The sequence below is a fragment of the Siphateles boraxobius genome, unplaced genomic scaffold (assembly GCF_051911475.1).
Source record: "Siphateles boraxobius isolate OS27281-9 unplaced genomic scaffold, OSU_SipBor_1 25, whole genome shotgun sequence".
Lineage (NCBI taxonomy): Eukaryota > Metazoa > Chordata > Actinopteri > Cypriniformes > Leuciscidae > Siphateles > Siphateles boraxobius.
In genome coordinates, this window is record NW_027508866.1 from 14,209,870 (window position 1) to 14,281,958 (window position 72,089).

At 39.0% G+C, this 72,089-nt stretch overlaps 3 protein-coding genes and 1 long non-coding RNA gene across 9 annotated transcripts; 1 reads left to right on the top strand and 3 right to left on the bottom strand.

Annotated features, from left to right (window-relative positions):
* Positions 1–5,703: 5,703 nt before the first annotated feature.
* pcolcea (procollagen C-endopeptidase enhancer a) lies at positions 5,704–13,818 on the top strand. The gene is made up of 9 exons (XM_077242806.1): positions 5,704–5,852; positions 8,407–8,515; positions 8,613–8,871; positions 9,617–9,741; positions 11,133–11,269; positions 11,379–11,734; positions 11,821–11,901; positions 12,573–12,743; positions 13,363–13,818. Exons 1-9 carry the CDS (start codon positions 5,764–5,766, stop codon positions 13,491–13,493), a joined length of 1,458 nt encoding a protein of 485 aa, XP_077098921.1. The 5' UTR covers positions 5,704–5,763; the 3' UTR covers positions 13,494–13,818.
* A 3,834-nt stretch (positions 13,819–17,652) lies between these two features.
* On the bottom strand, positions 17,653–19,500 carry LOC143750022 (uncharacterized). The gene is made up of 3 exons (XR_013207101.1): positions 19,362–19,500; positions 17,886–17,992; positions 17,653–17,793 (listed from the first exon to the last, which is right to left on the bottom strand). It is a non-coding gene; the product is annotated as an uncharacterized LOC143750022 (long non-coding RNA).
* Positions 19,501–20,753: 1,253 nt separating this feature from the next.
* tmem88a (transmembrane protein 88 a) lies at positions 20,754–25,252 on the bottom strand. Its single transcript, XM_077242813.1, has 3 exons — positions 25,121–25,252; positions 22,276–22,685; positions 20,754–21,201 (listed from the first exon to the last, which is right to left on the bottom strand). Exons 2-3 carry the CDS (start codon positions 22,651–22,653, stop codon positions 20,920–20,922), a joined length of 660 nt encoding a protein of 219 aa, XP_077098928.1. The 5' UTR covers positions 22,654–22,685; positions 25,121–25,252; the 3' UTR covers positions 20,754–20,919.
* A 5,277-nt stretch (positions 25,253–30,529) lies between these two features.
* Positions 30,530–59,975, bottom strand: kdm6bb (lysine (K)-specific demethylase 6B, b). 6 transcript variants are annotated; one of them, XM_077242807.1, is made up of 22 exons: positions 59,458–59,975; positions 58,661–58,834; positions 42,447–42,526; positions 42,219–42,342; positions 42,004–42,084; positions 41,406–41,589; positions 41,087–41,299; positions 40,770–40,904; positions 40,192–40,548; positions 37,401–39,889; positions 36,819–36,945; positions 36,507–36,612; positions 35,726–35,931; positions 35,260–35,366; positions 35,075–35,143; positions 34,772–34,920; positions 34,064–34,178; positions 33,769–33,956; positions 33,519–33,660; positions 33,306–33,432; positions 33,047–33,217; positions 30,530–32,220 (listed from the first exon to the last, which is right to left on the bottom strand). In XM_077242807.1, the coding sequence occupies exons 4-22, from the start codon at positions 42,335–42,337 to the stop codon at positions 32,197–32,199; spliced, it is 5,109 nt and encodes a 1,702-aa protein (XP_077098922.1). In that variant the 5' UTR covers positions 42,338–42,342; positions 42,447–42,526; positions 58,661–58,834; positions 59,458–59,975; the 3' UTR covers positions 30,530–32,196. The 6 variants fall into 6 exon arrangements, with proteins under 6 accessions (XP_077098922.1, XP_077098924.1, XP_077098923.1 ...); XM_077242809.1 differs by having other exon boundaries at positions 58,661–58,797; positions 59,458–59,669; XM_077242808.1 differs by lacking the exons at positions 58,661–58,834; positions 59,458–59,975 and adding an exon at positions 55,699–55,846.
* Positions 59,976–72,089: the final 12,114 nt, after the last annotated feature.

Sequence of the window (72,089 nt, forward strand, 5' to 3'; positions counted from 1 at the left end):
TGGAACATCAACGACATGTCTCCCTAGTACTCCAACGGCTACGTGAATTCTCCCTGTTCCTTAAGGCAGAGAAATGTTCCTTCCACCAAACCTCAGTCGAGTTCCTCGGTTATCAACTCAGTGAAAAAGGAGTAGAGATGGACGATCGCAAGACAAAGGCGATAGCTTCCTGGCCAATCCCACAGACTGTTAAAGAATTGCAAAGGTTCCTTGGATTTGCCAATTTTTACCGGAGGTTCATTCACCAGTTCAGCCTGTTAACTGCCCCTCTAACATCTCTCCTCAAAGGAAAGCCCAAGACACTGCTCTGGACCGGTGAGGCGGATCACGCATTCCAGTCTCTAGAGACAGCGTTCACCACAGCTCCTCTACTCCGACATCCTAATCCTGAGGAAATGTTCATTGTTGAAGTTGATGCCTCCACTACTGGGGTAGGAGCTGTGTTATCCCAGTACTCCAACTCGTCCCCCAAACCTATGCCATGTGCGTTCTTCTCTCACAAGTTATCGCCTGCTGAGGTAAACTATGATATCGGCAATCGGGAACTCCTGGCGGTAAAGCTTGCTCTTGAAGAATGGCGACATTGGTTAGAGGGCGCCAAACACCCATTCCTGGTTCTCACTGACCACAAGAATCTCCAGTACTTAAAGGAAGCAAAGCGAATCAATCCACGCCAGGCCAGATGGGCACTCTTCTTTACTCGATTCCATTTCCAGATCTCCTATCGCCCTGGTTCAAAGAACGTCCGAGCGGATGCTCTGTCTCGTCTCCATGCCCCCGAAACTCACCACGAAGAACCCGAAAATATCTTGCCAGAAAGGATGTTTGTCAATCCCATTCAGTGGGATTTAAACGAGCAACTGATGGAGTTGTCCCGACACCAGCCTAGTCCTCCAGAGTGCCCAACCGGAAAGATTTACGTACCCGATGAATTTCGCATGTCACTAATCTCCTCAGCAGAGGGTATGGAACCAAGCTCACCATCACCTCCAACAAGCCATAAACCGCCACAGTCACTTCGCAGACGCTCATCGTCGCAACGCCCCCGAATACCAACCTGGCCAACTGGTTTGGCTTTCGACCAAGGATATCCGGCTGAGACTACCTTGTCGCAAACTAAGTCCAAGATACATCGGTCCATTTCCCATAACGAGGCAAATTAATCCAGTTACCTACCAGCTCCGTCTGCCAAACCAGTATCGCATCCACCCCTCATTCCATGTCTCCCTTCTGAAGCCCCATCACTCACCTGTTCCAGTTCCCTCTACTGATCTGGCGCAAGATGAGAATCCTCCGGTACTCCCCATTGAAGCAAAATCCATCTTCGCTGTAAGAAGGATCCTGGGGCCTCATTTATAAAACTTTGCGTAGGTTTTGCGTCAGAAGTGGCGTACGGATGAAACATAGGACGTGCATACGCACAGAAATATTCGAATTTATAAAACCGTGCGCACGCACATCCTACGCATTTTTTCCTTAATAAATCCCAATCAATTCTAAATGTAGCGCAGCTTTTGCGGCTTCATGTCACGCCCATAGTTGCCCATAAATAGTCCGTGAAACGCCCACAAGTTAATATTCATAGATTGTGAAATTATGGCAAACATAGAGAGGTAATCAAAAAAACGTAACTTCACTCAATCTGAAGTAGAAGTTATCGTTGGCGAGGTGGAAAAGAGGAGAAAAATGTTGTTTGGAGGGCACAGTGTGGGCATTACTAATGCCAAAAAGGCACTTGAGTGGCAAAAGGTTGCAGACGCTGTAAATGCTGTAGCCTCACAACCTCGGACTGTGGCCGAAATAAAAAAGAAATGGTCAGACATCAAAGTCGAGGCAAAAAAGCGTCTAGCGCTCCATCGCCAGAGTGTGTCTGCCACGGGTGGGGGAAAGGGGACACCGGAGCTGACCCCTCTTGATGAGAGACTGTCGGCAATTATTGGGGAATCCCTATTAAGTGGAGTGGTGACTGAGGCGGAGGGGGACACTGACGCGCCAGATGCACCGGATGACACAGGTAAGTGAAATAAGTCAAATGAATGCAGTCAAGTCACATGTATGTAGGCTACATGATTACAATTTATTCATATAGAACAATCTTTATTTCAGTCGCTGGGTGTTCTAGCTGGGCCAGTGCCAGTGGTTCAGAGGCTGCAGCTGAGCAGCCGTCTGTGCCCAGCGTCTCCACGGCACGTGGCTCTCAACCCTCCAGCAGCGGTCGTGTCCTCACCGATGCAGTCCTTGAAATGCAGAGGGAAGTCATTAACTCAGTCAGAGAGGTGGCAAAGGAGTTGGGTGAAATCAAGACTGTCCTAACTGAAATAAACAGCACAATGAGGGAATTCTTGAATAAATAATATATTTTTTCCACACCTTTTGTTGTTCTTTACAAGCGATGCATCACTTCCAAACGCTGGCGCACAGCAGCAGCATTTGGCTCAAATGCCTGGGGATGGGGTCAGGGTCGGGGCCAACACAGCAATCGGCGTCAGGGGGTAGAGGCACGTTTTTAAGCTGTGCCACATTGTGTAGCACAGCACATACCAGCACGATTTTGGACACCTTTTCAGGAGTGTACAATAACCTCCCTCCAGTGCAGTCGAGGCAGCGCCATCTGCCCTTAAACAGGCCGATGGTGCGCTCCACTATAGCGCAAGCTCGGCTGTGGCACATGTTGTAGTGCCTTTCCTCTGCATTATGTGGATTGAGGAAAGGTGTAAGCAGCCACTGTTTGAGGGGATATCCACTGTCCACTGCAAGGATAGTGAAAGGGTTAAGACTTTGAAGTACAGTAAAATGTCTAGTAATCAAACGTAGCCTACCTAGAAGCCAGCCATCACGCACAGCACCAGCCTCGAGTCTGCGCCCAACACTGCTGTGTCTTAAAATGAATGAGTCATGGGTTGACCCAGGCCACCGAGCTACTACGTTAGTGAGCAACATGTCTGCATCACAAATAATTTGGACATTGATCGAATGGAAATGCTTTCGATTAATGAAAGCATTTTCATTCACATTCGGTGCCCTTATGGCAACATGACTGCAGTCAATAGCACCGATAACGTTTGGGAAACCGTACATAGCTGCAAATTGAGCTTTCTTGTTTGCCTGTTCACCCGCCGTGTATGGAAACTTTATGCACTCATGGGACAAAGCTATTATGCCTTTTAAAACGTCTGGCATTATCCGGCTAAGGGTCGGCTGAGATATGCCTGACCTGTCAGCCAATTCCCTCTGAAAAGTGCCAGTCGCCAGGAATCCTAGTGTTGTTAGGACTTGAAGTGGGACTGGCACGGCATGGTTCCTCCGAGTGCTCCTCTGTAACGCGGGGGCCAAAAGACCGCAGAGGTCCAACAGGACAGCTCGAGGAAGTCGGAACCGGCTCATGAGCCACTCGTCCTCATTTGCCAGCAAATCTTCTTGCTGTCTGAAGATTTGCGTTCACTCCGAATCCTTCCTTTTGCCACATCTTCTAAGAGCGCAAGATCAGCCATTGTGCGTCATTACGCATTGTGATGGGGCATTTTATTTCCATCCATTTAATTGCATCTGACAAGCTACAGATGTTGGTTATAATCTACTTGGAAATGGGAATTAGTTCAGCGCAAATGTAATTTCTTGCAGCTTTCTGAATGGTTGAGACATAGGCTACGTCATACGTTATTTTATCAAAAATAAAACAAACTAAAGGCATATTCATGAATACCATGATTCCGTAGCTGATGAAGACATTTTTAGTATGAAAACAACTTTCCCCAGAGGAAAAATAATACAACTATTTATCTATCTGTCTATAAATCTATCTAGGCTATATATCTCCCTAATTATATATCTATCTGACTGACTATCTAATTGCATCTATATCTGCTCCGCCAGACGGACACATTGGCGAGAATATCAGTTTTGTACATTATTTCGTTCTGTTTACCATCTTATTTATGAGGATGAATTGTATAACATGCCAATATTATTGCAGAACATATTTGACTTTTCTTTTTGGAAATATTAATTTGCATTTCTGTTTCAGATCGATCAAACGGGTGTTCGTGTAGGCTGTTGATTGTAAGACTTGCTTTGTGAAGTCTTCGTGTTATTTATGAGAGGCAGTATTGCCATTTATTTTACACAACGGTCTACAGTTTCACACACTTTCACGTGTTTCTTCCATCTGCCGACGGTGTCGCCATTTCTCATTTCACCCGTTTTTGTGCGTACGCCTGGGTCAGAGCTTGCGTGAAGGACCGCACATTTTCCCGTCAAGTTTGCTTTTTATAAATACCAATTATTGCGTAGAGAGCGGCGTACGCCTTCTTTTGTGCGTGCGCAACGTTTATAAATGAGGCCCCTGGACTCCCGACGTCGGGGTGGTCAACTCGAGTACCTGGTTGACTGGGAGACTTATGGACCAGAGGAGAGGTGTTGGGTACCTCGTAAGGACGTCCTTGATCCCATGCTACTCACTGACTTCCATGAACAACATCCTGAAAAACCTGCTCCTCGACCTCGAGGTAGACCCCCGCGACGTCGGGGTCCTGGGTCCGCTGGCGCGGACGCTGGAGGAGGGGGTAGTGTCAGGAATCAATCAGATTCATACCCATCCACCACTCAAAGATCACTCTCCCCGGAATACTAACCACTCACACCTGTGCACCATCAATTACCTCATCACCCAGCTCTACAAAACACCCATGCACACTTCAGTCTTTGTCAAGCCTCCAACAGGAATAGACCATAACCCTCTGTCTCCTGAAGTCTCCAAGTCAACCTGAAAACCACCACGTAACGTATACTCACCTTTGAAATACTCACCTTTTTATCCTTGTCCCGCTGTTCCCAGAAGTCCTGCCTGGTCCCATGTTCCCCGAGTCCTGGAGATTCGTCTGAGTGTCCCACGTTCCCGCCGAGATCTCCGTGTCCGCTACTGTATCTGAAATAGAAAAGGAGACGTATCAATGAACAGTGTCTGATCACGCCAAGCTAACTAAAGGAGGATCTGCTCACCTGGAATCCGCTCTGCACGTAGTGATCGTCACCGCACCTTCACCTGAACCTTGCCTATTCACCTTGTCACTTGAATCATTGTAAATAAACTCACGTTTGAATTCACTTACCTCCGCCTCTGTGCCTGTATCCTGACAGCAATTACCTTCTTGATTTTATTTTTCCTTAAAATCTGGAAGGCTGCTGAACATACAGACTTCCATTGTATACAGATTTTTGTCCATTCTCAAATGAGAATAGTTACTACCACCAATACCACCTACAACCAACCAACAATATTTGAACTTTTTTAGTAGTTGAGATAATCAAATATGCTAATATCCTAAGGAGGTGTAATTGGAGTACAATTGTTAACGTTTGTATACACAACCTCTTGATCTTTACAGAAGAGCCTCTGGCGCTTCCTGATAGCAGCCTGCAGGTCACACTTAAAACCTGACATCCAGAACAGCATGGATAGCTTCTCTCCAAAGATTAAAATGAGCAGAATGACTTTCATTTTCAATTGCTTCCTTACAGAGTTTGCATTGCATTTCTTTTCTATCCTGCTTTTGTTGATTTTGGCCAGTGAATGAGGCTGATACTGGCTCTAACTCTAACTCTGGCTCTGAACATCTGGCTCTAATTAAAACCTCCCCCCGAATATAGCGTGGCTTTCCCACTCCCTCTACTCTTTCCTCAGCATCCCTCCCTCCATACCCCCTCCTCTCTGTGTCATGTGTCCTGTGGCTGCGTTTGCATGTGTGGATCTCAGTGCTGAGGAATATGGAGCGTTTGGCTGCTGTGTGGAATTTGGGGATTCTTCTATGTCTGAGTTTTGGAGGGTTCTTGTGTCAGACCACCAACTATACCAGGTGAGCGGTATAGGGCTTTGGGTGAGAACAAACTAAGTGTGCATGTCAAGACAGCTCTTTGCTGCTATAAATAACTCTTTTTACAAACCTTTTCTACTGCAGGAGCTGTTTAAATGTTCTAGCTTTTTTAAGGTGTTTATGTCTGGTAGTAAGTGTCATTTTTATACTCTTTATATGCATGGAGTGTGTGTATGAATTCTCGGTAATGATGAATGTATTGATTACAGAGTGATTTAGATAGTAAAGATAGTAAAGGATTGCAGATGGAAGTACTTCGAGTTAGTGTGTTTTTTAAGGTGAAGCAGGTCGCTTTACCCTGCATCAGGTCCAGCGTTCCTTTGCAGGGAGCTTAATTGCTTTTTCTAGAAAACAGATTTACTAAATAATGACTAGACTGAGTAATATGACATCCTTATATGGTCTGGAATTCTGAAAAACTTTGTATGCTATTTAGGCTGTTGGAGTTAAAGAAATAGTTCAGCCAGGAATTAAATTTCTAGTCAACCCATATGACTTTCTGTCTTCACTGGAGAAATTTAGTAGAATGTTTATGCTGCTCTTTTCCATACAATGAAATTAAATAGAAAAAAGGCAAAAAAGTACAAAAAACAAACAAACATGCGGTTCACAATCACGACATAGAACAACATCTAAATTTGAGTCCAATCATGACATCCCTTGCAAAAAAGTATTTTGTTCAAGTGTGCTTCTTTTAAACTAAAAATAAGAAAGTATTCTTTCAGTCTACTTTAAATGAAAAAAGTAGTTATAAATGACTCTTAAAAGTATACTTTTATACACTAAAAAGTGGGCCAATTTAGTCTCAAGTAGTATTGAAGTACACCTAAAAATATACTTCAACTTTACAAAGGTAAACTTATTTTTTTGTAAGGGGTGTGATTAAATCATTTTAATCAAATGGAACACATTTATGTTTTTTGTTGCTTTAGTGTGGAAACCTTTTTTTCAACTCGAACAGACAAATTTACACTAAATGTTAAGGAAAAAAAAGAATTTTAATATATATATATATATATATATATATATATATATATATATATATATATATTAGTTGACAATGCACACATGAATAATTTGCTAATAAAACTGTAGAGATGCATTCAATCCAGTGTTTAATTATGCAAAGTCCTCTAATATGTAAAGAGACTGAAAAAGGACAAAAAGTACCCCAAAAAGACACTGGTGCTTCACAATCATGACACATTTTTTTGTGTGGATCACGAGGCGGCAGGATTAAATGTGAGTGATTTTAATGGAATGCATTTATTTTTAAGAAAAATAATCCATCTAATTGGTTTTCTCATTTATATTAGCCCTATTTTTATTTTCTTGCTAATTTTATCAACAGTAAATATTTGAAAAGGTCACTAAAACGATAACATGCCTTAAATGTTCCCATTCCAGTGTGAAGAGAATCTGTGTCAGACGGGGTCTGTGGGAGTAACTGCATAATGACAGTTTTTTGGTCTGCTTGAGTGCTCTGGCTCTGCACCATTACTTTTCAAAAGAGCTGTGGTTTATTTTGCAGTGTCATAGAATTTAAGTCTATAAACGTTGCTGTAGACGTCTAAACCATTTCTCAACACTTATAAGGGATTTTAAGTTGTCAGTGATCTTAGAAATACTGCCTGCATGTGATGTTGTAAACACTGAATAAAAGTGTCTGCCTCTCTGAAACAGCTTTGAAAAATGTTGCCTGCCAAGCTCATAATTTTAAATATTTAAACTACAGTCAAACTGTTCTTTTGAAAAAAGTTGTTAGCAACACTAACTGGAAGCTTCTGACTGGAGACAATATCTATTTAATGTAACTATCATGATGTAATTTATATCGCTTGTGCATTATTCTGGCTCAAAGGAGTGAATAATTAGGGTGATTATTAAACCTGGACAGATCAATTTACACTAAATGCTAAACAAAAAAAAAATACAAATACATGCTAATTTAAATAACCGAGTTGAATGTAATATGTTGCTCTTAAAATGCAGAAATACTGTACATAAACAATTAATTATTTTTATTATTAAAAGCCTCCTTTTAAAACCTGTTTTCTACATTAGTTTTATGGCTAATTGCATCAACCAGTCAGATTTACTATTTTTGTTATGGGACAATTGTATAAGCACTTTTTAAATTGATTTTGTAAATGTTTCTGTCATTTATCTAGTTTAACTATGCTTCTTATGATCAAAATGAAAGCTTTAAACATTGACATTTTATTTAGCCTATGTAGTGAACAATAATATAATATCGTAAAACGTGTATCTTAATATCTTTTGGTTAGCATAATATTTTCATCCTGGATGTTTGCCATAACTCAAGTTTTTGAGTTGCTGTACTTGTAGGTTCATCTATGTGCATGTGTTTGTACTTTGTGAGATATGTCTTTTGCAATCTATGCCTTGGTCAAGCTTTTGACTCGCCTTCATGATATAAACACTGTGCAATTGTGCAATTTATTGTGCAATATAAACACATTCACATCAGCATTTTATTATAGTCACTCTTTTTCACTCCTCCTCACTCTCTCAGGCCTGTGTTCAACTGTGGCGGTGATCTGGCTGGAGACTCAGGCTTTGTGGGCAGTGAAGGATTCCCATCATTCTACAAACCCAACAGCAAATGTACCTGGTACATCACAGTGAGTTCACTTTGAGTTCACGCTCGAGATTTCTTCGTCATCCTAGGGCTGTATCACAGAGGAAAAGCCTTCAAGTATCTCTGTCCCTTTGTACTAGGTTCCAGAAGGCAATGTGGTCATTCTCACCTTCAAGATTTTTGACCTGGAGGCTGACCCTCTCTGCCGCTACGACTATGTGGATGTGTATAACGGACACTCTTACATGGTGCAGAAGCTCGGACGTTTCTGCGGAACGTTCCGGCCCGGGGCTCTCATCTCCACGTCCAACACCATGATGGTAGAGATGGTATCAGATTCAGAAACAGGAGGGAGAGGGTTCCTGGGTTACTTCAATGGAGGAAAGCCACATGTGGATGGTGAAATTAAACATATTAAAAATTAAACATCAAATGTGTTGCGATCAGTGTTGGGGTAACTGATTACAAGTAATGCGCATTACGTAGTCAGATTAAAAGCAAACGCATTAAAAAGTAACCCATTACTTTATACATTTTCATATTTCCGTAAAAATTCTCTCACTTCTCCATAATGTAATCAGTAAGAAATGTACACTCATATATGCGCTGGAACTGACAAAATGTATAAAAGTAACAAAACACATTACTTTCAACTTTCCATAAGTTGTAATGTTATGAGATCTTTTGTATGGCATACGTAGCTCTAGTAGTCAGGAAATATTCTAAGTGGTCAGCATATAATAATATTCTAAATGTGTTTGAAGATGAAAAATGAAGGTGTGTGTTATATAGGCTAAAGTAATGCATTACTTTGTTTAAATCGTTATGCATTACTTTGTTTAAATCAAGCCTCAGCCAGGTGAGAAAAACATATACTCAATAGAAAAGTAATGCATTACTTCCCATAAAAAGTAACTAAGTAACGTTATTCGTTACTTTTAAGGGAGTAACACAATATTGTGATGCATTAAATAGTAACTCTCCCCAACACTGCTTGCGAATGACTGTGCAGTTCGTTCGGGTTTTTCATTTGCGGACAAATAACTTGACGCTGAAAACGTGTTGTTTTGACTTGACCTTTTGCATATTAGAAGGTAAATGTTTCCAGCCTCAATGGTCTTTCTTTTCTTTTTCTTTATGTCAGAGCATCAGTTTTGTGGCGGGAAGCTCACAAAGTCTCAGGGCACAATCAAAACTCCCAACTGGCCGGAGAAAAATTATCCACCGGGCATCAGCTGTTCCTGGCTTATAACAGTGGAGCCGGAAATGGTCAGGAAAAAAACACAAACCTGTCCTGCAGTGATAGTTTTCAGTTAATCTTTCAATGTGTGCTGTTGTGTGCAATGTCATCCTGTTCATTAAATGATAAGAAATAGGTCTGTTGGGTATGGGGTTCCATTTGTGCCAAAAATTAGTCGACTGCTTAGTCATTTGTACTATACATTTGTCATTGTCAACAGTCATTGCCTAGTTGTTCAGATAAATTAGTATAAGTTGATATGTATGTTCTCTGTTTATGTTGATTTGTTCGGTCGTCCTTACTGTATTGATCCTACTTTTTCAGGTAAATTAGTATGTGTTGATGTGTGTGTACTTTGTTTGTGTCATCTTGCTCTGTCGTCTGGTTCAGTCATCTATCTAGATGTCGTCTTGTTCTATCATCTTAACTGTCGTCTCTTTCTGTCATTTGGTTCTGTCGTCTCTTTCTGTCATCTGGTTCCGTCGTCTTTAAGGGATAGGTTCACCCAAAATTTCACATTTTGTCATACTTACTCACCCTCAAGTTTTTCCAAACCCATATGACTTTCTTTCTTCTGCTGAACACAAAATATATTTTGAAGAATGTTTGAAACCAAACAGTTGTGTGGGGCCACAACTGAAGAACACAAAAGAAGACATTTGAAAGAATTTGGGTAACCAAATAGTTGATGGAACCCATTGACTTCCATTGAGGTCCATCAACTATTTGGTTACGCATATTCTTTCAAATATCTTCTTTTGTGTTTGGAACAACTTGAGGGTGAGTAAGTATGACAAAATGTAGAATTTTGGGGGAACTTTCCCTTTAAGACGACAGAACCAGATGACAGAACAAGACGTCAGTTCAGTAAAGATGACTGAACAAGATGATAGTTCAGTTAAGAACTAACCAAAATGACAGAAAGAGACGACTGTTAAGATGACAGAAAGAGACGACAGAACCAAATTGACATTAAGAGACGACAGTTAAGATGACAGAAAGAGACGACAGAACCAAAATGACAGACAGAGACGACAGTGAAGATGACAGAACCGGACGACAGTTAAGACGACAGAACCAAATGACAGAACCAGATGATATTTAAGACGACAGAACCAAATGAAAGAACCAGATGATATTTAAGACGACAGAACCAAATGATAGAACCAGACGATATTCAAGACGACAGAACCAAATGACAGAAAGAGACGACAGTTAAGATGACAGAACAAGACGACAGAGCAAGATGACATAAACAGAGGACATACACATCAAATAGGCTATAATTTATCTGAACAACTAGGGAATGACTGTTGACAATAACAAATGTATAGTACAAAGCACTAAGCAGTCAACTCATTTTTGGCACAAACGTGACCCCATAGTTTTCAAACATTGACTTAGTTTGTTTGTGTTTCAGGTGATTGAGGTGAAGTTCGATAAGTTTGATTTGGAGTCTGACACGTACTGCCGCTTCGACTATGTGGCGTTCTTTAACGGAGGAGAGAAAGACGATTCGAGGCGCGTCGGAAAATTCTGTGGAGACACTCCACCTCAGTCAGTTATCTCATTCTCTTTCACTGTCATTTTATCATTTATATCATTTCTATGAAAATAAACTACCCCACACATTCATTCATCCCTGTTTTTTGTGTCCCACCTAAAGGAACATTGTTACCAATAGCAATGTGTTATTGGTGCAGTTCGTATCTGACCTTAGCGTCACTTCAGATGGATTCATGGCGTCATACAATAGCATCCCACGTAGCCTCCGTACTCCGACTGCAGGTGGCAATGTTGCGACAGGACCTAGAGTGTCTTCCACACCCACAAAACCCCGTCTCACTCCAGTCAAACAGGAGAAACCTGTTGTATTAACAACAGAAGCAACAACTACAACCATAATCACAACTACTACTACAAAAGCTCCCGAACAGCTAAAGCCTCGACCCAAACCTGTTAGACCCATTGAACCTGTGAGGCCTCCAGTCCGTAAACCAGAGCCAGATAGATCCAGACCCTGTAAGCTGGAAAAGATAACAGTAACAAATTATGATGGTTACAGTTGATCAAACTTGTTAGACAATGTTGAATGCTCTTTTTTTTAGCCACAAACACAAATCCACTGTGCGCAAAGACATGTAAAAGAGATGGAACCATCAAGACCAGCTTCTGTCCTAGTGAATTTGGTAAGTCATTTCATACAACAACCATTAAAAAATACATAAAGCACACAGAGGGAACTTTTACACTAGGCCTACCATTCAAAATATTAATATTGTGAAATATGATTGCAATTTAAAATAACTGTTTTGTATTTGAATATATTCTAAAATATATATGTTATTCCTGTGATGGCAAAGCTGAATTTTCAGCATCATTCATCCAATATTCGGGTGTCACATGACCCTTCAGAAATCATTCTAATATGCTGATTTGCTGCTCAAGAAACTTTTATTTTTATCATTGGGTAAGTGTTGGAAACATTTTAAAACTGTGATCATCAGACAGACAGAACCGATCAACAATTTAAAAGTCTTTACTGTCACATTTGATCAATTTAATGCAATAAAAGTATTCATTTCTTTAAAAACAAAATTCGGAATGGTATAGGCCTACTGTATATGTCTTAAAGGGACAGTTCACCAAAAACAGGAGAACGTTCTACCATCATTTACTCACTCTTTTTTAATTCCTCATTTTGATCTATAATATAATATAATATAATATAATATAATATAATATAATATAATATAATATAATATAATATAATATAATATAATATAATATATAGGTGTTGTAAAGGGCTGAACTATCTATCATTCTATAAGAGCAACCTTTTATTTCTCTCTATTCTCAGTGATCACCGGTACGCTGACAGCATTGACTTCTGGACCTAGAGGAAGTATGCAAGCCACAGTGTCCTTAATTAAGGCCTATAAGACTGGCAGTCTTACAATCACCCAAGCTGGAGAAACTATGTCTGTCAAACTTGTGATGCCCTGTAAGAAATGTCCCTTGCTGCGCAGAGGTATATGGCCACATATGCACAGATAAATACACACCACCAATATGCATTCTTTGGTCTTTATTGCTCATTAGTCTTTAATGGACTACTTGCACAACTACTTCACAAATAGTGAAAAGATTGACATTGAAAAATGACACACAGAATGATTAAAATATTTAGTCCAAATAAATAAATGTTTGTAGTTCGTAGGCTACTGATGTTATTCATCTGTTCTCATACACTTCAGCGTCACGGTCAATAGTTTAGATGAACACTGACACCCTGTGGTGAAATAATGGCGTATTTCTAACACCCGTTGCTTTCTCTGATCGGCTTGGGTTGGTTTAAACCTTCATGTTCCGATAAATTTGGAAAATTCTGCACACTGTAAATACAGACTATACCTTCTCCTGTCAATCAAAATTGCCAAATTTTTTAATCTTATTGCGGACACTCATTTTTGGTGGCGTTTGTTCAACTCATTGACCACAGTAGGCTACATTGAAAGTAAACATAACCGGAAGTAAGTGAGACGTACTATTTCCAAACAGAAGTGCGTCACGAAGCTCAGTGCAAGTGGTCCATTTCTTACAAATCTGCAAATGATCTATTTATTGACAAAAAACTGTCTCTTCACTAGGTCAAAACTACATCCTGATGGGTCAGGTGGACCAGGAAGGCCGTGGTGTTCTCAATCCCGGTAGTTTCACTGCCCTGTACAAAACTCAACTCCAAAAGATGTTGGCCAACATCAACAACCAGCCATGCTGATCGCTCAGACCCATGTTAGCACAAGCAGCCATCGAAGCAAAGACATGAGATGTTATTCAATGCATAAGAAGAGTAATTAGACAATGGCCCAAAACTAGTCTTGATATTAAGAGGTATTTTTTTGTCATTGTAACATAATGCTCAGGAAGTTACACACAAAAAATCTGGACTGTTTTCATTAAACTATGGTGCAATTCAAACTTCAGCTCAGAACTGAATTTTATAAAGCAAGGATATTTTTCGTACAATTCAAAATATACACAGAGATGTCACAAATTATATTTCTAATGTATGATGTCTTCTAATACAGGACTTATATAACACATTAACGCATTGAGACTGTGTTGTTTTATTGGGATGGGCTTTTTCCTTTCACTGAAAGCTGCTTTTGGTCCAGAATACACTGACACAGACTTATGAGCACATTCTAATCTGATGATGTGGTAAAAATAACACTTATCTCTTTCTATTCCTCCTCCCTTCTCTGTTTCTATGTTCAGAATAGCTTACTACCGCATACATTTTATAGCATGGTCATTTTGCTAATTTATTTTATGCATAGAACGCCCAAATTTCCTACAATATTAGCCAAATGTGCTTCAGTGTTGGTTCTGTTCAAGGTACTGTAACTTTTTCAAAATTAACAAGCATAAACAGATCGTTTATGCTTTACTGTATAATTTGCCAGAGGGCTAGCACTAGAGGATCTTAAACTACGATTCGGGACATATCTCAACAGACAGTCTGAAATGTATAGAGGTGCCAGATTGTGCAGTGTTTTATAAACTAATAAAAGAACATTAAAATCAATTACTTGATGAACTGATAACCAATGCAATTCCATTAAAACTGGTGTAATATGCTCTCCTTTAAATTTCATTAGTACTCTGGCTGCTGCATTTTGTATCAATTGCAACTTCGCTATAGAACCCTTAGGTAAGCCAGTGTATATAGCATTACAGTAATCAACATGAGAGAAGATAAAAGCATGAATGAATTCTCTAGCATCATCCAAAGATAAAAAAGGATGTATCTTGGCCATATTTCTTAAATGATAACTTTTGTCACCTGAATAATATGAGACTTAATGGTCACAATAACGACGCCTAGGTTCTTAACTTCCTTTTTAGATTGTAACGATAAGGAGCCCAACCCTGCTTCTATCCTCTCCTGTTCAAGTTTTTGGCCCACAATAAGATTTTCATTTTTTTCTTCATTCAATTTCAACAAGTTTTTGTTCATCCACTTTACAACGCTGGACAGACAGTCAGACAACCTCTCTATTACAACCATGTCTCTGAACACAACTGAAGTGTAATTGTATATCATCAGCATAAAGATAATTCATGTCATATTTCTGAATTATGGTGCCCAAAGGGAGAAAATAAAATTGACCCAAGAATTGATCCTTGTGGAACACCATGTTATATTTCATATGTCTTTGAGATACAGTCGACTAAAAAGTTTTGAACCAATTTAAAACATTACCAGAAACCTACGAGCTACAATGATCAACCATATCGAATGCTGCACTTAGATCCAAGAGGATTAAAAATGATGTATCACCTTTATCTGTATTTAATCTCAGATCATTTGTTACCTTTAATAGTGCTGTTTCCGTATTATGACCTTGTCTGAAACCAGACTGAGCGTAATCTCAAATAGTTTCTCAAATAGAGAAAAGTTGGTCTGGCTACTTTGACGTGTGTATGGTGTGGGAGTGGCATGGGTTAGTTTGTTAGCGAGAAAGGTTGACATGGAGTACCCAAAATCTTGAACGTCCGTTTTTAGAAAAAAACTGAACTAAGGAGAGTCTGCTGGCCAAAAAAGAGAACGTGGGCAGAGCTTGTAATAACAAGAGAATCAATATTGGCTTGGCTTTTTTCGGAGATGACGAGAACTGAGGAATTTGTAAGTGACTTTTGATGCCGTTTTTATTACTCAACAGGAGATTAAGTAGGCCATTTTATAACAGATTAATTGCCATTAGTAGCTCTCTCAGAGTTCATTAAAGTTCATATTCATCCGTACAGTCAGTCACGCAGAGCCAAAGCAGAAACAAAACAAAATGCATGCAGGCTTTGTGGGCAGTGAAGGATTCCCATCATTCTACAAACCCAAAACAGCAAATGTACCTGGTTACATAAAGGCTACAACACTGTGCAAAAAGAAGTACCCCAGTATTAAATAGGCTTTCTATTTCTCTCTCAAGCTAAAATCATGGGTTTGTAGCGTCATCTAGTGTCTGAAATTTGGACTCAAAAACTCAAAAAATTAAATTTATAACTGCAACTCTGCATAAAAATAAAATGTCAGACAGTCAGCTTCATATATGCATCATCCAGTCTTAAGAGAGGTTATAGACTATTATAGGCCTATATCATCACAGACATCAGACGCTTTAGAGACATCCATCAATGTCACTTAGGCCTACTTAAAGCGGATAATAACTTGCAAAGGCACAATGAAGCTAATTCTCATCCTATGTCGAGCAACCAGGGAATTTATATCCTGTCTGCCCTCTGCGTCCCCTGACGACAAAGGGCCACTCTGCCATCTCTTATCGGAACTCTGGGTAATGGTTTTGTGTTTACACTGTGAAATTAAATGTTGGATGTTGCATGAAAGTAAATACCCAGCCAGATAAGTTTAAAGTTTATCCCAGGATTTTGGATTATAAAGAGAACATTTTAGAACCGCCAAAACATCCAAGGTATCTTTAGTCTTGAGTCAATCCATTGCAGATTAAAGGAGAGGATTAAACCAGCAAATAATATAATATTGTGTTTTCATAAATGATAGGATGCAATACAAACAAACAATTACTGAGTAAAGTTCAAATTATATTATAATTTAAAAACACACACACACAGAATTTAACCTGTTGTTGTTTTCTGAGGGCTTTTATTTTGAAGCATTGACCTGACAGGTTAAACAAATCTTACTGTAAATGAAAAGTCAATACACACCTCTCACAAAATCTGTCAAGAGAATGTCAAGGTCATGTTTTAAACGTAAAATTTTAAACAGTTAGGCCTATACTTTAAATGTTTGTTTGCACAATCTTTCTTTTTTTAAACGTTTTGAGTTTGTTTGGTCTGGCTAATCTGCACAGTTAAAGGTAAACAATGTAACTAGATGAGTTCAAAATTAACTACATTTAAATAATGAATCAATACATCATCAATCATGGTTCACTATGCTAAGCCTATTATGAGTATTTATATTTTTCTGTCAGGATGGTTTTGGCGGAAAATTCGTACAACAAAATTTCATTCGTCCGTACGTGTCTCCTTATAATTGTAAAAAGAGAAAAGTTGCTCCTTTGACGCATAGGGTGTGGGAGTAACATTGTCACAACAAGCGAGAGAAAGGTTTATATGCCAGCACGCTAAATCTCAAACCTCGAATAACCCGTTTAAAAAAACGGAGGAGAGTCTTCTGGCAAAAAGAGGTCAACAGAGCTCGTAATGAATGGTAATATATTTATATATAGCTCACAAAGCCTGTCAAGAACATATCCAGGACATTATATTTTGCGTCAAGAGAATAAAGCAATGTCCAAAGAGAATGAATGAAAATGACAAAAAAAAATATATATACAGTATATATATATATATTCACTATAAACTATTTTATTCAAGACTCAATCTCCTTTATCAGAAAACAATAAAACACAATATATAATAATTACTAAACATATATACATTTTATATTAGAATTCCAGTGATTAGTACAAAATGTTATTTTTTTCCTGAACGCAATCATGAACCTCTGAAAAACCCATTTTGTCATCTGAAAAAACAACAGGAAATCATACATTCAGGACCAGATATCATGACAAAATGCACATACATTGTATTCATTTACAACATCCAGCTCATTCCTTGTTTTTTCAGTTCCACATGGCCTGCATCACTCTGTCTCCCCTGAAACATTTCATTTCATTTCAACAGTAAGAACAAGACGGGTGAATTCCAGGTCTGGCAAGAGGGTGGAGGAACCAGAGGAAACACTGTGACATCTTTAATAAATATAAAAGATTTAGTTTAATTACACACGACGAAACGGTCTAGTAGATGCTCATCTACACAGTTCTGGAGTTCAGGTACAAGGCAAGGGATTCTGGGAAAGGAGCCCAGAGGTCAGCAGGTGGCATCGATAATATTGCCATCCATCTGGTGGCGATAAACTACTCGTGCTTTGTGGGAAAAATAGACGGGATGTGTGGCGCTTTCCTCTCCGTCGTAACCCCAGGAGACTGTTGGAGAGAAGCCAGGTTGCACCTCAACAGATGGCACTGTGAATGCAGAGAGAGAGAAAATTTATATTGAGTATTGAAAGAAGGTTTGACTTATATCTTCATTAAGTTTGTTCAACAATGCAACTTGCCAGGCGGAGGAGGGCACAGCCTGCCTTTACCCCGGTCTTTACAGCGCTTGTACCAGGGAAAACACTGCAAGACTTTTTTACCCATGGTTTATACCCAATCTAGAGATCTGGAGAGAGAACATAATGTATAAGATCTGACTGAAGAACATGGAGTTTCAATGCCATTGTGTTTGTTTCTTCAAGCTTATCTCGCTTCTCCGACCGGAACATTAGCCAAGAGGTGAAAGCAGGAGATTGCTAATAATGGCTCAAAGAAACAAAGAACTCATTCATCCTGAGAGGATTAATCCTCAGTCGTGTCTGAGACTTGCACTTTACGATATATATATATATATCTCAGGAGTATTTCCTCTGAGGAGGCCAGGGAGGTAGTGTCTCAAAAAATTGGATGAGAAAATCTACTTTACAAAAATAAAACAAGGCAATCACTCTTGTTTTTCTAAACTGACACTGTCCAACACCAACACATAAAATTCCAGCGCGTCTCTCTTGCCTCCTCTGAGCCCATTGACTTTCAACAGACCCCCTAAAGCGTGCGGTGGGTTTGATGGGGGAAAGTCACGTGAGAGGAGGCAATGCCTCCATCACGCTATTGGATATTATTGAATATTCGTGCGATAAATTCTGCCTCTTGTTTTCGTGTGGGTTCTCGAATCGGCCAGAATAAACAAAATGAGGTTGGTAATGGGAAAACTAATCAAAAAGTAAGTAAACCACTAACCCATTTAAATATCACTGCTTTATGTCACGTCAAAATTAAACTTGAAATGGCCTAAAAACATGACGACTGTGGGGTATTTAATGAGCAATCAAATTGGAGAAATTAAAGATACATCTTCTTCAAACATCCGTTCACAAATAAATTTATATTTTACTGCCTTATTGCTTTATATAATCATATGTAATATATGAATCCCTGACATCAACAGTTATAAACTACCAAGACCCTTTACATTGTAGTCAATGACAGCCTAGAGATACACGAGAAAGAGGCTTTGTCGTTCTGTGAAAGGTATCTTACATAAAACTCTACCGAGGACAGGCTAATCCCTCATTTAAGAAAATCAAACTAGAGCGATTTAGCGCGCGTCGCAGACAAACACACATCACAGATCAAATGAGTGCAAATCGAGATACACATGAGCCCATCATTGAGGGAAACACATTGTTTAGGCTATAACATACAAATTAGTAAAATATAGTAGGCTTCTAAATAATATTAAACTCTTAAAATACTGAGTAGATCTGCATTGTCTATATATAGGCTATATAATTCAAATTTCGGGTAAAAGGATTAAAATGTGCAAGTGGCATATTAGGCTACCGTATTTTATGTAAAATAAGCCTATTATTATGCCAAGCACTTAAACATTTCTGCATACTGCATATGTTAAAAAGTTTTTTTTTTCAAAACACTTTGCCTACGTCACACATTCCAATTAAAGACACTTTAAACAGCACTTGTTCCAAACGTACCTGTAAAGAAACAAAGTGGCGCGCGTCTCATCCAGTGATCTGACTGATTTGCTTCGATTGAAACTCTGGCTCCATGAGATTGTGCTCGTGCTGGTCCCTGCAGGGATAGTGTTAGGGCAGCGAGCAGCGAGCATTCCCGACGGATAATGTCTGATGATGCTGTACTGACTCTTATCTGCCCCTCTGTTCCGTTACCTCGGTTGCGTATTAAAGCTTTGATTGAGCGTGCGCGGAAAGACATGGGAAATTTCCACCGGCAGATCGAGGCTTTAAATAACTAATCCTGAAAGCAACAACAAACGCTTCTGAGCTCAGAAGTGACTGAGTAGGCTACATTTTTTCCCCAGGAAGCTGCCATAACAAACCTTCTTTATAAAGTGCATGCAATAAACTCATCAATTACTTTAATGACATTACCTGTTAGGGATTTTTTTTTGGCCCGTTGTATCTGACAAGGTCCAGTTTTCTGCTTATCACGGAAATTGTAAGAACTCTATTTTTAGGGAGTTATATTATTGTAGCCTAATTAGGCTAGTGCAAAACCGCTGTTAAACGCGGCCCGCGCCTTTTAGCCAATCAGAAAATTTGGAAACGACACCATGTTTTTTCTTTCCAGAATATATATATATATATATATATAATTTTTTTTTTTTGTAATTTTGTTTGGTGCCACAGAAATCATTTACAGCTGCTTTACCAATTAAAAACTAGCTTGCCTCACATTGACCATTTTTGACATATTTTGTATGAATAACATCAACTTTTGCCTTCAAAGAGAAGATTTAGAGTATACTAACAGATTACAAAAATCTTGTTCATCAGTCGGTAAATTGAATAAATCAGAACTGTGGGTTTAAGTAGGCCTCAGGATCCTAGAAAATAGAAATGACTAAATCAATGCACTATAGCTGGTTGTGTATTTACATACTTATATGCATTTTTGTATCAAGTGGTGTTTATTGTATTGTGTTTTATTATTTGATGTGGATGTGTATTGATGTGAGACAGTAAACGCTGTGGGATGCAAGACCATATTTTGGAAGAGATTCCAACCATAAAGTGAAAATTAATTGATTGAATTGAATTCATACATTGATCGTTGGAATGTTTTATTGATTTTATTAGTAGCCTAAGAGGTGTTTGTACAGCAATAAAAAAACATTTTTACAAAGACTTCATAGTTTCTTATTCATGTTAAATGTACGAAAATTCACTAAAATAGGCCCACAAAAATGCAAAAACATGTTACAAAGAAACAACATCAAACATTTGTAAAAAATAGTCCCACCTCTTTTCACCATTGTATAGGTCGAACCAGTTAAAAAATTCTTAAAAAGAGCTAAAAAAAGAAAGAAAAGAGACTGACACTGAATAAATGCACATTTTGTAAAAAAAAAAAAAAAAAAAAAAATCTAATAATATTTTTGACAAATCTGCTGAGAACGTGGCACTGCTTGTATCATCATCTGTTTGGTATTATCTGGGCTCTGTGTGTGACCTATTGCAATGGCTATTCACATTAAATTCACCAGGCACTTCTTTAGGTTTGTCAGGCTGCTCAAACCCACACGCTTCCCTTTCCCTCGCTCTCTCCTGCCCCCTGCTGGCCACAGCAGCCCCCCAGGCCTCGATGACGTGATGCAGGCAGGTTCTTGTAGACGGCCCGGCTGTAGGGGATGAAGCACAGGCCCAGCTGGAGGTGGCGGGCCATCCTGCAATAAGCAGCCAGTGCCAGAACCAGGAGCGGAGCCAGAAGCAGGAACCCCACTACCAGCAAAGCCACACAACCTCCATCGTCCAAGAGATCTGAACAGTAGATGGAAGTACCGTGGCGTTGAACCTTTGGAACAAAACGGGGAGAGTTAATTAGGAAGAAAGAGAGGTAGGGCAAAGTAGTACTGTACAAATTGTGCCTGTAATATATTGTCTGATCAGATAAGAGCATGAATACATTGACCTGCGAATTTACTAAAATAAAAACAACATCCATATGGTAAGGCAGTGGGAGTTGACTGAGACAGCTCAGTTGGAGACAGTTAACTTATCACTGATTCAGTGAACTGATAAGAGAGGATTATGTGTGAGAGTTTATTACCCAGATGTTTTGTGTTAGTTTAGTCATCATTGCTTGGATGACATTAGAGTAATCTAAGATATTTTAATGTCCTTCAAGGGAAGAGAGTTGTGATTTGGCAACCCATTTGGGGTGGAACTGCAGTATATGAGGGCACGTACAGAAAAAAGATTAAAATATAATTATACATATATACAGTACCTTTCAAAAGTTCGGAGTAAGATTATTTTTCAAAGGAATGAACACTTCAAGGATCAAAATACAGTAAAGACATTTATAATGTTACAAAATATTTTTATTTTTAAAATAAACTTTTCTTTTGAACTTTTGTTTATCAAAGGAATTCATTCTGAAATATGAAAGTAAAAATGCATCACAGTTTCCATAAAAATAATATTAAGCAGCACAACAAATTTCAACACTGACTCTTTCTTGAGCAGCAATTATTTCTGAAGGATGTGACAGTGAAGGCTGGAGTAATAATGCTGAAAATTCAGATTTGACATCACAGGAATAAATTGTATTTTAAAAACATTAATATTGAAAACATTATTTTAAATTGTAACAATATTTCACAATATGACCGTTGTACTGTATTTTTGACCAAATAAAAGCAGCCTTGGTAAGCTTTCTAAAACATTAAATAATCTTCATCTTGAACTGTGTAGTTTCTTTTGCTCAAATATTACTTTTTTTTAAAAATAATTTGAACTAACATGCACTGTTGAATCACGTACAGTTAGACTAAGAATGTACATTATAAAAGCAAATAGGATGCATTTTAATTGGATGACTTCAAGACAACATTACTTATACAAACGTAACAACGTAAAAAATTACCGTTGAATGACAGAGGAAGCCAAAAACGACCATGATGAGAGTTGGCAAGAGGATGAGGCCGAAGATAAATGCAGCCAAACCTACGTTGAGCGCGGCGATGACCAGATTCTGTGCTGTAACCAGAACAGAACAGGCCCAACAGTCCAAAGAGCCCCTCAGCTCCAGAGGAGAGTCGTTCACTGCACTGCCTTCTATTGAGTACGGAGGAGGAACCACTACACCTGAGCTGGACAGGAGTACTGGAGTACTGGAGGAGATGGAACCAGTGTGATGGAGACGCGGGTGAGGAGATTCGGGCTCCCCCCGATCCGTGGGGGACTGCAGAGAGGCGGGTTTCTCCAAGGAACCATTACGGGAAAGACTCATTTTGCCGTTCATCACTCTGTCAGGTATGATAGTCCAGTTTTTGTCTAGATAGATAGATATATATATTAAGGACTATAGGTTAATAGTGGTACAGTAATGGCTAAAATGGCCACAAACAATGAAATGACTATTAAGGATATCAATATCAAATTATATTTTTGTAACATCTAGGCCTGGTTTCACAGACAGGGTTTAGATTAAGCCAGGATTAGGCCTTAGTTCAATTAGGGCATTTAAATAGCTTTTACAAACGTGCCCAAAAAATTACTAGTGGGAATGTTGAGACAAAACAATGGCTTGCTTTCAGTTAAAACAGCTCAAACAAGCATTTTTAGTCTGGTACTAGGCTTAAGCCTTGTCTGTGAAACTGAGAGAATGTTGTAGGCCTATGTTGTGCGACAAATGTTTATGTTGTTGTACCCATGTCATTATACACATTGTGTCCTCATAAACCATATATACAAGAAGACACAGGCACAGGCACAGACAGACACACACACTATAAAAAAAGCAAAAATCAAGTTTAGTGAGACTTACACATTGAAAGTAAATGGGGCAGGTTTTTGAGCGATTTAAAAGCAGTAATGTGTAGCTGGTAATTTTATGAAAGCAATTTAATTTTTCTGTTAAAACTTATTATTTCAGCTGTAAAGCTGTTTAGATAATTTTTACAGTCGTTTTAGGGTTTATTGTGTTGCCTTGTCACGGCGGTGCGGTGCCTGTGAAGTTGTGAAACTGGATATAACTTTACACAGAAATGGTTAGTATGTGATTAGGCCAGGACTAGGCCTTTTATAAACGTGCCCTGCAAAAAAAACATTACTGGTGTGCATCTGGAGATATAAGATATGTCAGTGCAAGTTGTTTTCTGTTAAACGGCTCAAACATGCATTTTAGTCTAGGACTAGCTTAAGCATTGTCTGTGAAACAAGGGGATAATGTTTATGTCCTGTGTCTAAACTATTGAACATTTTTGCTCTATTTTATTAAAAATAAGGGAGGGACAAGTGAAAATGAATCTTTATTGGGTGCTTTTTTTTTTTTGAAGTGCTGTCAATGAAAAATATTCCTTTAAAGGTGATTTTCTTGGTGGAAACCTTTTAAAAAGTTTGGATTGTATTTCTCAAAAAACGTTCTGGTGAAATGTAAAGAAAGTAAATGATGATAACTAATACTGAAGATCAGGAAATTAAGCCGCTGACCCCACCCTGATCTCCAGGATACCAAAAAATACAGAACAATAACTTAGGAACGGGCTCATCAGGAAACCCTGAATGCTGACTATAGATCACAAATCCTACAAAACAGCGGAATGCCAAAAGAGCAACATCCTTAAAAGAAACAGTCAAAAAGAGCCCTTAACAGCTTGTTACAGGTTCACAACGATCACTTGAGCAAGTGAATGTCAGGATAATATAAATTTTCCCTTGATTTATGCTGTTTAGTCCTTTTGATCAAAAATACGCATTGAGTAGTAGTAGCATTGATGACAGATGTTAGAGACAGATGTTGTTCATTTGGAGTGGGCCCAATTTTTAGTGAATACAAGTATGATATCACTCTGCCATTAATAGTTCAGATGTTATCGAGACCTTGATTTAAAAAGCTTTCCCACACAATCACCTTTACATCACTTGTGTTTTTATTAAGTGACAATATTACCGAAAGACTCTACAGTTATATTCTTTATATTTATTAATTCTGCAAAAGGTATTAATCAAACTGATGGTGGGAAGTTATTTTAATATTTTATTTATCATTTATTGATGTATTTTGTGTTAGTAGTAAAATGTTTTATTTATATTTTATTTTTAGAAGTGATTTTAGTGGAACAATTTGTACATTTGCCATATTAAATCACCACCACGACTATTCTTACATTCTGATTCAGGGTTCGGAATATCAGGAAATTCCACAAAATACATCAAGGGGAATTTGACAGGACATAGACCGTCTTTAGGGAATTAAAGTCAATAGATATGCCAGGAAAAAAGAACAGCATAAACTATGAATTGGATTTTTTTTATTTTATAATTGAAAACACTTTTTAGATTGAGACTACATTGTTATAGTACCCCCCCCCCCCCCCCCCCCCCCCACACACACACTTTGTATAAAAGCGGCTGCTAAATTATTAAATATAAATGTAAATATTTAACATGGCTCCAAGATACCAGGTCTTAATGCATAATACTGAAAGACCTTTATGTTCTATTTATCCAAAGCCTGAATGATAAAAAAATTCACATTATATATTTGCATATTTAAATATGCAAACAGAAATAAACATTTAAATCATATATATTAAAATACGGCGCATAAAAAAATCATGAAACAGTGCTATTTGCTTAAGTTCAAAAACAATTCAAAGCCCCATTTCTAAAATACATAGTTTTTTTAAAAAGCATGTGCATTTAAAATATGCTTAAAAATCATGAAACAGTGCTATTCGCTCAAGTCCAAAATATTCTATACTTACATTAGTGTAATAGAGTAGGCTGTCCGTTCCCTCAAAAACCAACTTTTCCCTTTACTTATAATTTTATTTCCTCAACGAAACAGACAAATCCTTCAAAGACTGGATGAGACGACTATATAGGTCTATGATATTTATTATACGTTATATTTATCTAGTTTTCATGTCCGCCTGTAGTATCTCCACTGGCTCTGTGTGAATCTGACCTCCGTGGAACAGTCACTCCTCTATTTCAGCCTTTTCTCTTCCTCCTTTCCCGCACTGCTTTTTCCTTCCTTTGACGAAGATGTCCTGCCTTGGTAATTCAGTTATATCTCTCCACTCCCACTTCTCTTTTTGGCCCCACACTGCTCTGGCTGGGGCATTTTGGGGTGGTGGTGGGGGAGGTGGGGGAGGTGGGGGAGGTGGGGGTGGGGGGGGGGGATTGAGGGGGTTGGTATATCTTCTCATTTTTTAGAAGATACACACTTGGTGTAGGATTTACCTTAAAACTATTTCTCTCAGAAATTGTTAGCTAATTTTTATTCGAAGTAGAAAGTTTCAAATAGTATTTTTCTTGCAAAATGGTCTCCAATAATCTTTGCTTTATTTACAACTTAAAAAAAATCTTGTTTTTTTTTGTTTGTTTGTTACAGCGCATTGTGCTTTTTTCTGATGCAATTGCATTTTTATGTGTGCTTTGAAGACCACTGGAAAGATCTTTAGAAGCACGTAATCCTACAAAACTGACATTTTATAATTTAACAGTTACCTAAAAAACACATTTCTGCATTTTCTTAATGCAATAATTGATATTGTGAGTAAATGGACAGCTTGAATGAATGAAGGTGTTCACTTTCAAAAGCAAAAAACTCTACCAGTTGCACAACCCTGGTTCTTACATCACGACTTTTGTATTTTCATCGCACTCGTACAAAAGAATCAGACACTCAAGCATCTCAAGCACAATAAAAGGACTCCTGATGTCCTGAAGAAAATATTGATTAAGGGGCATAAAAAAACCCCTGTGAAATATGAAAGAGATCGAGGAAACTCCAGTGGCACAGACAGAGATTAAGAAAGCTATGTCCCCTGTGTGTTAAAGTATAAAACAAATATGAAATTAAAGTTAGCAAAGGCTTACAATTATGCCTATATCAAGGAGGGCTCTCTAAAACAGTTGGCCCTTTGTATGATGTTTCCCACTTCACCTTGAGTTCAGTTGCAGCTCCAGCGAGGGGAGTTCATGTCTGTTCAATATCTCTCAGGATGTGTTAGAGCTGTCAGGACACAGGGCTCTGGGAGGATGTTTTCTGGAGATTTCAGCGGAGGGCATGTGGATTGGCTTTGTTTTTGAGTGAGATATTGGAGTTTTTTCTTCAGGGCCCAAATCAAATGGCGATCAAATTTGTTTTGAGTACAAAAACAACAAATTTTTTTACATATTGTAAATGCAGCTCTGCAGAAAATGCTTCAATGTTATCGTCAGGAAGTATTCTGTTATTACAATAATTCATATATGACTAATATAATATCAAATAAAACTAAAGTAAGAAAATAAGATAGTATATAGGTAAGTAGTATATAAGATAATACGTAAAGGCACACTATGCAGGAATTCCGTTTTTGTCAAACAGTCAAACTAGAGTCGCTGTCGAGTACTTGTATTTAAAGGGTAGACTATGGCCCTCATTTATCAAAAGTGCGTGGACCAAATTTCCAGCGTACACCCAAAACCACGGTGACTTTGATATTTATCAATATAGAAGTTGGCGTACGGCACGCTCAAATCCTACGCCAGCTCAGGAGGTGGTGTACATGTACGCACGTTTTGAGTTAGTGCGGAAATGCGCAGAAAAACAATTCCTAACACCACAAAACACACTGACAAACTAAAAGATATGAGGAGCTCTTTTCCAAAACGGGCTAAACGCATTTTTAAAAATAAATTTGTATTTTATTTCTATTAATAAACTAGTGTTGTGTCTGCAAAGATGAAATTGATGATCACCATCTCCGTAGTGAACGCACCTATAGAGAGAGTAGCCTATTTCTTTTCGTTTATAATTGTTACGTTTAAACACATTTCAAGCTTTCTTTATAGATATATTTCTCATGTCTGTGAGGCATATACTGAGTTTCGGTTAATTTGTGATGAGATGCGCTCCAGTTCACGTGCAATGCAAGGGACCGCACACGCGCCTCCATGTCATGACTCATGATTATATTGTCGGCTATTTGCTTCTTATTTATTAAATCCAGGCAATTGGTTGATGAAAAAAATATTAAAATTAAGATACAATTTATACAAAACGAAATTCACTTTAAAGAAAGGCTTTCTACAAAACGAAACTTAATTAAGTGGCCAAAATCATGTCTGAGCATGTCTCCCGATATATTGCGCATCCTATCTTAGCCTATGTTCACTTTTCATAATCAACATAGATGGGGAAAAAATAACATTATAATTTTTTAACAAATATGAAACTAAATGCACTTAGTTAATGGCTACAACACATAGCCTAATAGTAGGCCTGAATATTGTTATCGTTACTTTTTTCAAGTCCGGCACAAATGACTATTAGCCTAAATGTGTTACTAAATTATTTGAATGTATTTTTAACATTGTTGTATTTAAGGACTGTACTTGTGTGTTATTTTTAAATTATTTGTTTTATGTGGTGGAAATATTGGAACGTGACATTGGAAATATTTATTTAATTTTTACTATTTAATTTATTTTACTATTTATTTTGTTTGGCTTTTATTTATTTCATGCAGTTGCACTTATTTAATTTATATTCATTTATAGTATGAGTCCCTGATTATATGTTGCATGTTCTCTTGTTGTTGTTTTTTTTTAGACAAAAAATGGATGGATTTATAGCGTTTTGAAAAAAAATACAATTAACTTTGAATTTATCATCAACAATATTGTTGTTTGATTTAATAATAATTTTTCATGATGGTGATGGTCTCGATCTCCAGAGAAGTGTCTCCTCTTTGCCGTCTTCCGTGTGTCCACGGCGTAAAATGAGGGTGTGGGGGAAGCGGAGACTTGAATATATAAGGGCGTGCTATTCTAATGACGATCGTTTTCAGCCGCGGCATTTATCAAGGGCAGGTATTGTGTACACCTGGATTTCAAAGGTACGCACAGCTTCATAAATCAGGCGGTGAGAGGAGTGTAAGCATAATCTTACGCCAACATATACGCCCGTTTCTACGCAAGAATGATAAATGAGGGCCAATGTGTTTCTAAAACACTTTTTGCCAAATTTGTTTAAACTGTCTTTATATACCAATACATATCTAAAATGTAAGTACTCTGAAAAGGAGTTTATAAAAATAGAGTGTCTTTAGTCCTCTCAGGGCTGCAATAAACACAGCTCATTATTCCATTCGGACCGAGTGCTCTGATTGACTGGGCGAATGTCACTCTCCCTCGTTGCTATGGCTACCAGCCCTTCTGCAACAGGAGCTGCCCACATGCGTGCACTCGGTTGACTCGCTCATTTCGGAAGAGGGGGGCGCGTACCGACCGCAAGCCACGAAGTCTCACAATTATGGCAGAGAAAGAGCAGTCAAAAAGGTATTTTATTACCTGTGATTCTGACATGATGTCACTCAATCGCACTGCGCTCGTCTCCGCTCCGCACTGGTAAACGTGTCCTCCAGCTGAGCAGCTTGGCATTGCACGTTCAAGTGTTTTGGGGGCGTGGCTTTGGAATGAATGCTCAGAAGGAAGGGGATGGGAGTTTCTCTCTTGGATACTTTCAAAATCCAGCAGTTTTCTGCTAGTTTCTCAGACTTACCTACTCCGCCTTTAACGTTACTGTCGTAAATACCACTCAAACAGAGCGTCTCTGCACTCACGGCCTGATACCCCAAGAACGCCAGGTCAGCATCGCTGTTGCTTCCAGTGCTGCATAGAGGGTGCTTCATATGTTGTTGATGTATGTGACGTCGTGCCGTAAAGCAAGTCGTAATTCTTGGTGATTCTTCCTTGAAAATAAACTCCAGCACAGTGCTACAACAACCATAATGAAATGGCCCTTCACAATAATACTTTACAACTCTGTTAGAGAGCTACTTAACAATCTGTTCAATAAAAAAATCGTACTCACTGCCATCTCCGCATCACTTTTACACCATTTCAAAATCCTCAGTTCTATCTCCGAAAAGCCAAGCCATGTTGATTCTCGTTTTATTATAAGCTGTGTTTCCTTCTCTTTTTTCCAGCACTCTCGGCTGATCGTATTGCATAGGCATTTGTAGCAGTTTCCCTTTCAGACTCAAAATTTATAGGAGGAGAGTAGGCTACTTTATGCATCATGCAAGGTGATTTACTAAGGTTTGCACTAGTCAATTTACTGGTATTTGCGCCATTACTTACCACCCAAAAAGCATGTCTTAAACCAGATCTCTGACCAGATGTTAATTTGCGCTGCCCTTGGTAGATTAAGTTGGTCATTATGGAAATGATCTGAGTTCTCTAATTTCGTGTCGTCAGTAGATTGTGTGCTAAACTTTCGACTCCCATCGCACTTTTTTGTTATTGCGCTCTCATGCTAGTTCACCATCTTTAGTAAATCTGTCCGTCAGCGTAGGCTGCGTGTCAAGCTTCTCGCTCGCATAGGTCTACAGTGAAAGAAAAAACTATGCCGGAGCAACTCTTCTCTATTTACTGATATGACGAGACATGTATGTACGCAATTTCCCGTGAAAAACATTCTCTAATAGGTCTAAAATATGAAGATTTACCATAGTGAATCAGGGTAAGACAAAAAAAAAGTTTTGGAAGGATTGATGATGTAGGCTATTCATTAATTATTTAAATGTCATTATGTTGTTAGTAAACAAGCATTCAGTTTAGCAGAAGAATAAAATAAATATTAAACTATTACATTGTTAGTATTATTATTCGCATTCAGTATTGTTTTGTTCCCAGCTGTTTGACTTTATCAGAACAGACCAGCAAAATATTTTCAGGTCACGACCCACCAGCTGTGATAGAGTGAACTGGATAAGATATTGAGTTCATAGGGGTGAAAACAGGATGATGACTTTATCTGTAAGTAAATAAACTATTTACAGTTGTTTCTTTGTTTATTCACAGCAGTGGATTATCAGGAGAGAGAGATAAAAGGGGTGCTTGTGAAATATACAAGTTAAGTGTGGAGAGACGATGGAAAACGAGATATATCCTGCGAGTCATAAAAGAGGAAAACCTGTCTTCCTGTCCTTGGAGCCAGGATTTCCGCAGTAAAGTCCGCAGAGAGCGATGAGGTGTCGCAGAAACATTACTCCTGTCCCATGACCTCTGCAGGCCTCCACTTCCACTCCGCAGACAGACAGGAGACTGTGAATCTGTAACCTTCCTCTAATACACTTCCACACACAATCCAGAAATAACCCACACGTAAACAGACGGGAATTTATCAGAATGTTTATTTTTTTTTATAGTTATTATATCAGGTATAACACACAAAAATCACAATATGTTTTAGACAAGTCTGGCTCAGATCCTTAATGTTTTTCTTTTCTTTTCTTTTTTATACAGTAAAACAAACAGAAATCGCAATGAACCTGAAAACAAACTCTGAGAGGTATCGATGGAACGCAAATCTGAAAACTCTCAACAATCTGAAATTCCTCAATGATACGAATCAGAAAGCTCATTATAATCATATAACAGCTAGGATGACTGGAATTATACACGTGTCACAATATCCTGTACCTCATGTAAAGCAAACATACTTAATGTGTTAAATATACAGTACAAAGACATTCAGTTCATAAAAGTGTACTGACTCTGTTCTAAGCACCAATTTGTGAGATTAAATTCATGTTTTCAAACCTACAGATCATTTATACAGACAGAGAGACCCGGGAGGGGAAGGGGGATCAGCACCATTTTGAATCAGACGTTCCCCCGTAAGCCTCACCACATCAGCACAACAGAAAGATCTAAAAAATACGCATGAAGCATCACAAACAATCAATAAATACAAAAGGAAAAGTCAAGTAAATAAATAAAAAACAGAGTAATTCAATTATGATTCAAAAATTCTAATTCAGAAAAATCAAATAAAAGGATATAATCAATCGGATTGAGAAATGCATCAAAAGCCACAAGTTTGCAGGAATGAATTTTTTTTTTTTTGAGTTCGAGTACAAGAAAAGATTCACTTAACACACATAAGGTTTTCCAGACAAATGCAATCAAATACGTTTTAGATTAAACCCGTATTTTTTTGTTGGAAAAACTGTTATTTTAATGCTTTAAGAAAATGTCATTATTTACTTAATCAAATACCATGAAATCACCTTTAGTCTAAATGCATATTAAAAGGCCCAAATGGTGTTAATCTAGACTGTTAAAAAAGTTGTTTTTTTCTTTCTGAAAACCTTTGACAACTTAAAAAAAAATAGCACCCAGTAAAATATGCAAATACCATTTACAAAGGTCAGTAGTAAATATGACACGACCGAAACAACAGAAATATGTAAATGAAATATTAAATGTAATGCCACTGCAATGTTCATCAGCTCCAAAAGAAATGAATCCCATGCTGTTATATATGTTGTATCAAAGCACCACTCAGATAAACCAGACATAGAATAACTGGACTGGTGAAATCGTCTTTCATTTGCATAAAAAAATTAAACTACATCAGTACCTGAATTAATGCACATGTTCGGCAAGTTGACAATTTTTTTTTTTTATAAAAGGAATCACAGCAGTTATCCATTTTGGATGGGTGACCTGATAGCCAAGTTACACGTTATTGTTAGAGTCCAATGATGTAGCACCACCCTGGTCATTTTATAATCAGGAACATGAGAACTATCAGATGTCCCGTCAGTAGCTGGCTGAGGGGAAGACGACTGAGGTGGAGAGACATCTGCTGATAGTATTGTAAACAATGTGAAGTAAACAGCAATTTGATTGGCTGCTCTGTAAGTCTGCAGTAGTGGTTTTGGTAAAAGAAAAATAATAATAAAAAAAAAAAGAAAATATTGAAAGGTTTGTGCCGCTGATTTGGGGCAGGAAGGTGGGAGATTTGGTTATGGCTGTTTAGTTTCAGACATCAAGTTCACCTACAGCACGGAACTGGTGCCTGGGAAGAGAAAACTCGTGGGTTAGAAATGTTTGTGAAAATAATTTTAATATACAGTTGTAAAATGTACATGGTATAGTGGTCAGTGACAATGCTGATATCTATAGAGCAGTCGTTGATGGATTATTTTATTTAAACAAGTCAGGTTCACATTTCACAAACATTATAAATTCTATGTTGCATAATGAAAATAAAGCCTTTGAAAAACATTTTTCTTTTCATCATTTTTTGTTTAAGCATGTCCAGGTCACATTTGGACCAGGTGACACCTAAAAATTATAAATTAGATTTTTCATTATGAAAATGATGCCTATTTTTAAATAAAATAATATATAAGGATTTTTTTATCCTTATGGATCTATGTCCATTTAAAAAAAAAACATTGTAAATATCATTTTGAGTACTGAAAATGAAGCCTTTTTTAAAAAATAAATAAATCATTTAAAATAATATAAAAATATCATTATATGTTAATACTTTATTTAAAATGTCCAGGTCATGTTACAAAATATTATAAATAATTATAAATTCTAATTAGCATAATGAAAATGAAGCCTATTAAAAAAAAGAAAAGAAAAAAAGTATCATTATATACTTTATTTTAAACAAGTCCAAGTCACATTTTAGAATTCTTTATAATTTTCTCCCTCTCTATCGGTATATATATATATATATATATATATATATATATATATATATATATATATATATATATATTTTTTTTTTATTATTTCACACAAATATTAGAAATTCTATTGTTCATTATGAAAAAGCCTTTTTTTTAATAATATATTATTATAAATCACATGTGTATTATTTTTCTTACCAGGGTGAAGTTATCATATGCGTTCATCAGCTCATCGACGCGGTACTGCTCCAGCACCACAACCCCGGTCAGACTGGGGCTCCTCTCCCGGGCACAGTCCTCACAGTGAACCATATACGTCTTCCTACTGGTGTTCTCACTGGTCACAAACAGCAGGTTAAACACCTCCACCTGTGCACACATGCATACAGACACATTAAGAAAATGCAATGTGTCATGACAGGACATTATTTGCCGTCATATTCCTTGTGGTCCTCACATCACACTCGTTGCAGTAATACGCTGGCTCATCCTTCACTCTGCTCTGATAGGAGATCTTCTTCCCTGCAGACACCAGCTGGTCCCTCAAAATCTGCATGTGTTTGATGGACTGGAGGAGACAATGTCTAAAAGAGAAGACAAGAAGGAGGTGGAACTATAAAATCATTTAAAGTAGGTCTCACTGATATACAAATTTCAACACCACACTCACTTGATCATCTTGAATGTGTTTGGGTCTGTGACCTTGATTGTGCGGGCCACGTTCCAGGACACGTGAATCATCGGGACGATCGATTTGACTTTCTTAATCTCGTTCCACTCAAAGCGCTCAAGAGCCAGCTGGTATTGATAGGCTGGGAAGACAAAGGGCATATAATGAAAACGTCCTGATATGAAGTATGTGTCAAATATATTTACAGTAAATGCTTAACAAATGTCTTTGGCGCCTCCTACTGACTCACCGTTTAAAGGGCCCACGTTCCAGGCGATGTTGTTGCACCACCCCACGGCCTGGACCCAATGCACAGTGCCAGCGTTGATCCACACAAGGTCACCTGGTCTCTGAATGAAGCGGTACACTGGGATGTTTGAACGGTACAGGTCCTCCAGAACCGGCCACCATGAGCCTGTTAGATAGTCCACGCCATGCCTAACACACAGAAGAGACACATTATATTTCAATATATCTGTCATCTAAAATGTCATACCAAGCCATAAAATATCTGAAATAATGTGTGTGTGTGATCCAAAACTTACTTTTCACAGAAGTCACTGATGGCTTTCCAGTAGTGTTCATGAACAGCAAACCACTCACAGTCTCCAGGGCCAATATTGATGTTCACTGAAGAGAAGTTATTATTTTCCTGATGTCCTATAGAGAGAAATAAGAATTTCATTTTTTTAAAAGGGTTGCGCTGTTTTATTTCATACTGTACTATACTAGTCCAGGTCACATTTCACAAAATATTGCAAGTCATATTTTGCATAATAATGAAAAATCACTGCACTCATGAACATGAAGTCTATTTAAAAAAAATAATTAAAATATTTGGGAGATTGTGAGAAGGTTTTTTTATTCTCAATGAGACCAAACTTCTGAAAAACAGTAAAACTTGACGAAACAACTTCACAAGGAAGACAACCTGATAATCACATTTTGAAGGGATAGGTCACTCAAAAATTCTGTCATCATTTACTCACCAAGTTTTTCCAAACCTGTAAGAATTTCTTTCTTCTGCTGAACATAAAAGTAGATATTTTGAAGAATATGGATAGCCAAACAGTTGATGGTCCCCATTGACTTGCATAGTATGGGGAAAAAAATACAATGGAAGTCAATAGGAAACCGTTTGGTTACCGACGTTCTTTTTGGGTGTACTATCCCTTTAATAATGTCCCATTTCTAAACAAGTTAAGGGAGGGTTAAAGAAGTCTCATGAACACATCATGTGTGCGTACACTGACCTGGTGTGCGGCTGCCAGGGACCTTCATATAAAGCTGGACTGTGTTCATACCCAGTATAGTGTGGCCAACATGACTCAGCATGTTGGTACTGGACGACACTCGCATGAAGGCAGGCAACTTCAACAGCTCCTGCAGCTGCGGCTTCCACCTGAAGACAAGTACCCACAATCCTTTACTCACACCAATGCAAGTAATAATGCCACTCATAAAAAGAAAAATACTGAATAGACTATCCGTTCAACATTATTTAATGGACGATTGTCAGCTAATGTACCAGTAATATCAAAGTGAACTTCTCTCACCGTTTTGGGTCAGATAAGTCAATGTTGGTCCCAAATTTGATGATTTTTCCAACGGCCTTCTGCTCTGAGCTATTAAAAAAAAAACATTTTAAGAGACAGTGGATCATAAAAATAAATAAATACAATTCCATCTGGGCCTAGTAATAGCAATCTATGCATTGCTGAGTGATAGTTTAACCTTTTACCTGGCTGTGGTGATAGATGACCCAATGTTGACTTGTAAGTTGGATTTTGTCACATTTTTATTCTCCAATTTGTCTTCCTCATCCTCATCTTCACTGTCTTTCTCTTCCTGAAAATAAAAAAATAATGTTACTTTCATCTTACATTTGTTTGTTTTGAGTGGGGGGTGTGTGCCTGTGTCATTTTAGCGATTGTGGCTGTGGGTACCTAACACCTCCAGGCGATTGCCTGGACATTCAGCTTCATCAAACTGCAATACCCTTCCTCTAAGGGGAGGAGAAGGGACACTACACGTAATCATTAGTCATTTCAAAGAATATGACTTTTCGGGGTGAGGCACACCGTTTTGCCGTCATCACGGTGTTTTCCCGTCTAGACTTTCTCACACTTGGGAGATTTGACTCCAGTTAAGTGTGAGATAGCGCTGTTTTCTGATATCGCTGAGGCGGTCTTAGTAACTGTGCCTACCTGTAAGCTCTCCTGGAAACTGGATGCTTGGTACTGTGCATATTTAGCAATGGTTGTGTGAGATCTGCTACTTTCACAGGGCCAGGTCTGAGCGGATCCTGAATGGTTCCAGTTCTCGTCTGCCGGCTGCTGCACCTGAGTCCTCACCTCCACTGCATGCTCGGAGTTGGCCTCCACCAGGGATTTAGTGGAGAACAGACCCAGGTCTACCAGAAAGACGAGAAAGTCATGGTCAGAAAAGATTCCTATTAGAATTTTATCATGAATTGGATATGTATTTTTGTTATAACATGTTAACAATAAACAAACACTAGACCTTTCATATTCTATATAATATTATGATTTCCAATATGATAAAATATCTCTAGATTATTCCAATACAACAATTAGGTCCTGATAAAAATTACACAATATCCAATGATTGATGAGTGTTCATCAACTACTGTTCAAAAATAATCATTATGATCCGTTTCCACAAAAAAACCTGTTTTCAACACTGACAATAAAAAATGTTTCTTAAGCACCAAAAAATTAATTTGGCTTGGTGATTATAAAAGCCTTTCAAAATTTGTAAAATTATTACATATAATTTTTTTTAAAAACATTAACTTTTTGTACTTTTTTAATTAATTAGTTTATTAATTGAAGTTTCCAGGACTTTATTGTTGTTGCTGTGACAGTGTCTTTACTGGTAAGTTGCTGTCTCTTAAAGTTCTTCTTGTTTTCTTCTGTCTTTTGTCTGTAAACGAGTGTGTGTGTTTGAGAGATTGTGTTTTCTCACTGAGACGGAGGGATCCAGCCAGTCCTCTGATGACAGTGACAGCATTTTTAGGGTCTGTGCAGAACTGCAGCAGCACAGGAGAGAAAGCATCCCTTTTACTCTCCAGCTAAAAATACAAAAAACATACACACAAAGTAAGAATAGCACACTGTGACAATCAAACAGACACCCTAAATAGTTATTGTTTTTTGTTACAACAACAATCTCACCTTTTTTCCTCATGTAGACCTCTAACATATCCATATAAACTAATGTCTGACAGAGAATATTATCAACAAATTACATCAATAAAACTGATAGGCCTGAACTCACATAAATGCTTGGTGTTGGAGGGTTCAGTTTCTCTCTGGGAATAGGAGTCTCGCTGGACAGGACAGGCTTCACTGAAAACGCTGGGAGCAGGTACGACTCCCGAAACTTATTGTTGATATTTGCCCATCTGTCACAGAAATAGAGAGAGTAGGTGTATGTGTAAATTCAGGAAGAAGTAAGAAAGAACAGAGAAAAACTAAAGTAAGAGACATGATTCATATTCCCCATCAAAGTCATAATAATAATGATTAGAATAGTTTTGTAAATAAGCTGTTATGGTGGTAGTATGTTGTGCATGTTGCTAAGGTAGCAATGTGTGACTGCTAAGGTGTTCTGAGTGGCTTTTAGCACATTGGTATGCTTTGCTTAAGAATTTTGAGTTTTTGCTAGGTGGTTGATTACTGGCCCAAATCAAAACAGCCAATTATGTTCTGGTTCTTAGACATGGTTAAGGTCCCTTCAATCAGTCAGTTAAAGGCATTTAGACTTTTAGCCTTATAGCCATTTAGCCTTAGCGAGCACCACTAATAATATTAAGTCAATACGAATCATTTGTGGTCTGAAGGACAAACGTGAACTCACTTGCAGGCTCGAATGACCTCAGCTGCGTTATTACTGATGTTGATGGCACTGAGTGGCATGCTCTTCTGCTCGATCTCTGAGGCGATAAAAGTCTGGCGACTTCCGCTCTCAACCTTGACCAAACGGATCGTCAGTTCTTTCAAGGGAATTTTAGATAACTCCTGCAGATTTAGGAGATTGATCCGGTCTAGAATTGGAGGTCTGTCAGAGAGAGTCACAGTAACAGAGGTTCTGGCAGATGTAGATGATGCTGTGGATGATGTATTAACCTTTACTGTGTCTTTTTTCATAGTCCCTTTTTTAACATCTGTCTCTTTTTCTCTCTTGACTTCTTTGAGTTCTGATTCTCCATCTTTCATGTCAATTTGTTGGTTTTCTGGGACAACCTGTTTGGTCCTGATTTCCATCAGTTGCTCATATGAACCTTTAGAGGAGGAATCCTTTATCTCTATCCCTTTCTTCACCGTTTCCTTTTTATTCTCTCCTCCCTCACTCTTTTGACGATTTTCTCCTTTCATGCTCTTAACTTTTCTTTTAGACCTCATTTGACCTTTGTGTCTGACCCGGTCTCGTTCATTTCCACTCTCAGTAGAGATAGGACCACTGTCTTTCATGGCCTTTGACACGGGCCTCGAGTTCTGAGTGAGTAGTAGCTCACAGCTGTGAACTAGTTTTGCCTGCAGGGTGGCATGAGACATCAGAAGTTCCTTCTCCTCCAGGGATGTGCAGGTTGGATCTTTATCTGATTCAGCTACTTTGGTCTTTGTTTGTTCATACATCTTCTGCACCTTAGTTTCCTCTTTTTCTCCTGCAATTTCTTCCTCTTTTGCTTCATTTTCCACTCTTTCTTCCTCTGTTTGACTCTCTTTACCCTTCTCTGTGGACTGGATCTGTGGTGGTGTGACCTGATCTGGGATATCTGTTGTTGGAGATGTGGCAGGTGGACTATGCTGGTCTGGAGGGTGGATCTCGGGACCCAAGGAAAGAGATGATGAGTATTTCACCCCAACTAAAGAACCTGGGGGAGGCCGACCAAATGGTCCACCCCTGTAAGTGTATCTATGGCTGCCCATTGCTGAAGTTGTTGATTTGAATGTGTCCATTTGGTGTAAGTGCGGTTTGTTGGGCTCCGAGCTGCTTGATGCATTAGGACTACTATCTTTCTGCTCTCCTTCTCTCTTTTCCTCATCCTCTTCCTCAGTGTCCATGGATTTAGAGGACTCAGAAATGCCATACAACTTGGCCAAATCGCTGTGGCAATAGTCAACTCCAGTGCTGATCTCCACTGAATCTCTAAGTGGAGATGAGTGTGTTGGACTAGGTTGTAGCACTGGCCTTCTCAGAACTCCAATCATATCTTCCTCTTTCCCTTCTTCATCATCACTAAAGTCTGACACTGGAGAGCCCTGCCAGCTCAGAACAGGTGGGCTTGTTGGTGGGTCCAACCTAAGGAGCTCCTCACTATAGGTGCAGTGAGCCGGGAGAAGGTCTGGGGCACTATGCAACGCTGGGACACTCTCCTTGTTTCTAATGGGTTCTTCTTTGCAAACCTTCTGCTTATCAGAAAGAGTAGGTTTGGACCCACCAACATCTTGGGTCTCTATACGGTCATCATCGCTAGTGTCTACATGGTCAGGCTCAGAAGAGTCTGATTGGTTGTCAACCTCTAAGGCTTTACTATTGGCTTTGTGGGTTGACTGGGATGGAGAACAATGGTTATTATTGACACGAGATTTACGGGGTATGATAAACCCTGAGGTATGTTGAGAGAACTCTTCCTCTCTGTGACTGAGATGAAGTGGCTCAGACAGTAGGTCATCCAGGAGAGGTCCAGAATCAATGGGGTACAATGTTCCTAAATTGGGAGATGCTGATTTCGAAGTGCGCATCTCACTCTTCCTGTCTTTATGCATTCCTTGTTTTTTCTCCTCTTTTGCTCTTCTTTTCATCTGTCCCAACTTCCTCCCATTTTGATGTATGTTTTTCTTATCATGCCCTTTTCTTCCTTCCCTCATCTTTTTCTTTTTCCTGTCCTCCAGTTTTTTCTCTATCCTTTCCTTTGTGTCTAACAGCTCTCCTTCTTCCTTTCTCTCCTTCCTCTTTAAACGCTCCTTGTGCCTCCTCTTGGCCTGAATGTGTTTCAAGAGTTCAGTGTCCAGCTTGCTGAGTGAGCTCTTGTGGGTGGATTTGAATTCAGTCTGGTGTTTAGAGTGTCTGCTCTTCTTCATTTCTGATCTCTGTGCCCTCAGACCTCTGTCTGAGGTTTGAGTGGTGGGCTCAGAAGGAGAATCTGAGTCTCTCTGATCATGTTTCCTTAACCCAGTCTCTGGGTTCCTCCATTCTGTGCAATCTCTGACTCTACCCTCAGCACTGCAGTAAGGCTGAATGGGACTCCGTTGGCGGCTTATGTGTTTGGATGCACTTGGACGTTTTCTGTCCCCACCCTCAGACTTTTGGGATTCCAGGCTAGAGGTGGTACGCCCCATCTCCTGTAGAGAAACAAATGCCCAAACATGTACAAGTCTAAAATTATATGTAAGAGCATCTTAATTTACATGATTTGCTTTTTGAAATGTAATCTTCTCTGCTTTTACTGTTAATTTGTATGGACTTGGTTGACTTACACCGCTAGACTTTTGACTATTGATAGAAAATCTTTCAGGCCAAGAACGCCCACTTAGACAGTCTGTGGGTGTGTTGTCTGAGGCTGAGACTAGTTCTTTGAAAACGGGCCACAACATTGAAAGGAATAGTTGTCAAAGAAATGAAAATTCTTCCTTCGTTTACTCACGCTGTTGCCGTGTTTTCCCGAGCGGCTCTGTGTTTTCCAGCCAGGCTCTGCTGTGTTAAATCTGGGCTGAGGTACTGAGGTGACTGGGATGCTGGAGGGGCCAGTGTGCCTCTGTGGTGGAGGGAGCTGGTGCTGCTGATTGTAAGGCACACTGGTGAGGTTTGCTGGTGATGGGCAATCCCAGCCCCCTTTGGCCCCACGGGGATGGGGGCTTGGATGATCTTGGACCAGATGATGGGGTGGCCCCTGTTTGGTGGGTTTCTTGCTGTGGGTCCCCTGGCTTAGGGCAATGTTGGGTGGTGATGGAAAAGAATATGGTCTGTAGATGTGATCTCTCATGACTGAATGACTGGACTCCTTTCAAATAAAAGAAAGAAGGACGATCATGTTCAGAACAAAGTATATATTATATATTTATAGTAATGAGTCTGTGATTAGGGCTGTTAATGAGTTAAATTGACACTCTTAATTCCCATGTGTGTGTATAGTGTTATAAACCTTCCTAAAACAGCTGCTGTCTTCCAGGTATATACAGAAAATCAACTACACAAAAAACACAGCTGAGACCACTGGTCTACCTGTAAGCGAGAGGGGGAAGACCTCTTCTCAGACAGGCTCCAGGGCATTGAGCTTTTGTATGCTGGGCTCCAGGGCCGAGGTGGATGTGGTGGAGGTGGGCGGTTGATGAAATATTTATCTCTCGGGTGGAAATTCTGCAGAATTTATCATGAATGAAGCATTACATCTTAAGGATGTTCTCATTCCGACAAGCAGATGATGCTTAAAGACCACTGCCCCTTTAAAGTGTTTTGACCAATAGTTTTTTTATTAAGAGATTAAAAATTGTAAATTTAAATAATAGTTGTCTATGAACATTAAAAAGAACATTAATGACCTGGTGCGAGCTAATGCTTCTACTCCTCTTGCTGGGACAGTCCTCTCGTGAAGGGGATGGGTCACGGAGGGTTGGTGAGATATTGTGAGGAGGTGCTGGACGTTTGAGAGAGGGCCCATGGAAAGTCCTGGACTGAGTTGACTGTGTCCACTTCTCTCCCTGGGTCTGTGGGGGGCGCCCAGTGGAACGCTGCTGCTGGTGCGGACCCCCATACTAAGACAGGACATATCATCAGGTCGAACAGGAAATTAAGTTCTTTTGTGTTTTGCTCATCTCTGACAGCACTGAAACTTTACATATTTAAATGAAAGTCCCTCACCCTGTGTGGCTGGCTGCCGTGATTGTTGCTGCTAGAGAGGTGTCCTCCACACCCTGAGTTGTAATTTAGGGTGGAACGTTCTGGGTTATGGTGCTGGTTCTGTGTTGGTCCGCAGCCCCTCGGGACCCTCTGCTCCTTTCCGATCCCTCTGTCTCTGGGTCTGTCCCTGCTAAAACCTGGAGGTCTGTCCATGAATGAAGAGGAATATGAACCATGAATGTCACAAAGCAGTGTTCAAATAGAAAATTTGCATATTATCTGTACTATTTAGAATATAAAATTAGTGCGTCAAATCACGGCATTTTGAATATCCAAAATATTTATATTACAAATATTAAATTAAAACTTTGAAATAATAGTTTTATTATAACTGTATTGTAAAATATAACATAAAATAATTTATATATGTATATATATATATAAAAAGTAATAATACATGAATTCATTGAACTATGTGTGTGCAAAAATACTTTAAACAAGAGCGGTGCAGTTTCAGAAGAGCATTGACCGTGATTATTATCAGTGCTAAACATACCTACTATGCAAATTGGGATTCAGCTTACAAGTCAGTATTATTATAGCAGAAAAAAAGATTGACCTGTTGTTATAAGGTTTGTTTGGGTAGTTTCTTCCTGCTGTGTAGTTTTGGGATGGGGATTGATAGTTCCCTCCGCTGCACCTGAAAAAAGAAGAACTGAGGATTTAAAAACTGTAATACTCATTGAGTAAAAAAGAAAATGTATGATTTACATAATAAAACAGTGCTCAGTTAACAGATGTTATGCTTTTAAATGTATGTGGAGGATAGAAGACCTGGATGGAGGAGCCCAGTGCCGGTTGCTGCCTGGGGCCCATGGTGCTCGATTCGGCCCAGAAGAGGGGAAGGAGTCCCACGAGTTACGTCCAGAATACTGGTCTGCTATGTGATACATTCAGCCTGAGGCAAGACAAACACACACACATACAAAAGCAATTACTGTAGTTGTTCACTTGTGCTGTACCTTGTTGCGGAGAGAAGAAAAGCGTCCTGTGAATACTCACCGCACTGATGAGTCTGAGAAAGCCACTGCAGATCTCAACAGAGATCACTACACTTTCCCTCGCTTTCAATTCAAACTTTTCTGCATAAAAAAGAGAATAAAATAACAAGGATGAATAAAACTGAAAGCATCCTTTCCAAATTTGACATAAGCGTAATGCCTTGTTTTTTTGTAATCTTCCACATTGTTTTTAGGAAAATTACTGGTGATTTTACACGCAAAACTCGCCACCATAGAGTCATGCTATGCAATTGCTAGGGCATTCTTCATGGTTGCTAGATGGATGCTCTCTGGTCAAAAGAGCCTTCAAGTCACCTTCAAGTCTCTGTTGATATTAATGTAATCCGTCAAAAGAGCCTTCAAGTCACCTTCAAGTGTCTGTTGATATTAATGTAATCCGTCTTTTAATGTAAATCTATTTGATTTTTCACCTGTTTTATTGTCCAACAGAAACTGCTCTCGTCTAGTCACTTTATACAGCGCTTTATACAATACAGAATGTTTCAAAACAGTTTAACAGTAATAAATAACAGAATCAATGATGAAAACTTCATTAAATATGAGCCAAATTCTAATTCTGTTGTAAAAGACAAAAAGTATAATTATTCAGATCAAGTAAGTTTAGTATTAATTCAGTTCAGTTCAATTAAAGCTTCAGTAGGTAACTTTTGTAAACAAATATTTGTTAAAACTGTCATTATGTCCTGACAGTAGAATATGAGACAGATAATCTGTGAAAAAATCAAGCTCCTCTGGCTCCTCCCTGTGGTCCTATTGCCATTTGCAGAAATACACCGCTCCCGGTCAGAAACAACCAATCAGAGCCAGGAGGAATGTCTTAGCAGTGTCAATCACGCTTGTGTACGCGTTGATCACCCCTCTCTTGCACAGCGCGAGCGCGTACCGTCGTTCGTGACTCTCCTGTTCGAACTCGTTCATCCAAATGAACAAATCTTTTTTTGAGTAATTTCGTTCATTCAACGAACGAAATGACTCGACAAAAGATTTGTTCATTTTGATGAACGAGTTCAAACAGGATCACGAACGTGCATCACAGAACAGAGCAAGGCGAGCATTTGTGCTTATAAAACTTAAAGTTTTTTATTTATTTTTGAAATGACCGATTGTTTCGCTAGATAAGACCCTTATTCATCGTCTGGTATCGTTTAAAGCCCTTTGAAGCTGCACTGAAACTGTCATTTGGTCCTTGAAACGTTTGTGTCCTATTGAAGTCCATTATATGGAGAAAAAGCCTGGAATGTTTTCATCAAAAACCTTAATTTCTTTTCGACTGAAGAAAGAAAGACATGGATATCTTGAATGACATGGGGGTGAGTAAATTATCAGCAAAAGTTTTTTTTAAAAGTGAACTAATCCTTTAACGTTATCTTACTAGCTATTTATAATTTATAGAAAGAGTGCAACGTTATAAAATTACATGTATTTCAAAATACATAATGATTTGAGGACCAAATTTGTAGTCAAAGTATGGGCAGGCCATAGTCAATGTAAAGCATATTGTTGATGTTTCGTCCCTATTAGTGAATGTTCCATAACTGTTTATAATCCACCGTCATCGGTGGTCCTGCTTACTAGCATGCGCGTTCACGGCAGGCTCCGCTGTGGGGGAGGAGCTGTGGAGGGAGGGCTGTAGCGCAGCAGAGAGCAAGGGGGTTTGACCTGTAAGTTGTGCTTGTTCAAATTTTCAGGCTAAGTCAACATTTTCTCAAAACTCCCTACTGCAGCTTTAAAGGAGCATTGCGTAGCTTTTTACTTAAAAAAATCTTTACGATAGAGTTTTCATTTGTACATTTATGAGGCAACCATAATGTAATAGAAAGAATGACACCTTAATGTCCACCACGGTTGCCTCTATCAGCCTGTAGGCTCAATTATGTGCGGTGGAGTCGGGTCCGAATTGGCGCGAAAATTCACAAAATTTGCGCGTCATGCGCGTTCTCGTCTACTTGGGCTTACATCCGGCCATTAGTAAGCAGCAGCAAATCCGGCAATCGCTAGGAGTATCGTGAATCAAATGGACTCTGCGTACGGAAAGAAGCGACCAGCCTCCAGTACAATCCAGACACCCACGGCAACTCCTCGTAAGTTCAAAAAAAAAAAAGCCTCATCTAGTGTGGCCAAGATAGAGAGTGACCGACGTCGGGCAAAAGACAAGATTCAACATTGGAGCGGCTTTTGATTCTTGGAGGGAGCTCCGGTCAGCGATGGGTATAAAAACAGACCCTGAGCTGGCTTTCTTTTTACTGCAAAGGTAAGACATAGTTACAGGCCATTTTGCAATATATTATTTTGTTGTTTTTGTGGTTTTTGTTCTTATTGTTTACGAGTGTGCGCATCGAGAACGAGCATGAGACTGGCTGCAGTTTCTCTAACAGCCACTGGTGTCATTAACGGTTAGAAATTTCAGAGCCTACGCAATGCTCCTTTAAGTTAAAGTTTTGTTCACATCCGTTGGTGTCAGTTCAGTCAAATCGAACATAATAGTAAATATATCAAGAGTCTTTTAATCCCAACTCAGCAAGCCAAAGGCAACAGTGACAAGGAACCCAAACTCCATCAGGTTACAAATGGAGAAAATAAAGAAAAGGGTAGGAAAAGGGAGAAACCAGGCTCAGTTGGAGGGGGAGCAAGTTCTTCTCAAATGAAAGAACGACTTGTAGCACAAACAATGTGGGACAAGTTACTGGTTTAATTATAATGATTAGGGTTTAGGGATTTGAACGTGTGAGCAATGGTAATAGTGATGCTTGCCTTAGTACAGTACACAGGAAGCTAGAAACATAAAGACAGACGGAAAGCAAGTGAGGCAGGGGAGAGTAGAAAGGAAATCTTCAGGATGTGCTCTTGTAAATGATGGTCAATATCAGTTTCCTGAGAGAAAAGACAACATGGCTCTCTGGTAGCCACAAGCATGCTAACTCAATAGCATGCTAGTGGCTACCATGCACAATGTGCTGCATGCATAACACAACACAACACAACACAATGTCCGTCCTTAACTGTCAAAGAAAAAGAAAAAAAATCTCATTCTGATCTTCACAACACCCACACCTAACATATCTCTGAAGATTGTTTAGCACCTGACTAACGCTTCCTCTTGATTTGACCAAGGAAACAGATCAAACATGCAACGCTGGAACAAGTTCAACCTCAAGCATCTGCAGCAATCCACAGGCTCCTTTTCGTTTTATCTCTGCCCCCCTACGTTCCACTCCACCCACACCAACTGTCCTTTATCATAGGAAAGAACATAACAAGAGGTTAAAGGAGGACATTTGTGTTCTTTCTGGTATGTGAATAGCTCAACTCTCATAGTGTATAAATCCAGTTGTGCATTCCGGTTCATTCTGGAGCAACTGCGGGCTATTTGTGTTGGCTAAAAGGATGTTGCACCTCTTATTTGCAGCTCATAATAGCACATTTAACACACCCATTTAAAACACACGCTTGAACTTTGGCATATTTGCTTGATGTATAATGCATGGTAAACATTTGCATGCTTCTTTCACACACATACACAACATTGCCGTAGCACATAAAAACACAAACAACATATTTTATATTGAGAGCTCTTGTTTCCCATAAACAGCAAACCGATTAAATGGAGAACACATGGAGACATTTTGCCTAGAAATGTCACATGTTTCTCTGAAATTTGAAGGTATCTAAACAATAGGCATTTCAATCCACATCAATTTATGCAAAATTTGGAATATTGCATTAAAACAATACCAGGTTGTGAATATTATTTCCAAATCGTGCATAAAAACACGCTCAATTGAGATAAGAAAATGTGCGCATAAACTACCGAATAAATTCTTAGATGTGCATCTTAAAAGTCATGTGGCTGCATCAACGTCACACGACAAATGCTTTATTCACAAATTGTCTGTGATACTCAAGATTTTTTGCTTAAAGTCAGCATGACATAAAAATGTACCCTATATTTATTTTTTAAATGCATAATATTTATCTTGTTAATGATTCATCCATGCATAGGTTTAATTGTTTAATTAAATGTCATAACTTAAAATTCCAGTGAAACGACAGACAATTGACATTGCATTCAGATCGGGCTCTGTACAATCAGTAACTATGCTAAGATGAAACCTGCTGCAACGCTGGAACAAGTACAATCTCGCATCTGCAGCAATATGAAATGCTAATGCTAATCTAGGTTGACATAGAAACCCAGCGAACTGTTCTGATGAATTCAACCAAGTCCCTTCCCCTTATTTTTTTTTGCTTGGATGTACTTCAATATGGAAGAAAAGATCTGTCGCTACCACCATTTCATCGCAACTTTAAGTAAAATTCAGAAACCATTGATAATTAAGAATATTTTAATAGAAACCCAAACACTTCTCATCAATCTCCTTGGATCAAATTATCTCAGCTATTCAATCCTCATTCATTTATAGCTATTATAGCCGACTATGGTCTCGTTTGTTTCTATTTTTATTTGTCATAAGGAAATTTAGAAGAAACATCAGCGACAAAGATGATACTTCAACGAAGAGCTATGAAAGAGCATCTCTGAGCAATACAAATTTCCTTTGTTCTGCCAACACTCATTAAGCATCCTATTCCATTGTAATCAAATTTCAAAGCAGATCAACAATGCACTGTCAAACAGGTTGAGTTGTATCAGATTACACAAGCCTATCAAGGTATATCACACCTGTTCAGTCCAACTCTCACAGTGTAAAGTACCTCCACCAGCAAGGATACAAAACACAATGATGCAAAACTGATGTGCACAACGTTTTTACGAAATGCTTAAGTAGGTAACCATAGAAACAGTAAACTGTTCCATTGGAAAGGAAGTGGTTCTGACTTCCTGTAAAAACGTGACACTGTTGTGCAGTTGTGGTTGTGACCTCATATACACACACTGCTGAAAAATATCTCACTTTCACATATGAAAATGTGTCCCTTAATTTTTCCCTTCATGTATTTAAGTGGATTGTGATTGTGGCTGCTATCAGGCCTCATTGTATCGCGCACACATGGATGAGTACAGCTTCTTTGCATTACGTTCAAATGAGGGGCGATTTAGGCAGACAGTTGGAGAATCATAGGAAGAGCGCGAATCTTCCTCTTACTAACAGCTTTCATGAGCCTCTCCAGCTTCACACACATGCACTTAGATTAAGGAGAGATTACATTAGAAAAATAATGGACCTAAGGCAGCCCAGCACTGTTTCTTTTCTTCCCATTCTTGCTCTCCTTAATTTAATCGAGTCCATATTGGTTGCCGGCCGCAGTAATTCTGCTTTTACATCATAGTTCTAAAGGGATCACATGATATTTTTTCTCTCTGAGGCATACTTATGATGTTAAATTCTTTGCATAAAAACTCTCAGAATTTCAGTTTGTGTATGTTTATTGAATGGTCTACTCTGTCTGAATTAAACAGTCCACATTTTTGCTACTGTGCCTTTAAAAATACTATGTAAACTGTCTTTTTGCCTATGAAAAGAGTAACAGCAGGTATATATTATGATTTCTAATTTAGTTAGCACTTCCTATTTCTTAATAAGAGCCTACATAACAATGTGACCGAAACTGAAATAAACCACATCAGCTTGTTAAACAAACTTCTGCCCTTTTTTTCCTAATGTTGGGAAGGATATACAGAGCCAAGAAGAACACAAGGTCTGGCAAGGTCAGACTTTCCAACATTTTACTCTTTAACATTTCTTATTCTGTTGTTTCGGAATAATCTTAATTTATTGAATAACATTTGACATCTGCAATTTTATAAGCCATTTGGGATGCCTAATTTTAATGAATGCTCATTTGAGACAATTCACATTGGAATCTATTATAGCCTCTACCATGACTCAAATTCCTCACAAAACTAAAGCCACGAATCTGGTTGAAAACAAAGTCTACGGCGACTGTCCATCTGAAACAGATATCTCATATGAAAAGAGGGGAGGGGAACAACAGCAAGAGGGGAACAACAGCAGGCATCAAACAGAGGAAGGGTAGGAAGGGAAAAGATAGGGGCGCCGCTGCTGTCGGGAGCATCGAGATTGTGTTACTGACTGATATATGAGAGAAATTCAGACTCGAAATTCAGTGGGGAAAAAGCATGCACACTGCAGACCTAAACAAAAGCAGCTAGGCCGAGCTGTGAGGGGTTTCCTGTTTAAACATCTGAATTAGATATGTCGAGTGTCTCTTTTTTGAAAGCAAGCGCAGATGGTGTTACAGACAAAGAAATTAGACAACTGTCTAAAATGGCACAGATCATGCAGGAAGAATTGTGGTTTTGTTGATCAGTTTCAGTTTCAGACGCAAAACGAACATCCAGTTTCGAAATCACAAACAGTAAGAAGCATTTTATTTTCATATTTCACATCAAGCGGGACTTTGTTGTGGAGACAACGGTCTCGTAAAACAGACAATATTCGCTGATGTGGGACCCTAGTCGTAACCGCACAAACGTGATTCTTTACTACGCTGTCGAATGATCAGACATTTTCTCTCTGAGTAATTCTCACGGGATTTCTGGCTCTATGTCTCATTCTCACATTTTCATTCTTAGCTTTCACGCTTAGGTAGAAGCACCATTGATGCTGACAAGTCTTTAAAAACTCGATGTGCTATTGCAGCTGTTAGGGTCACAGTTGGGGGGTTTACGAGTTGATATCCAATCTGGGAGGCAGATATTGACATGTACACATATCTTGTATTACTCTAAATAAACAGAAACAGAGACTAACTCTCGCACATGAGGCTTATATCAGATCATGAGCATGTGTGGAATGTGTGTTGTAACAGGCCTGACACATTTGGGGGTGGATTTAGGTCATTAACCAAGGGACAGCTAAGAACAAACTAATTTGATAGCAAATAACTTTGATAAAAGGAAGCATGTGAGAGAAAAAAACACATACAAACTCACATACTCTCCAAGCAGTATTCTTTTCAAACACATTCACATACTCTCCAAATAGTATTCTTTTCACACACACTCACACATAGGCACTCTTTACCCCTGACTATTAAAGGAATAAATGGACCTTAAAACAAAATTTGGTTGCAATAAGAATTGCAGTTTTGAAAAGAGATTAATTATGTTTGGCTCAAAACTGGCTTGACGCGTCTTCATGCACCAATTTTGAATACAAGCGCAAATGACATTCGAGGGAGATCATAAAGTGTTCCATATGGCTTGTGCACTATATTACAATTCTCCTGAAGCCACATGATAGTTTTGTCTGATTGTGTGTAAAGAACAGATCAAAACTCGAAGAGACAGATCAAAGTCACTATTCACTGTTGTAGCTCTCAAATATCATGCACTCTTGGCAAATCAATGGTTTTTGGCGTCACTTACATAAATTCTGCCTCAACGTGTCTTCATGAGACATATCTGAATATGTGCAAGCACAAATGAGATTTGGGAGCTGGTGCAGCATGAGATTTCATTGAAATTGAACTGAAATTTCAGTCACTTCATTATACAAAGCTACTTTATGGCTTTAGAAGATGTACTAGACAAACATAACACTTAATGACAATATTTTTATGATCCTTTTTGTCACTTTCTGAGCTTTACATCCATGTCAACATATTATATTTGTAAAAGAGCAGCATGATTCTTCCAAAATAAATTTTGTGTTACACAGAATCATTCGGTGTTTGAATAAAGTGAGCAAATGAAGACAGAATTTTACAGGTGAACTGTCCTATTAACTGTAAAACTCACTGAAGCACAATTGTTCAGAGGAGATCTTAAAGGGTAAGTGCAATCAAAAATTAACATTCTGTCATTATTTACTCACCCTCATGTCGTTCCAAACCCGTAAGACTTTCGTTCATCTTTGAAACACAAATGAAGATATTTTTAATGAAATCTGAGCAATTTTTGTCCCTCTGCTGACAGCTACGCAACTACCACTTTGATGCTTCTAAAAGTTCATAAAGAGATCATAAAACAAATCCAAATGAATTAAGGGGTTTAGTTTATTGAATTTGGCTTTTATTAACATAATAAACATTCATCAACACACATCAGTTGTGGTAACAGAAGCTAAAGCATGTTCGCTTGACTTACGAGAATCAATAAGGGTTTACTGATCAATGTTTATGAGAACAAAAGCCTAAATTAAATGTTCATCATATAAAGCAATCGAGTCTCTTCAGAAAACTTGCACTAAACAGCTCAAATCATATGGATTAGTTGTACAATCTCTTTATGAAATTGTTGGTGTAAAAGGGGTAGTTGCGTAGCTGTCAATGGAGAATACAGAAAGCGCTCAGTTTTTATCAAAAAGATCTTCATTTGTGTTCCAAAGATGAATGAAAGCCTTATGGGTTTGGAGTGACATAAGGGTAATTAATGGCAGAAATTTAATTTCTGGTTGAACTAACCCTTTAAAGTTACTCATTCAACTCAATTCCTTTACAACAACTGTATACATGCCAATCTTTCGGTTTCCGTTTCTCTTTCTCTTCTCACTCTTATCATTCCATCTTCATTTGCAGGTGCTGCTAATGAATTGGGCCAATAGGGACGACAGGTGACCATGGTGCCCGAAGGAGGGTAACGTAATGCGTGCATGTGTTCTTTGGCAGATAACAAACCGAAGAAATCTCTCTTGGACAGAGAGAGTTATGGGTGATACTGCTCGTGGGGAGGTTGTCTGAGAAAGTTCACCGCAGACAAAAACACACCGAGGCGGTGTCTTTTATTAGATCTGTGCTGAGCTGTAATGGCAGAGATCTTGATCGCCAGCTATAATAACCATACTTCCTGTATAAAAGTATCCAATAGAGACCAGCATGCTATTATATTACACACACACACACAAACACACACAATTTCATTATGTACAGAAGGATCTCCTCTGCACCTTACTTCACAATTCAATTTGAGTTGTAGAGGCTTGCATGGGAATTACAGCAATACATTCACAGCCAGTCACATTACTGCACAAAGAAAAGGAAAAGAAACCGCATGAAGCACAACGACAGAGAAAGTGAGCCGGTTGGGGCCGGTATTTAAGTGGCTCGGAGAGGAGAGATGGGTGTTTCTCGTCTGAGACACACAAGCGTTCTTACCTTGCAGGTTAGAGAGAAAGAGAAGGACACTGCTTCCTGCTTGCCCAGTGCTGGAGCGTAATGTTCCTTTAAATGTTTAACCTTTACCTTTAAATGCACCGGATGACAGTTCTGACAAAACGTGCACACGCTCTGTCTCAAGCACACGCACGCGCGCGCGCACACGCACGCGTACACACACACGCACGCACGCGCGCGCACACACACACACACACACACACACAAAGAGTTAGACGACTTACTCACGAAACGCCAGTGACAGACAGGAAGTGAGCTTCTATTGTCAAAAAAGCGAGTGTGTCTGATCCATTCCGTCTCCTCTCTCAACACACTCTCTCTCGCTTTCTCTTACATTTGCACCCTCCTCTCCAGCCTTCTCCTTCAGTAGACAAAGAGAGGAAAGGAATGGTACGAGAGAGAGAGAGAGAGAGAGAGAGAGAGAGAGAGAGAGAGAGAGAGAGAGAAATAGAGGGCGAGACAGTGGTGCTGAGAGAAAATATCCCAACCCCCTTCTACCAGCCAGTCTGCATTCATTTCTTTTCCTTTTTTTTGCTTCTCCCTCTACGACCCCTCCCCCACCCACCATTACCTCTCTCTCCTTCACTCCATCCTCATTTCCTCTCTCTCTCTCTCTCTCTCTCTCTCTCTCTCAGCTAAAGAGTACAGTATGTGTTTCCAAGGCAACCAATCATAAACTCTGCTCACTGCACACCAGTTAAACATTACAGGAGACATTCTGAGCACAGAACAACGATCTCACCTGAGGGAAAAAAACACATGCAAACATGGAGAGCACAGGAGTTCCTGAAGGGAGATTATGTGCACTTGAGACATTTGCATGGCTATAATAAGATTCATCTGTTTGGTTTGCATTGCCCAGTTTATTTTGTTATTTGTTGAGTGACTTCACATACTGTATGAGGATTGGCATGTTGTTTAGATGACTTACCTGCTCTAGCATGTACAACACCAAAACCCAGCAGAGTAAATAAGTCTCTGTCCAATCGGAAGGACTGACGGCTAACAAAGGATTATTAACACTGAACCTAACACGTGTTCTACTTGAAATAATACACTGTCATTTTGTATTCTAAAACAACCTACTCTTTAAAAGTCTGATCTAAAATTCTGTTATCTGTTGTCTTTTTTAAATCATATTTCCCATGTTACAAAAAACAGCGTTCTTCCACCTAAGAAACATGGAACATTTTACCTGTTTCAGATGCATAAAAGCTTCTCATAAACTAAAATTATATCTGAGGAAATAATACACATGATTAACTTTGGCCTAAAATGCTTTGAACAGCAGCTACGCTAATTCTGCCGTGAGACGCCCATCCTGGAGGAGCTACAGATTGGCCAGCTCAAGTTTCGATCCAGCCTTTGCAATATTTTCAGGTGATGACGACAATTGCAAATATATCAAAATATTGTAATATTACCCTTATATATCATTATGTGTTGTAATTCCGGTCTTACACTTTCATTGTGTTAGCTTAACACAATGCAAGAAGTTAAAGGGGTACTTCAAAATTTAGCTTTCAAAAAAACTTGCTTTTTGGTGCTAAATGGTGCTACCTGTCTAAAGAAAACAGAAAAAAAGGCTTGTTGTCTTCCCTTTTGCCATATAGGTAAAAAAAAACTTCAACACCCATAATGCACTGGGTATGTTGCAGTCCAAGGCCACTCCCACCAGTCTGCTATGGCCACACGCAGAGTCAAATACCACCTTGCTTTATTAGGAAATGCTTCCTAGTCATAATGGTGTTGTATTGTTCCTGGGTGCAAGAATTCAAAGAGTAAACGTTTAGCAAACATGAATTATTTCCGGTAAAGGATCCTGCGCGTTGTAGGCAGTGGCAAATGGGAATCGTAAATATGAAAAGAACACCGCAATGGAAAATCCATTCCGCCCAACCTTCAAAACATGTTGTGTACCGGTAAGAAAGCTGCTGTCATAGTGTTCCATATAATTCCATTTAAATAGTAGACAAAGTACGATACAATTTTTGAGTGAACTACCCTTACAATGAATGTTTTGTTAATAACCCTCTGTCAATCGGACTGTTCCTGCGCAGGGATACAAAAATGCAGACATATACAATCTGTACTTTCCACGAAAGCCCTGGAGCTGTCAAAAGTCAATTGCTTGCTGGACTTTTGCTGACAAATAAACGTGAATTTCACGGCCCACGTAACACGGAGAAAAGGTAAACATTGTTTATTTACATACTACTGGCATTGTAACAATACAAAGTGTGTTGACAATAACTTTAAGTGACCACAGTAAATTATAGCTGTATATTACTGTCATATGGACCTTTGACACATTACTCTCTGACTGATAACTTAATACTTCAAATTGTAACAATGAAACAAGCATTTTTCTGTGAAGTTGCTTTGAAACAATATGTATTGTGAAGAGTGCTATACAAATAAACTTGGTTGCCTTAGCTAGCAATATTTGAAATGAATTGAATTAAATTAGAAGTTTGAGATCAGATGTCTGAAATCAGACTGTTGAGGTTAGACAGGAGATAGATGTTTGAGATCAGACTGTTGAGGTTAGACAGGAGATAGATGTTTGAGATCAGACTGTTGAGGTTAGAAGAGCTCAGACTGCTGAAATTGAAATTTGCAGATCAGACTGTTAAAAGCAGAAGTTTCAGATAGTAAATTTGCGTTCAGGCTGCTGAGATCAGACTGCTATCTAATCTGGGAGTTACTTGGCAACTTGACAGTAAACCATTCTTGCCTCAGCAAGTACCTCTTGTCTTTGTCAGAAGTCCTGATAATGATACAACACAGGGTAGAACTACTGTACACAGCTGAAGAGCTCCAAAATGATGGTGGTCCAGAATGACAGTTTCCTCAGAACCACAGATTCCCATATGAGGTCTTGGGAGTGCTGGGATTGGCAAAACTTTAAGATGTTTCCAAAACCAAGTTTCCTTCACTCCCAAACCATAATAACCACCACCACTGCGACTCGCACAGCTGGACCACCGTGGTCCAAACCAGAACTAAGCATAATGTTTCAATCTACTGCTGAGCTGTAAAAGGTGCATAGTACGCATGACAAGTTTAAAACAGGATGGTTTGTGTTTATGTTTTGAGAGTGTTATAATTACATATTTGCAATGTTTCTGCTTATATTTAGCACCAGACCATGCACTTCAAGACTTCTTGTAGTAACAATCCTCTAAAGGCTTGAGGAGACACTTCGTAACTATGTGAGGATAAACAAATCTGGTTGTGCTTTAGCACAGGCAAACTTGGTCTCCAAAAACACAGCTGACTCAAGTATCCAAGTTCCCCTCACAAACAATTAATTCTGCAATTACACACTTCCTGTTTCTGTGTTCGAATGCTTTTCTAGGTTAATTTCTGTGTACAAGGTTACAAGACACAACTAATCTCATTTAACTGACATCACAGTTTCGTTCATTACAGCTCTACCAAATGACTCGGGTTAAGCTTCTATTTTTGGAAGGATATTTCAGCAGCTCAGTTGTCTGCCTGTGGTAAAGCTCTGGTGAATGTAGGTCAGTATGTGGAGATAACTATGGCACGTGAGCCATTAAGCCCCCTGCAGGACTGTGCATACAATAGCCTTCCAATGCTTTTTATCCAGGAAACGTTTACAGTAAACTGTGAATTGTAAACAGTAATTTCAAGAGCCATACTTCCTTAATGAGTTAACATGCATGACAGGGGATGCCATTTTGTAAAAACCAGTGCATTTTTAAACAACATTTTTTTTCCTTGTATGATGAAAATTGCATGATATTTGGATTGTGATATCATGATGGCATTTATTTCATTGCACGGAACCAGAAAGCCAATGTAAGTGATACCAGTAACTACAGTTGCCGGCGATGATGTGAGGCAATGCATTTGTACTGCTACCACATACACATATACATGCACACACACTGCTGTCAGAATAATGAATGACTGCTTTAGTGCTGATCAATGTGTATGTAATACAACCAATTTGCAATACATTTACCTATATGGAACTGCATGCACATACTAATATGCACCAAACCCTCCCCCTCCCCCCTCCCAAAAAAAAAAAAAAAACCTGGCATGTAGCCCTAACTATTAAGATGTTTTGAATAATGGTCTTTTGTTTCAAATCTTCAGCTTACCTCAGCTTCTCTCCCTTTTTTCTCCTCTTTTTTTATTTCAAAGCAATTCCAAACCTTTCTTCTACCTTCCTCTCCTACTCGAGTCAAATCCTGTTGCCTCTGTTCCCCACTTCTCTCCTCCCTCTTTCCCCTCTCCTTTCCTCTCTCCGATTTTCACAGCAGACTCATGCACGTGCACAGCCTGGGGGCGGGGCCACTGCTTGCTGTTCCTGCACTCGGCTGTCAATCATATCATCTCAGCCAATCAGAAGAGAGCAGTCTGTGTCAGTCAAGGGATACCAGCGAATATGAGCCCTGGAGGTGGGAAATTTGTGGAAAAAAAATCTGGGAGAGAGAGTGTGTCTGCCATGTATGTGTGTGTTTTGGAACAAGGCCAACACACTTATGTGCTATTTTTAAACCCCACTGTAGGGTGGCAAAAGACTCCATTTTCTGAAGGAATCGGGTATATTTCAAAGCCTTGAAAATATCTATATGCTCAATTAAATCTGTTTTTATAAAATAAATATGAAATCGTGGAATTCATCATGGGATAATTGTGGTCTCTAATGGTATTTTGATGTAACTGTCTCTAGACGTAGAGGTGGATGGGTTCGCTACAGTTGCTATTGAGTTTTAAATGGACCAAAAGGCTGCACTGATACCTTACTTACAATTCTGAGCTCAACGTAATACTGATACATATAACATCACCAGTTGTTGCTATGTGGTTGTAAAAGTGGTTGCTAGGGCAATGTTTGGGCGTTGTAGGTGATTGCTTACCGACACAAATCGAGAGAGCTCACCACAAGCCACTGTGATATTCTATTCCCATGCAACAGTAAGGCTTTGGTTGCTTGTTCAATGTAAGTCTATGGCATTAGGTGATAGGAGATGATAGACACTAATAGATGATGAGTGAGGGGAGCAAAAGACAGGAAGGGATAGGATAGAACAGGAATAGGATATGAAAGAACATGAATGCAAAGAATATGGCAGGACAGAACAGGAAAAAATGAGAACAGTGATATGAATAAGAATAAGAAACGCAAGGGACTTGATAGGACAGGACAGGATAAAACAGGATAGGATAGGATAGAACAGAAATGATAGGAAATAATAGGAAAGGATGGGCCAGAACAGGGATAGGAGAGACAGGACAGAACAGCAATCGGAATAAGAACAGAAAATGCAAATGATATGATAGGACAGGATAGAAAGGAGTGTGAATAGGATAGGATAGGATAGGATAGGAAAGAGTGTGAATATGACTGAATATGGACTGGATATTAAAGGATAAGAATAGAATAGAATAGGATAGAATAGAATAGAGCAGGGATATGGATAGGACAGGGTAGGGTGGACAGGAAAGAATAGAATAGAAAAGAATAGAATGGAATATGATAGGAGAGGAAATAATAGGAAAATGAGTGGGATAGGATCTGATATGATAGGAAAAGAATAAGATATGTTATAATATATGACATGATATGATAAGGTATGAAAGAATAGGAATAGCATAGGACGATAGGATCCGATAGGATAGGACAGAATCCTATCGAAGAACAGGAGAGGTGAATAGATGATATACGAGAATAGATGCTGACAAAAATATATGATGGATGGATTGGATTGGACATAACAGTTATAGGTGAATATATATATATATATATATATATGATATAGGATAGTTATAGGACAGGAGTAATAGGATAGTATGGGATGATATAATAGAGGAGAGGATAAAAGATGATAGAAGAACAGAGCATTCCTGAAAATGTTTGGTTACACCTGGGTAGACCCACAGCCTCTGACTGAGACTGAGGCAGTGAGGCAGAGGGAGAAAGGAGGAGGGGGTCTTGCCTACGTGACTTTCTGTGCATAGCACCCACGTACCCCATCTGCCTTGTCCCCATCCTTTTAAATAAGGAGAGAAGACAGTGTTCACGGTGAGTACAAACACTATTTGATAGACAGACAGAAATGGTTCATCACAGAAACACACAGACCATAAGATATAAGAAAGATTCCTGTCTGACTGCCCGTAGCAACAGCTCCAGTGCTGCACAGTCTCCATTGGGCGAGGGAGCCGGCTGCATGATATACCAACTTCGGCACGCCAGCCAATCAGACGCTCTGTCTGGCTGAGCTGGATTCCGTGCTCACCATGGTTACAGAACTACACACTTGAGTCAGTTAAACATGGAATTCTGACATCCATGAACCATATGTGACCGCTGACTCCATGCAAAGAGAAAAACCAGAAGATGTCATAAATCAAAACTGTTTATGCGTTCATGGTAGTGCAAGGACACACAAAAGACAAGACTCATACTGGACAGTGGTGCATGAAATAGCTTATTGGAATTCCACTGATGCTACAGAGCCATAAAAGATTAATCTAGTTTTGAGTAGCAGTGTGGTATCTGTGGTTCTGAATTATTATTCCAACTAGATCTGAAGAAGCTTGCATGTGCAAAAGTTGATGGCACAAAATAGGGAGTTGCATTCTGAGCATGCTGCTATGCATTTGCTATGGTATTCTAGAATGATTTTTAGGGTGTTATAGGTCCTTTTACAATCTTTTTCTATGGGATTTTTTTGCTTGCATTATTAAAACAAAATGAAAATCATAAGCCCAATCACACCTCTCAGTAGCATACTACACTATTTAATCCCTAAAAACATCAAATTAATTGGGTGGGACAATGCAAAAATAATTGATTTTACAAAAATAATTTCAATTTCATGCACCTTTCTCTTTAATTATAAGAAATTTGTTACAATCTAACAATTTGTGTCAGGATAAATAAAAAATTAGATAACAACTAGATGAAAATCCATAGCCTATGAGAACTAGCTTTCTGCTTGGGAACAGCCTTGTCTGAACATGCTACACACATGAAATACAATGCTCAGTGTCATCATCTTTCAACCCGGATGACGCCATGATTATTGGTCAGGAGAGAGTTTATAGACCCACCTCTTCTCCATGATGATTGGCTGACCATGCTGTTCATCTCAGATCAATCAGGAAGAAGCTCCTCACAAACTGGTACCAGTGGCACATTCTTACTGGCTGCAGATGCATCGGCATCACTGACACCATTTTCTATTCCACTGCAGGGATGAAGGAAAAATCCAATCTGGTTGACAGCTGTGCATATGATGATGATGGTGATGATGATGATGAGGAGGAGAGAGAGTTGATTTTTAAGTTCACCTTCATTATTACAATTAATTTACATAAACACAAAACATTAAAAAGCTCTCCTTTAAACATCAAATTCATCATCATTCAGTGTACATACTTAATTTATCCCCCGTTATTCTATAAACTAGGAAGCAAAGATTCAACCAATGAGAATTTTCGTAATGTTTTGTTTCAGTAAAGGTAACATATGTCATGATGTCAGATTGCCTGAACCACAAGATAGCAGATAGATCTCAAAATAAATTTGATATATTTAATACAATAGAAAGGCTGTCAACGTCAATCAGCAAATAATAAATAAACACTATTAAAAGGGGTGTAAATGAGTATGTTAAAAGGAGGTTACATATTAAACAACCCATGCAAGCTTAGACATTTATATTCGAACAGTGCCATCTAGTGGTATGGTTTAGAAATACAAAAGAGACGCACAAGTGACGAACATTAAAACACAATCTTATGACTGTGACTCTGGACTGGCTTACTCATATACTATATTTATAAAAAGTAACATAACTAACTAGTTCTCATAACCCAGCTAAATTTAAATATATTCATCATCTTACCTGCGGAATGACTGGAAACCGATCTTTCCGGGTGTATGAGGTACTAATGAAGTGTTGCGCAGTTTAAATTCATTCAAGAATGCCCCATAGAGTCTTCCTCCACCTGTAACGCCGCCATCTGTACATGTAGCCTCCATCAGAGCTTAATTACTGATGAGCCGAGACTGGAGGTCTTGTTACTCACAGCTGCGTTACTTACTTTTACTAAGGATGAGCGGTGGTTGAGTCACTGAGTGACGTCAGCGCAATTCATCCCACGCGCTGGAGTGTCACTTGGGCTCGTGATAAGGAGCTCGTGCAACACTACATCACAAGTTTTGTTTAAATAATATATATATTTTTAATGTCGATTATTTTTAGTTTGCAAATGCTAACACCACTACAAGGGCAGTTTTAGTGGCTAATAAATTTATAACAGAAAAATACATATAACTTTCAGATTAGTTGATATGTAGCCTAATTGTTCTCTGGAATTTATTTGGCTTGTTCGACTTGAACCGGCGCTGCGCAGACCGATCGGTTGATGACATCAAAGTACCGCGAGAGCGATTCAAAAGCATAAGGAGCCGTCTGCTCTCTAATCGCTCTCGCGGTACTTTGATGTCATCAACCGATCGGTCTGTGCAGCGCCGGTTCAAGTCGAACAAGCTTGTCTTAAAGTTTTGCCTGCCTTGTACACAAAAAAAAGACAGACAAAGATTTTGATAAGATAAAAGAAAGTCTGCTCGAATTTCGGCATATTTTATTCTCCTCTATATATTGGGAAAAGATAATTTAGCAAAAAACAGCCAGAATATAGGCGGAGGTTCTAGTCAAGTAAACAGTGCTAAATGTTTACATGAAATTAATAACGTTTTATATTGTTGTTTAGGTTGTTCAGTAATTCATTCCTGCACTTTTCCTAAAATAGCACATGAATTTGTAAACTATGCCCACTTTGTGTTTGTGTTATCCCTACAATGCAAACCAGTGTAGTAGCCAAAGGCATAGGAATTAAACATAGATGCCTCATTAGCAGCTGTTTCTATGGACCACTATAGGTAAGCCGTTCGCCACATTGGATCGGTCTGCAGCCGTAGTTAGACGCATGTAAGATTATCTATATATGGAATAGACTTTAGCAGATGATAAACTAACACAATACAACAAGATGACGGCGTCAGCTAACATTACAATAAAAAATTACCATAGTTTAAAAACCTGTAATAAGGAGTTAATACAAAGGCCTATAAAAACACAAAACAACACATTCTCACCTGTGAAAGGCTATCCCAATTCTTTGGGAATTCAAATACATGCGGTTTTACAACCAGAAGCTGCGTAATGTTGTGTCATCATTGATTCTTGCTGTGAGTGACGGCACACTGACCGTTCCAAGATGGCGGGTGCACCGACGTGTCTAGGGCGGTCGAATTTGGTATCTACGTATATCTTTGATTCTATGGCCAAAAGGAGCAGGAAAAGTGGGATGCAGACCACCCACAAGGTAACTATGGCAACAAGTCAACCTCACATTGGCGGGCAGAGCAGTCAGCAGTAGAGGAAAGCTCACTAGTAAGTGCGAAAGTTAACATATACAATCGCTTGTGTTGTGTGTACTTAAGACATTACAAGTTCTCTTCTTTACATTTACATTGTTACTTACATTTACATGCTCACTTTCCCTTATAGTTTATTGAATTGTATAAAAGTCCAGATTACCACTGAATTTAGATAATTTATAGCCTATGTATTCCCATCATGCTTTATAGCAAATTATGTTTCTTCTGGGGTGTGCAATAAAAATATAATAAAATAAAATAGCCTACAATTTGTTATGAAGGAAAATCATGGCAGCACGTAAAATGTGGTACAATGCTAATTATTGTTAGCCTTTTTTGATACAGTGAATGTAATATAAATTGAAGAGATCCAAATTGTAAATAAATTACAGGAATAAAATCTATGTTTTTTTCACAATTTTTTAATAATAATATTCAGTGCAGCATTTATGGGTTCCACAATTACCAAAGCAAGGGCAGCCAATATTATGAAGCTGCATTCTCGGAGCCTGCATCTACAGTCCCCCACCGAGAGTCCCGCATTCCTTCGTTTTTCGAACACAGTGCCTCCTGCTGTTCGAAAGGTCGTATAACACCCGAACACAGAGTACAGCGCACGCTTATCCAAATGCAATTAAAAACAATAGGATGCAATATTACGGTCTCCAAATAAATTATCCAATAAATATTTGCGTTCCCTGCTTAATGCATGTGCCAAAAAAAAAAAAAAAATCATTGCGATGGAAGGGATACAATTACAGATTGAACTATCTTCTGAAAAATAGTACGTGATATTACATTGCTACAATGTTTTTTTATATTTTTTTTATTCAAATTCCAATTTTTCTTTCAGTTCAACCTATAATGGTCTAATTAACATTACCATGCTAACATAACAAAATCTGTTTTTTGATATTTTGAATGCGAAGCAAAACAAATCAGAATAGACAAAACACCAATAATAAACAATTCTGTACTTTATTTAATGGTCACCTAAACATCATCTTGCTGTAAAGAAAAAAGGAAGAAAAAACTGTGTTCGTGACTTTACTTTTCGTCTTCAATTGCATTAAAAAAACTAATTTATAAGTCGCTTTGCATAATCATAAAATGATATGTTGCTGGGTTCGGCAGGGGCGACTCCATCGATGTATGGTGTACCCTGGAATAGCCTACAACAGTGTAGGCCCGATAGCACATGTCTTATGATGTTTCAAAAAGAAAGAAAGAAAAAAGAAAAAGGATGTTTGCAAATGTTACCTTCATGTTGCACTTCTCTGTTGAAGTGTCCCTTGAGATGTTTTTGAACTTTGGACAACTTTGTGGGTTTGAAATATATGGGTGCACAAAATGGGCAGTGAAAATCACTGCAGCATTTATGACATATCTACAAAAAGTCCAAGGTTAAAGGCTAACGTTAGCTATCAAAATATTTTCGGGGGGAAGAGGGCGAAAAAACATACATTAACGGCTCAAATCTTGTTACAAACTATCTTTACAAATATTAAATGGACTTTTCATACGTTGTATCGATGAGCTAAATCAGTTTTATTAAAAAATAAATCAAACGAGTAGGCTACTACGATTCGCTAAATAAAATTGAAGATAGCCTACTCACGTTTTGGCTTAAGTTCTTCACATGTTCTTCACATGTTTATCCGATACAATTTGATAGGAGGCGCTGTTTTGAAAAACGAGGGGTCTGAGAATGCGGGACTCTGGGTGCAGGGGGACTGTAGATGCAGGTCTCCGAGTCTGCAGCTTCATACTACTCAGGGCAGCTGGTTTTCTTCACTTGTTGTTGAGATGTTGTTGTCATGGTAGTGCATGACGTAAAGAAGTACCCTACAAGCGCTTTCAGGAAATGAGCAAGAACCTCTCCAAAACAGACATGCAAGCTCTTGACCTTCAGAACCAATGAGCGCGATCACACACACACACACACACACACACACACACACACACACACACACACACACACACACACACACACACACACACACACACACACACACACACACACACACACACACACACACACACACACACAGTAATGTAACAGTCACAGCCCTAGTAATGAATCATTGCACACACTTGATTTAATGCTTTGCACTTCTGTTATATTTGCAACACAATTCAATTAACGTAGTCTAATGTTAGTTAGTCTGTTTTTTTGTTTGTTTTTCTGATAACTTTTAAAATCATGCAGAGACTGTTTAATTTGTTGACAAACATATATAAATGGGAAGTTTTTACACCCAGAGATCTCCTAAATTAAATTTAAATGTCTCAGTAAACATGGGCTATATCAATCACTAGGGGGAGCTACGACTCTATGCTGGTGAGAGTCTGTTGATCAATATCTTCCATTTAATTGCATTCAATTCCCGTTATACAAATAAAACTGCAGATTGAACACATCTAGGTTCAGTCTGACCCTGCTGCGGTTGGAAATTGCTTATTTATTTTTGGTTTATTTACTTCAAAACGTTCAAAAGAGCAAAATGCAGACTCATCAAAATATAAATATTTTAAGCTGATCAATTTTAGATTAATGTACATTAAAAATAAAACAGAAATGGGGGTAGACTGTTTGAAAGAATACTGCGAGGGCAACTGAACACTTTGTGTTTACGGCCCAGCTCTAAATCACCAATTACCGGCATCAACAGGAAATACATGATCATTATAGTTCACTTATACCTAGTGTAATGTCATCCATCAATCAGATTTGAAGTCAGTTAAAGGCTGAAAACGTGCCCAGACCAGTGAGGATACAGTTATATTACTGGACCTCATCCATAGCCCAGCATTAATGTTTCATTATGGCTTTATTGCAAATTTATTACTGTGCATTATGTGTTTTTAAATGGGTTTATTATAGATTATCTGAGCCACTGTATTATATAACAGCTATTTAACGTCCTAATACTTTTTTGAGTCGCATTTTGAATGTATATGCATTTAAAATTTACAGTCTTTCTCTTCCAGGAAAACTGAGCAAAAATATTGATGACTCATCCTGCACTACATAGATTTTTATCCAATCAGATGCTCTCTAATGAGAATGCAAGTCACTTTAGAAAGTCTACGGCCATCAAGCAAATTCAGCCCATATTGTGATGTTTCATATCATATCAAAGCTAATAATATATTTATGCATATTCATAGTTTAGAATTTAACTTTTTAATTCATTTTTAATGAACTTCATTGTCACAATTTGTTTTTAAAACCATAATATATTACCCTAATTAAAATCTCAGTAAACACACTTAGCCGCTATAAAAATAAACAAGGCTGTCAGAATGAATGGCTGAAAATCTGAGCCTGAGTCGCATGATAGAACATGAAAAAACAGAACACGCTCTATTTCTAAATGTTTGACAGGCGCACCATATGTTTGTTAATTATGAAGCCGTTATGAAAGCACATCAGCTTTGCTTTTTTTCTGCTGCTGGTCATATGGCTCACATCAGCTTTCCGGACACAGCTGGCTGAGGTCAAACTCTCTCCTTGTTCCACAACATGCTGACAAAAAGTTTCTGAGCCTGAGATGTGAGCCAAACGAGACATTATACTGACATACGAGGGTCGTGGTTTGAGGGGAATATGTGGCAAGATGTGGCAATACTGTATCACTTGTTTCCAACAGTTTCTGCCTCAGTATTATTGGACAGTGATTGCTGGGTCCACGCGTATCTGCACCCACAGAACTTGCAGAATTTGAGTGCCTGTCTGTTATAAAATTCTACACGTTCCATGCTTCCCATGTGATTATTACATATTTTAAATTAATTGAATACAGCTTTTATTTACCAATTAGAGTATACTCTCAGCTAAGACATTTTACCATGTTTAAATCCATTCCAAAGATTTTTCCAAAAAATCTTTCCACATGATGGGTCAATGATATGAAAGTCCTTTCAGATCTATTAAGTTAGCCCTATATAGTGGATAATATTTGATACATGATCTTCTAAAGTTTCTAAATTATCAACATGATCAACACTTTGCAGAAAAACCTGTTGTAAAAAATCTTTATTTCTACATCTCTGAATCATATTGCTCTCCATTATACTGTATATTTTACCTCCACAATCAAAACTACAGAGCTTTGCTCCTAAAACTAAGCATTTAAATATAATCTTACTAAGACTATACTTCAACATCTGCCGCAAATTGGATATTTTTGCTCAGTTTGGGTCTGTTTTTTCCTCTTTCGAGAATGAGCTCTATATTCTCCTATAACATATATCAGTCATAAAAGCCTGGTGTATCAAATTATACAAAACACATATGCAAACTTTTTTTAAATAAATATTTAGTCTAAAGATTCAATGTACTGGTCCATTTCAAAAACCTTGATTTGTCTGACTATTATTTCATATGTGAAATAACATGTGCTCCGTAAAGGATACTGACTTTTCAATTTCTGAATTAAAAGTCATTCTGATTTTTTAAAATTAGACTTTAAATAAATAGTGATTAAGAAGATCGAAAATATAACTAAAAGGTTACGTCACACAGGCCCCTTTCACACAGCGCGTTGATCCCGGGAAATTGCCGGGAAATTGCACGGCTTCTGTGTGAACGCAAACACGACCCGGCATTGATGCCGGGTTGGGGACCTATAGTGACATTGCCGGTGTCGTGCCGAAAAGTGATGGTCCGCCGAAAATTGATTGCGCCCAGACCTTTACGTCTACAGCTGGATCAACAGAAATAACGTGCAAACAACCATCAGTTTATGTCCGTGGTAGGCCTAATAGCAAAGGTATGTCTGTGTGATACTTTAACGTTTCTTTTAACATAATAATAACAATTGTGGCCAAATAAGTGTTTGCAGGTTATAGCTTACTCAGATAGGCTATGACATTTACGTGATTATAGGAAATAATAGAAGCCTGTTGTTGCGATGGAATACGTGTTTGTATTTGGAAAACGGACTGTAGCCTATAATAACGACTTAGCCTACTGCTGAGCTATATATAAAATAAAGACATGATCTCTTTTGCAATTATCCTTATGACTGCATTATTTTACCTGCTGTGTACCAACCAATCCAGCCTTTTTACCTGTTAAAATACCTTTAAATGTCGAAAACAACCCATAAAATGCAGTATTCTATTAACAAGAAAATGATTGAAGCCTCTACTTATTGCAATAAATAATGCAATCAATTTTCGGCAGACCATCACTTTTCGGCACGACACCGGGATCAGTCCCGAAACGCGCGCTGTGAGAACAAAAGCCGTAATCAATGCCGTGTCGTATATGATGACGCTGAAGTGAAGTGAAATCAGGCTAGTGACGTAATGCGCTAGTTTATGATCGAATCAGATAAAAAAATGCACAAGCGTGGTTTCTCAAGAGAAATCGCAGCTCATAAGCAAACTATAGACGCTGCTGAGCACATCGATTTCACGTGTCTTTACGGGATTTTTACGGGTTGTTTGTGAACGCACTCTCTGATTCCGGAAAATCACTGGCAGTTTGAATGAACCAAAATCAAACGAAGCCGGGTCAAATCCCGGGTCACTTTATCCGTGTATTTTCCGGAATCTCTGTGTGAAAGGGTCTTTATTGTGCTTTTAAAAAATCTGTTGAAAATGGAATAACACCAGCACAAAACAAAGGTTATAGAATTTGAAACTTTAGATTTTTAATCTTCTTTCTCCTTTTCATTATCTTTTATCCATATCTGTCATTGAGCCAAATGCCTAAAAACTAAGATTCCGTTTCTGTCTGGGCCTAGTGATCTCTTATAAAGCCATCTTTATCCCATAATAACGATGGACCTACAGCTAGCACAAAGATTGATAATGATACCTAGCAATTCAACTGACACATATATAAAAGATTAGATGTCACACTTTGTGCATCACACAGGTCATCTGCAACTTGCCACTCTGAGTCGCCAACTTTGAGAGCTGTTTTTTTAAAGCGCACACTCGAGGGAAGCAGAAAACGATATGTCAACCATCACTCCTCATTAGAGGCCAAATAACCCCAGCATGTCGCACAGCACTGTCCCTCTGCCAATTTCTCTGTCCCTCCAAAACCGTATCTCCCTTTTAGTGTCTCCGGCTGGCATCTTGCTCAGCAGTTTGAGCACTAGTTGTCCCTGCGGTTGTAAGCTAAGTTCTTTCTACAAATATTTGAGGTGCTCATTTGTCTGCATTCCGCACAGAGAGGAGCCATTTGGATCTGACTGACTGATTTAATCCGTCTTAAATACAGGCCTGATGATTTCAGAGAAGACCTGTTACACACGGGGAATGTCTGATAGATCCCAGCGTATGTGTGTGTGGCCGCTTCCTTTGAAATGCTGTCTTCAAGGAGTCTGACAAATCCGTATTATTGAAAGCTCAGCACATTTAAACCCCCTCGCAGAAAAGAGGAAGACGAGAGGGACGAGGAGCGTTGTCTTAGATGCTGGTTGTCTTCGAATGATCTCGTAGACAGGCATGCTGAGATGTAGCAAACAAACACTGAGAGGATGTAATCAGAGAGATGAAGAGAGGGGAGGTGGGAGATATATACACACAGACTGTACCGGTATTGATTTTCACCTCAGTACTAAAATCTTAGGGAACTCTGCGAAATTTTGGAGTGAGTCAGACTCTTCATATAGGATAGAGACAGAAGCTTTCTCTCCGTAACAGCTGCAAGATCCTGTCATGGTCTCGCCACAGTCGGCTGTGTCAAATAAGCACATGTGCTTGTTTCGCGAGGAGTATTATTTGTAGACGTTGATTTGAACATTGTGGTATAATCGCGCTAAAGCGTGCGATGATACAGTCCGAATACTGACCTACGTGACTTATAAGGTTGATTTCTAGTGGCTTGTTTTCTGAGATCTTCTTGAGCTGTCATCTCTTAAAGAGAGATTTGCTGCTCACCCTGTTTGCATAGATATGGCAGCCGAAGCACCTGTTCACCCCACCCTTCTTGAAAGGGTAAAATGACTGTGCTAATCTGTCCAAGTCTATGTGGGGGTTAGGTTTTACCTACATTATAGGGACCAAATTTCCCCACATGGATAGCAAAACATGGAGTCAACCACATTGTGAGGACCAGCCAGCTTCAATCGTACTAAATAATGTAGGCCTAAAAATAGAACTATTCTGTGGGGAATGGGTTTATATAAATATTGAGGTAGAGAGAGGATAATAAGTGATAACGAGTGTATAGTGTAAAAAAAAAACTCTGCATGGAATTCTTGAATCTGAAGTTAAATAAATAATGACAGCTAAATGTTATAATAAAATATGTAAGCTTTAAGGTATGAGAGGCGGCGCTGTATCGTGAATAAGTCACAGCTGAAGAGCGTTGTTATCCTTTCAGCCGTGACTTATGTAGTGATACACAGAACCGTTGGGTGTGTTTTATCGTGAATTAAACAGCTATTGACCAATCAGAATCAAGGACTGGAACTAACCATTTTATAATATGTAATATAAATGTCATAATATAATATAAAATGTTATAATAAACAGTGGTGTAAAGTATTTTAGCAAATGTAATTAGTTACTCTACTTAAGTATCTTTTTGGCTACTTTGTAGTTTTACTGAGTATCAAAGATAGTATCAACTTTTACTCTCTAATAAAATTTTTGAAAAAGTATGTAATCTTTACTCCAGTACATTTGTGATGAGTAAAGCAGTCAGATGGCACCTTACCTTTTCTGAACTAGTTTATTTATAACTATAAAGAAGCAACATCGCCATCTACAGGGCATTGAAGGATAGTATCCTGTGCGCTTTGTCCTCGCTCACCGAAAGTTGTCAACAAGGCTATGCGAGTGAGATTAGAAGGTAGTTGCTGAATCACAGGTTTTTCACATATGAGATGAGGCTGAAACCAGCACAACTAGTGCAAGTAGACTATGATTATTTAATTTGACTTAACATTATTTCAGTACTAAAAAGTGAGGAAACCGATTGCCTTAAAATTTAGTAAATAAACTTCATGTCAGAGTTGTATGAAAAATATCCTGGCTCTTCCAAGCTTTATATTGTCAGTAAATGGAGGATGATATTTGAAGCCCAAAAAAGTGCATCCATCCATAATAAAAGTAAATCCATATGGCTCCAGGGGGTTAATAAAGGCCTTATGAAGCAAAGCGATGAGTTTTTGTAAGAAAAATATTCATATTTATAACTTTATAAACTAAAATAACTAGTTTCCGAAAGACGGTTGTACGCATCATTTTACGGCGAAAGAGTAAACCTTGACCTGACGCATGACACATTAACGAATGCGGAATTAGAAGTCTAAAATTTTAAGTCTTTTTTTTTAAAGGAAATGTCAGTGGACCCGTGCATTCACAAAATGCAGGGATGCTGCGCTTATTCCCCTGAGACAGCAGGGAATGTGCATCCTGGGATACCTCCTAGCCCAATCGAAGAGCGAGTTGCTAACACACAGATCCTGGCTCCTCAGACATCTAGAATGCCTGGGTCTCAGGATCAATCTTGCAAAGAGCACGCTGTTTCCCAGCCAGCATACAGTCTTCCTGGGAACAGTTATAGACTCGAGACAAATAAAAGCGTGGCTCTTGCCAGACTGCGTCCCTACTATTCAGCAGCTAGCGACGTCGTTCAAAGCGGGCTCTCAGAGGCCGCTCAGAATGTTTCAAAGGGATTTGGGCCTTATAGCCTCTGCGTTGTCAGTACTCCAACTAGCCCTACCCAGCTCATGTGTGGCAATCCTGTCGCTTACGCATCAGGGTGGATCACGGCTGTGTCAAAGCCCTGACCCCTTGTGCACCGACTGGTAACAGTCAGGTGTAGACATGGGGTTGGTCTCGAGGAAGAAAGGGGTTTCAACAGATGCCTCCAACCTGGGTTGAGGGGCGCTGTGCGAAGGCAGGCCAATCTCCGGCCTCTGGTCGAATCCGGAGAAGTGCCTACATATCAACTGCCTCGAAATGAGAGCGGTTCACTTAGCCCTGAAAACCTTCCTCCTAGATCTGGCGGGACAACACATCTGGTCCGCACGGACAATATGTCAGTGGTGTCCTACATAAATCACCAGGGCGGCCTCAGATCGGCCAGCCTGGACATTATGGCCAGACTCCTCCTTTGGGCATACGGCAACTTGCGCTCACTAAGAGCGGTGCACGTACCGGGCATCCTGAAACAGGGCGCAGATATGTTATCCAGAGACAATGTTCCCCCAGATGAATGGTCTCTCCACCCTCAGATGGTTCACATGATCTGGAGCACCTTCGGAAAGGTAGAGGTCGACCTCTTCGCTTCAGAAGACAGTGCTCACTGCCCAATATTCTTTTCAAAGAAAAGGGACGCGCTGGCCCACAACTGGCTCAACCGCCCCCCTTTATCCGTTCCCTGCGGTCTTGTTGCTCCCACAGGTCATCGAGGGGATCAGGTAGAGTAAGTGCTTGGTCCTCCTCATAGCCCCCCTCTGGAGATCCAAAACTTGGTTCCCAGACCTGGCAGAACTGCCGAAGGCAGCTCCATCGCCCATACCGCTGAGGAAGGACCTCCTTACGCAGGCGAACGGGTCAATCTGGCACCCACACCCAGACGTGTGGGCTTGTGGCCCATTGAGGGGCCATACATGTAGGGCCTCATCGAAGCACTACACTTTCCATAAGCGCTGCATGCCTTGAGTTTGGGCCTGGCGATTCTAGAGTCGTGCTCAGACCGAGACACGGCTATGTTCCTAAGGTGCTCTCAACACCGTTCAGAGCCCAGGTGATACTGCTATCAGCTCTTCCCCATTCAGAAGATTATAATAATTTGACTCTGGTCTGCCCTGTGAGGGCTCTCAGAATATATTTGGAGCGCTCCGCCACATTCAGACAGTCGGAACAGCTTTTTGTGTGTTAAAGGTCTGCCGGTCACAAAACAGAGACTACTGTATCTCTCAAGCCTACACCTCCATGGGCCTTCAATGCCCCATAGGTGTTAGAGTTCATTCCACTAGAGGCATGGCCTCCTCATGGGCTTGGTCTAAAGATGTACCAATCGAAGACATCTGTGCGACATCATCCTAGAGGTCCCTGCTCTGCAGGCATGGGTACTTTCTCTCTAAAGGTCTCGGCCCCAAGCCTGTGCAACATTATACTTTAAGGGCCCGACCTTTGTCTGGTCCTAGGTTGAATTGTGACTTTCAAACTTTACTGTTGACCTCGGCAGTGTTGGGCAAGCTACTTAGAAAATGTAGTGAGCTAAGCTAGCAGTTACTCTACATTAAATGTAGCTTCACTACACTGAAGCTACCACCCTGAGAAATGTAGCAAGCTAAGCTACAGCAATATGGCAAAAGTAGTTTACTATATCTAAGATATTTTTTCACATTTAATTTTTATATTGAACCAACTTCATTCCAAGTCAATGCTATCTCAGTGATCAATAAAACTGTCAATCAAACATATAGGCAGGCATAATTTGTCAGTTCAATTGTTTATTCAACAACTGTTCCAAAGCAATTTGGCGAAAAAAAGAAAAACAACTATATAAAACCATATAACTATTTAAAATTATAACAAAACCAATTCGAAAGTCAATTGAACCTGATTCTATGGCAAAATGGTCTGCTTATATAGGCATAAGCCACGCCCATTCTGACGGTTTCTGACGCGCCCTGGGCGCGAAGCGACCCAATTGGTTTGCGTGTCTCAGCCGCCTCGCCATAGGTTCGTGCAGTTGCTGCAGCACAGCCAATGAGCGAACTAGATACTCTGCTCTGTGCTCGCTGTGCAACTGCACTGTGTTTTAAAATAACGGCTTCAATATTCTCGAGAAAAGGAGTTTTCCCACTGCGTATTGCTGCGCAAAACTCGTTCACTACTCTCAGGGAACCTAGGTTACGTTAGTAACCGAGTATGTTATTTTAGTGGATAAAGTTATAAATATGGATATTTTTCTTACACAAACACATCGCTTTGCTTATTAAACCCATGGAGCTGAATGGATTATTTTTTTTTATGGATGGATGCACTTTTTTGGGCTTCAAAATATCATCCTCCATTCACTGCCATTATAAAGCTGGGAAGAGCCAGGATATTTTTAATATAACTCAGAGATTATATTATTCACATAGGGAGGCCTGAGTGTGA

Coding starts and splice junctions, on each gene's coding strand:
- pcolcea (XM_077242806.1), top strand. CDS start 5,764: ATGGAGCGTTTGGCTGCTGTGTGGAATTTGGGGATTCTTCTATGTCTG. Junction 8,872..9,616: donor AGGAAAGCCACATGTGGATG/GTGAAATTAAAC, acceptor TCTTTATGTCAG/AGCATCAGTTTTGTGGCGGG. Junction 11,735..11,820: donor GCCAGATAGATCCAGACCCT/GTAAGCTGGAAA, acceptor TCTTTTTTTTAG/CCACAAACACAAATCCACTG.
- tmem88a (XM_077242813.1), bottom strand. CDS start 22,653: ATGAACGGCAAAATGAGTCTTTCCCGTAATGGTTCCTTGGAGAAACCC. Junction 21,202..22,275: donor GCTTCCTCTGTCATTCAACG/GTAATTTTTTAC, acceptor TTTGTTCCAAAG/GTTCAACGCCACGGTACTTC.
- kdm6bb (XM_077242807.1), bottom strand. CDS start 42,337: ATGTATCACATAGCAGACCAGTATTCTGGACGTAACTCGTGGGACTCC. Junction 36,946..37,400: donor GAGGTCATTCGAGCCTGCAA/GTGAGTTCACGT, acceptor TTTCTGTGACAG/ATGGGCAAATATCAACAATA. Junction 32,221..33,046: donor CATATGATAACTTCACCCTG/GTAAGAAAAATA, acceptor TTCTCTTCCCAG/GCACCAGTTCCGTGCTGTAG.